The sequence below is a fragment of the Lissotriton vulgaris genome, chromosome 8 (genome assembly GCF_964263255.1).
Source record: "Lissotriton vulgaris chromosome 8, aLisVul1.2, whole genome shotgun sequence".
Classification (NCBI taxonomy): domain Eukaryota; kingdom Metazoa; phylum Chordata; class Amphibia; order Caudata; family Salamandridae; genus Lissotriton; species Lissotriton vulgaris.
In genome coordinates, this window is record NC_141696.1 from 692,429,809 (window position 1) to 692,501,897 (window position 72,089).

Here is a 72,089-nt window from a genome sequence, read left to right on the forward strand (position 1 = left end):
AACTGGTCAATCAAAGGTTTCTATGGGAGTTTCAGTTCGAATATGAGCTATGCCCTAAGCAAACTTGTGATGACGCAGTGCCACCATCATTAATATGCTCTCAATGTGGCATGCACAGGTATTATTTATATATGTGCATACATTATTTACACTTAGATTTAGTCAAACAGTCGATTTATATGTTTTGATTAACTTTAGTTAGAATATGTACATCTTACCTTTGACATGAATGAGCCTAGATGACCCACTCTATATATTAATCGACATAGCATTTCTGCTTGCTGTGCATAACTCTCTTTTCCATTTCAGGCACCAGAGTCACTGCAGTCTCATTTGACATTGTTTTCTGTTAGCTTACAGTGTGAAGGTCAAATGCGTTACAATTAATTTGTTGGACAGTGATTCTCAGAACCTGCACAAGATTGGAGGCAGAAGAGGTTAATACTCCTTTGTGAGATATTGTGAAGGTCGCAATGATGAAAGAAGCTGGTGTTGCATTACTTGTGAGAAGAAGGCAGTTGTGCCGTGGGACTGCGTTCTCTGCAATGTTGAACCTGCGGGGGTTCAATGATCGGGGTAACAGGAAAAGTGTTGTGGGAGGTGCTGGGTGTTGGCAGTCGTTGCTGCTTAAAGGAATAAAGGAACTTACCTTCAGCGGCTTCTACATCTTAATTTCAGAGGCCTTTACCAGGTAGAGAGAACACTGGTTTTGATTGGTTCTTACTCTGTGGGAACCTGTAGAATGTATCACCAGAATGGAGTTTATGTCTTTTACCTGTGTGAAGCTTAGCTAGCTTAGTTAATTAGAAAATTTACCCCATCCACCTTTGCAGTCGGACATCCTTTTCCTTCTCTTGAGACCCATTGCTATATTTGCTGACACTTGCTGCCTCTGAAATTTCAACTCACTCATAACCTTGGCTTAGCATTAGGGAGTCTCCCTTTATAGGCAATCAATGTTATCTTACTTTGTAAATGCTGTATTTAATAATGTGTACTTGCATTTGCTGAATCGAATTTCCTGGACCAAATTTATATATGCTGTATTCAGTTGATTACTGATTTATGCTTAATTAATTTGATTTAAGATTGTAACTTTAATAATTTGTCAATAAACCTTTATGGTCATCAAAATTACTCCTCTCTTTTGTTACTGTATGGCAAAATCTGCTTCACTGTGAATGTACGTCATGACAACGTGGGCTTTTACACCGCGCTGCCATTACGACGCATCCATTACAACGCAAGTCGTTACAACGACTTGAGCTGTAGGCGCTGGATTTCGGAATAGTATGATTTACTATTCCAAATCCAGCCTACACACCAGTAGGGAAGGTGTTGGAATAGTAAATCTACTATTCCTTAGTATCTAGCGCCATCCAGCGCAAGTATTTGTAACAACTTGCGTTATGATGGCAGCGTCGTAATGGCAGCGCGGTGTAAAGCCCGCGTTGTCATGGCTGTCTCCCTTCACTGTCATTGATATTTTGCAGAATATATGATTTTTGCCTCAGTTCGACATTAAGGGTCCTTATAAACAGACATAGCGGAGATCCAAGTTTGCACCACATTTGTGTGGCGCCAACATCATCCTTATTTTTAAATGCCATCACTTATTTTGAACTTTAGTGGTATCCCAGACAAAACCTTTGCGAACCAGCTTTGGTCTGTGATCTTAACATATAATTAGGACAAAACATTTGCTGGGAAGAGAAAACACAGTATTTGGCACCATATGGTGTGTTGTTGTGTTACTGCCGTTGAAAAACCACAGACAATATAAACAATGGTTCTGTTGGGCAAACGATTTCTTCAAGTTTTCATGTATTATTTCATAAGTTTCTCAAACTACAGTATCAATTTGCCTTCAATTTACCAAACAAAAAAATGCAAATCCAAAACAACCAATAGGGAATAAGTAGATTATTTTATGAATTCAATGTCATTAATAGTTACCCTGCATTCAATATATACATTTATAAATTTTACAAAAGCGGCGCATCAGGATAAAGTGATAGTGATATAGTAGTGCAGTGATTTATCATGCAGTGAAGAAAATAGAAACAATGAATTATGTACAAGTGAAGGGACAATTGGGGGTTTTAAAAGAAGTTGGCCAAAACGGTATTTGATTGGAAATATTCCCTTGTGCCACTACAGTTGGCAATTGCTATGGAATATTCTGTGTTGGTCCTCTTTGTCTGTCGACGTTTCGACCCTAATGACACCTGATTCATGGGTCAGAGCGGGTCTTCATCAGGACTGGGGGGATGGTGGTTGAAGGGGGCTGATGTCGCCTCTGGGGTGCCCGTGTGTGGGCACACACCCAAATTCCTCCGGTTCAAAAGGCAGAGTACTCTTGTTCCGTTGGGGATCCTAGTTCGTATTCAATTCAATTTTATTAAATATGATTTTGGAACTCCGTGGAGATCCACATATTATACAATAACAGACAAAATATAATAAAATGAGACCATGTATAAACAACTCATGCAGGCAGGAGATATACAAGAATAACATACCTTTCAGTTAATATAGATCTAAGAAACATTTTAAAAAATTTAAAAATTTGTTACAAAAAATTCCATTTGGGGGACTAAAGATAGCATCCAACAGGGATTTTGCGGATGAAATACCAAACTGGACGCATACCGGTTTTACCCAGAGGCGGCGGTAAGTCAATAGTGCTGGACATACTAGCAAGACATGTGTAGAATCTTGAACCGAAAGATTACAGTAATTACACACATTGGATATGCCGTGCCATTTGGCCAACAACTTATTCAGGGGGAGTAGATCCTGCCTGAGAAGTAGCCAAAAGCGGCGTAAACCGTGAGGTATGTTCCATGACAGGTAGGGTTGTATTTGTCTGATTAAACAAGTATCGACAGCTTGGATGACCCCCTTCTTTTGTATAAACAAGTTTCGATCCCTTTCGTAACTTAGCTTCCATGTAGCTTGTTTTAGTTGTAGTTTTAATTGGTTCATGGAGAGGTCTAAAAGAGATGCTTCATCCAAGTCCAAGAGAGTTATGGCCTTCCTATAATTCTTTATAAGAATCGAATATTCTTTTAGTGGGCCCATCAACTCTTTTGTAATAAGGGATCTGAGAGTAGCTGGCTTTCCTTTAATTAAGCAGGTAACCCAACGGATAACTCCTGCTAAGCCTTGTGCCCAGCTACTTCTTAGACCAAGTTCTAATCGCAGGGTTGCTGCACTACAACTATTGTTAACAGAAGTCAAGTTTCTCAAGAGGATGCCCTCGACGGTGTCCAAAAAACCCCATTCCACTAAGTCGATTAGTTCTACGCCGTAAAGCAGAGTCGGGGGGACTTTTGCCCGAAAAGCCTCCAGCAGGTGAGCAAAATGTCTCTTACCTGTTGATTTATACAATGCTTTTAGGCCGTTTCCCTGGGACTTTGCCTTACGGGAGCTATTTTCTATATGGGATTTGTTACTCAAGCTGCTGTTGACAACCATACCCAGGAAAACATATGTCTTTACTCTTTCTAATTTTTGGCCTCCCAGCTCCCAGCTTACGTGCTCCAACTTCAATTTGTTTCGTCCCTCCATACACATTATCTTGCTTTTAGAGATGTTTATTTTCAGGAAATGCTTTTCAGAAAAGCTGTGTAGTGCATGCAGACGGTTGTTTAGACCCTTAGGAGTAAGATCTAAAATTAAAATGTTGTCTGCATACATTAAACAAGAAATGTGTCTATCTCCTAAGCGTGGTGCAATTCCTTCACATGTAGATATAGTGGGGGGAAGGTCGCTAACATAAAGGGAGAATAAGAGGGGAGCTAATAGGCAGCCCTGTTTAAGGCCGTTCGCCGATGGAATGAGCCGGGAAAGACCCCTTTCTCCCCCCAACAGCACTTTGCACCACGTATTGTCGTGTAGATCCTGAATCAAACATAAGAGTCTAAGTGGCATTCCCAAGGCATGTAGCTTTCTCCACAGTACCTGGCGATCGACCTTATCAAATGCCGTGGAGAAATCTATGAATGCCGCATAGACTCTCCCCTTTCTTGCTCTAATGTATTTGTCAATTACTACCTGGAGGGCGGTTAAATTATCTAAGGTCCCATGGTTTTTTCTAAAGCCTGTCTGCTCTAGTGGAAGAATATTTGAGGACTCCACCCAAGCATTTATTCGTTTGAGCAGGCATCTTGTGAAAACTTTGCCGATTGCGTCCAACAATGCAATCTGGCGGTAGTTCTGGGGGAGTAAACGATCGCCCTTTTTAAACAATGGGACCAGGATACTTCCCTTCAGGAAGGAAGGACTTTGCCGCTAAATAGGCAGATATTAAAAATTGGGCAAAGGAGCATACTCCATTTAATCCTATTCTGCTTTAATACATTAATGGGCACTTCGTCTGGGCCCATTGCCCCTGAACGTCTCATTTCCCCGATAGCTAAATCTATATCCTTTTCTGAAAAGGGCTCTAAAGGCGGACTCGTTTCAGTTGGCCATACTTGGGGAGTTGCTGTATAATTACTAGCATAAAGGTTTGAGACAAAATCCCTCCATATTTGTTCCTCGATAGGGATAGGTAGGGGGTTAATTCTCATTCCACACCCCTCACCTATAAGGGACCAAAATTGTCTCATTTCCCCATTAGTTACAGCCTCCCTTATTTTTACCCAGATCGCATCCTCTTTTTCTTTGCGAAGTGAGACTAGGAGCCTTCTCCTTTTCCTTCTTAATGTTGTTATTTGCTGTGTTATGGCATTTGTTCTATTTAGATATTGGCCCTTATTAATTTATTCAGTTCTATGTTAAGCAGTTTCAGAGGGCAGGGGATTATATCAATGGACTTTTTCTTATTCTGTTTTTGTGCCCCTGTTATTACCGACTTCAAAAACAGGGAGAAAAGTTCGATTTCGCAGCCATACCAGGAAGGGAGCTCTGATAATGCAACATCGAGCATAACTTCCAGATATCGATGTGCCCTTGCATTCCAATAGCATCTTCCTGATCTGTTACCGAAGTTTATTTGGTCACTGTTCAAAGACTATTGGTCACATTTAGGAGGGTTTACATTCATCGAGATAAAAAGGATTCTGTGATCACTTAATGGAGTATCGATTACAGCGATGTCCTTTAATAACTCAAATGATTGGGTCCCTAGTATTACATAGTCGAGGATTGATTCCCCTTGATAGGATTTGTGGGTGAATTTTGCTGGGGAATCCGAAGGGAGTCTCCCATTTGCAATTATCCCATCTGTTTCTGCCAACTCATTTAATAATAGTTTGCCCCGTTTGTTTGTTAATATATTTTCGGGGAAAATTGCTCGGGGAATATGAAGTATTTCTTCTCTCGTTTTATCACTGAATAAATTTAAACTAAAGTTGGAGATCTTACAATTCAAGTCCCCCACTAGGACGATAACCGTTCTTGGATCTTTCTCCTTAATACTCTGTATATGGAGGAAGATCTTTTTTAAGATTACATTAAAACCTGCTTCAGGAGGTATATAGGCATTTATCAGGGCTAGGCGAGTACCGGCTATGGAATTGCCTGACCCAAAAAGAGTTATTACCTGAAACAGGTTACTCGGGTCCATAAAATGCTCGTAGTCCCAGTTTATGCGATTGGTTAGGAGGCAGGCTATACCCCCACTGGCATGGCCTTTTGTATTTGCAATGGCGCTACCTTCTAGTACATAGTAATCTTTCCCTATTTGAATATTACCACTGCACCATGTCTCCTGGAGGCATATTATGTTTGCCTCTAACGACAAAAGGAATGCTGCTTTCTCCGGATTGTTTTTTAATCCTGCTGCATTCCACGATATTATGGATAGGTCTTTGCTAAAGGTACGGGTTGGATACTTGATTTCTTGGAGATTTTTCAGCTAGTACTCTGGGGAGCCAGTTCCATTGATCGTTTTCCTCTCCGATAGAAGTTTGATAAGGTAACGGAGTAGGTTTAACGTAGGATACTACTCGAGAGTCATTAGACTTACTTATTTTTAATTCTTTGATTTCCCCTACTTTATTTATATTACCTGATGCAGCTTGCAGCAGAGAAAAGGGGGGTTTCCGTTGATTTAGGGATTTGCGAGGCATTATTTTGTTTAATGTGTGTTAGCACGGGAATTACATCTATTCCTCTACTCTGTAGATCTTCTGTCCGTTGTAAAATAAGATTAGCTACTAATTTAGAGTGAAATTTCACCCTCGTTATTGTCCCCACTTCAGATTTTAGTTGTTGAACTATGTCTAGATCGGCTGATTGAATAAGTTTCAGGTTGGCCGATTCTTGAAAGTATTTCAGCAGGAGAGATCTATTCAAGATGCAATAAGCATCAAAGAGGAGAGAGAATTCTACCCAAACAGTATCTATATTCTCCTCTTTAGATTCTTTTGGAGAGGTACCTCTTACAGGAGCTCCCAGAGGGGCAGTTATAAAGGGATTAAGTGATGAAGTTATTTGGGCAGGGGGATTTTGTTCATACCCTAAAGAAGAAGATTTACCTCCCTCTATGGAGCCTTTTAGAGGGGCATCTATTGTGGTTACTCCCCGGAAAGCAGATGCAAAGGGATTGAGTGACAGGGCAACTTGGGCAGGGGGTTTTTGCTCTTGGCCTGGAGAAGTTGGTTTATGTGCCACTATTGTATCCCTATTATTGTTACCTTGCTGACCAAAGGTGTATATGCCAGCTGTTCCCAATGAAGGGGATCTATGGATAGATAAAGGATCTGGCGTGGCCTTAGGCAGGGGGACGGTGTTTTCTTTGGCAGACATATTTTCCAGGTTTATGTCTTTTCCTGCTACCGCCTGCACTTGGTGTGTCTCTTTCTGTAAGGGAGAGATTAGGTGTTTTCTAAAGAGGATTTTCCTCCGCCTATTTTTTTCTATCCGTCTCAACAATTTCCTCTTATTCTTTCCGTTCTTTTTTATTGTCTCAGTTTTCCCTTTATTACTGTTTTCTTTCGGGATAGCTTCCTCCTCTATATCCCCATCTCCCTTTTGCTTCTTAAAGATTGGGAACAACTCGTTCTCAGTTTTTAGTGGTAGTTCCCCATAAGCTTTTATTTCAGAATCGTTGACAGACAAACCATTTAAGAAGGGGGGAGGTTGGGATACACCTATTTTTTCATCCTCGTGTGCTCTTTGTATAGTAGTTTTAACTGCTGAAGATTGATCTATTATACCTATCTTATCTGGGGCCAAAAAAGGAGAAATGGGCACCTTCCCGTCCACATCCTTCTCCCTTTGGGTCCTCAGCAGGACTTTTAGGATTTGAGTCACTGTATCAAGCACGCAGTCTGATCCCCCCACAAATTTTTCCAATAGTTGTAAAATGGATGACAGTAAGTGTTCAAGTATGTGGAGGGAGTCAGAAAACGGTTTATCGATTCCCTTACCTTGAAATGTATTTATCCCGGTCAAGTTTAAGTTTGGACTCGTGGAGAAGTTTAAATGTGAGGACTTAGATGGGGTACTGCTGTAGAGATGTAAGCCAGCATGGTTCGACATTACCGGGGTGTTCTGGGGTATCTCGACTTTTGTCGGGTCAGACTCTAGATACCGTTGGCATAGGTCTTCATCTAGAATCATTGGGGACAACCCATTATGGAATGACATTTTAGTAGGGGAATTATTAGCTGTCTGAGTAATATCAGCATGAGGTTTTGTCCCAATATGTAGATTGTCTTGCTCTATGTCTTTTTTTGTTTTTATGACTACCTCTGGTACCAGGTCAATGTTATTTTTCAGGGTGGAGAATAGGGGGGAGGAGAAATCACACTTGGGGGACAATAGTGCCACTCTTGTTGCCCCTAGACTCTTGTCCACAATTACCTTATTGATTTCAGGGATCTCTAGCGAGTTGTTGGGGGCAGAATCTAAATGAATGGCTTCGGAGTCCTTAATATCCTCCGCTTTATTGTCTACCCCTGTAGCTTTATTCTTTCCCCTTTCCCAAAAATTGAAGAGCTGACAAGTGCTTTTCATATTGGAGGCTTGACTATGTTTATTTCGGAGGGGATTCGATCTTGTTTTTATACCTGATCTTCCTACTAATATTTTCCCAGACCTTAGTTTCTTTGTCATCATCACAGGCAAGAGGTATTACAATTAAACAGAGAAATGATATAGGCAAGAGTGTTATAAGAACTCCAAGGCTAAACTATCTGGAAAAATTTCTAAGATCTAATAATCAAATGCAGAGCCTACAACAAGACGACTATAAACAGTGGGGGCAATGCAATCCTACACTAACTTCTCACAAGACGGGTATGACTGTTATATTAATCTTACCAGATGAAAGAGGACTGGCCTAGCCTAGCCTTCTCGTGCCTCTGAGGGCCTCAGAGGGCCCGCCCTTGTCCCGGGCTTCTCCCGGGCGCTACCCGCGCGCTCCCGCGCAGCGGTGTGCTTATACTCTATTTATACGTTACAGGGTAATAAGGGCGTGGCCTACAGGGAGAGCGTCACCGGGTGGGTTTGGTGAAAGGAACTGCTGGGACTCTTGGGAGATTGAGTCCAGCAGTGTACTCGCTCGCAGCCCTGTTAGCCTGCAGCCCTGAATCTGTGACAGCAATGAGCAGGACCGTGAAGCGGGACCCGCGGAGCGGGTCCGGCGAAAGGTAGCGCCTTGCAGAGCGCTTCAGATGAGTCTTGATGCGCTTCCTCTGTCCACCAGCGCTTTCCTCAGTCTCAAAATCAGCAGGTCAGGTTAGGAGTGGTATCCGCAGTTGGAACAAATCCGGTGCCTTTTCAACAAATATCAGGGGGCGTGGCCTACAGGGAGAGCGTCACCGGGTGGGTTTGGTGAAAGGAACTGCTGGGACTCTTGGTAGATTGAGTCCAGCAGTGTACTCGCTCGCAGCCCTGTTAGCCTGCAGCCCTGAATCTGTGACAGCAATGAGCAGGACCGTGAAGCGGGACCCGCGGAGCGGGTCCGGCTAAAGGTAGCGCCTTGCAGAGCGCTTCAGGTGAGTCTTGATGCGCTTCCTCTGTCCACCAGCGCTTTCCTCAGTCTCAAAATCAGCAGGTCAGGTTAGGAGTGGTATCCGCAGTTGGAACAAATCCGGTGCCTTTTCAACAAATATCAGGGGGCGTGGCCTACAGGGAGAGCGTCACCGGGTGGGTTTGGTGAAAGGAACTGCTGGGACTCTTGGGAGATTGAGTCCAGCAGTGTACTCGCTCGCAGCCCTGTTAGCCTGCAGCCCTGAATCTGTGACAGCAATGAGCAGGACCGTGAAGCGGGACCCGCGGAGCGGGTCCGGCGAAAGGTAGCGCCTTGCAGAGCGCTTCAGGTGAGTCTTGATGCGCTTCCTCTGTCCACCAGCGCTTTCCTCAGTCTCAAAATCAGCAGGTCAGGTTAGGAGTGGTATCCTAGTTCGTAATTATGTGACGCAGACTCCTCATGCCTGTGTCTTCTGTACCTTTCGCGTTTGTCAGAATAGCGTTGCAGCGACCCGTTTCCTAATATATGAAAACTTGAAGAAATTTTTTGCCCAACAGAACCATTGTTTATATTGTATATACTGCCCAGGTTCTGAGGGATACTGGGTTACCCCATAGTAACCTACTACGTTGAAAAACTACAGGTCAGGCTTGCTCATGCATTATTTTAATACATTTACGCATGAAAGAGCGAGAATACTTTACATGAAAGGGACAAAAACAGGAACATAACATTTTCTGCAGCATCCAGCACAGTCTAACTCGATTTACACTGCGTATGCAGACGCATATAATGATACAAAATCTCGGTCTTACTTCAGATAGTAGTAATGTTCCCCAATGCAGGCTAAGATTCTGTATACTAAAATGAAGGAATGGATATCAGAAAAATATGTCCCATGGCAAACAATATGAATCAGAAAGGTACTTTTCTGTGAATTTCAATCATCAGCATATTCTGTAACATGTAAAAACATAACTCGGAGGGAACAAAATCAAAATGACAGTAATGAGAGGCGATCCCCGCGCCTAGGGGAGGGGCGCCCTTAGTAGCGCCACAGGGCTGAGACTCCTCCGAGGGCCCGGATATGGATGGGCTGGCTGGGTTGATGACATCAGGAGGTGGCGCAGAGAAACGAAACTTAGAAGATATTTAAGGCTGTGGCCGGGGAGTTTCGTTCTCTTTGTCCCCTCGGACCACAGCAGGGCTACTGGAGCATCGTCGACCACCCACCCACCCGGCAGAAGAGCAAGGCTTCGCAGAGGCGGAGCGCTGACAGTTAACAACAAAGTGGCATGCACAATAAGGGAGGTGCAGCCATTCGATGGACCCCAGGAAGGGGTAGATTCAACGTGTGCACTGGGTAGGCGGGGAGGAGGGACTGACCTGCCGGTAGTCCTGGTCTCCACTGCCCTAACCCACAATGTAGGGACTGAGTAGAATCTTGGGGAGGTTACCTGTGTTCAGGGACCCCGGTGGCAACTGTTGGCTGTAGTGCATTGAGGCCTGCCGGCACGCAACGTGCACAGCAGAGTGAAATTTGGTGGGCCGAGACGGCCAAGTTCAGAGGTACGGCCAAGTTCTAGTGTACGGCCGAGTTACAAGTATAAAAGATATAAAGTTGAAATGTAATGTTGTATCTAATTTTCTTGCTGCCATTGACATGTTGATGAAGAATAAAAAATGATGCTGTGAATAATTGTTATATATCCAAGAAAGTTACTTTTCTCTGGTAATGGTCGGTGCCGAAATTACTTGGATTGATGTGAATAAAAGGCTACGCCGTGACAACATACCCTGATTCTGAGAGTTCTTGGGCGAAGTGGGGATGCAAGGTGATGGTAGCTGGGGAGGAGGGAATGTCCTGTTGTGCGCTTACTATGTTCAAGCATCGGCAAGCGGTTCTGAAGGGTGCAGTGAACTAAACTTCAGATTGGTTTTTTTCTTAACACACAAGGCAGGGTTTCAACAGTTGTGGTAGGCACGACACCCACAGTAGGTGTGTGTTTTGTATATCTTAAGTCGTCGTGATTGATTGACCAACGATCATAGAAAATAGCAACAATCCTGTGCACAGGTATACAGTATCAACACAATTTTGCATACATCAAGCGAAACTTTAGACGAAGAGTCTTGAGGGGATTTTTCTTTCTTTCTTTTTTATTCCCGAATTGTTGCCAAGCCAACACGTGTTTCATCTGGGGTAGTACCCACAACTTCTTCCTGGCCTCTGGCAGGCGAATATGGCTTTTAATCTCTCTGCCGGTTGTACTTCCCTCCCGATTGGCGTAGTTTAAGTAGTAAGTCAAAGAACCACAAAGTCCGCGGTGGGGGACTTTGAGAGGCGCCGGATGTGGAAGCTTCACTCTAGGCCGGTTGTAATTCAGTCCGGGCCAGTGCAGGGAAGAGATTCTTCATTGCTATCTAGAATTCTCGGATTGCTTTGGTCCGCGGTTCGGGACAGTAGGGTGGAGCCGGGTGTGGAGGCATCACTGCTGCAGCGAGTATGCTGTGCGTGCCAATGTCCGGGGAGTTAGGAAAACTGCATTTTTTTTCGTCCTCAGGCAGTAATGTGAATATCAATATATAAGGTGCCTCACACGTAAAGCCAGATCTGATTGTGATGGATGTACAGTCTTTGACTGTACCCTTTGAATTGGGGATTTAGCACTATTGCAAGCTATTACATCCATGCTGTAGTGTGCTAACATTATCATTGGTATAGGTAGAACGTCGGAATATGACTACTTTATGGACTGTTTTCTGCCTGTGAACATACTGGTGTAAGAAACAGCTCAACTTCTTCTAGGGGCTCTCTCTCTTTGGCTAGCCCTCCCCTTAGACTGCAGAAATAACAAGCCACCTGTATATGATATATTGATGAAGGGCTTTTTTGTAATTGTCTAGAATGGCTGGGAATGCAAGGAAATGCAGTCTGAACCATTTCCTCCAATGCCTTTCAAGGAGAGTCAACTAAAACCAGTTTACTCTTCTTGTTGGGTGGTCATCAGGAGCTTGAAAACAGATGTTCATCTGGTTAGAGATGCCCCCTCTCCAGCTACTCTGAAATTAAATAAATACTGCTCCTCTTGGCCTAGTTTTTGAAGTCTACTTGACCAACGGTGTGCATGAGGGGATGTAAACAGTAATGAATGGAGGAGTCTGCAAGTAACAATGACGAGGAAGTAACTACGGAGTAACCAGTGTCATATTTCATGACAGAGTACAGGCCGGGTGGCTAAATTACTTTCAAAGCACCAAACAAAGCAAAATTCCACAGGCGGCCAGGTTCGAGTCTCTGCATCGGCATACCATACCATGGTTCTGAGCAAATCACCTAATCGCCCTGTGTTTAAACAAAACATTGAAAAATGAATGTAAATTTGTTTAATGTTTCTCCTTTCTTAATTCTTTTTTTCTTCAAAAAACATGGATGTAACATAACTGGAACTCATGTTAAATGCTCCTATACCTTCAGGTCGAGTTCGCCGTAGAGATTGTATATAAAATAACATAAAAGTACACATAAAAATACGCTAAGACAGTACTACATAAAAACACAATCAAAATGACAGCACCTAAAAATTGCTGTACATCACACATAAGCAGTTAATGCGAATTACAGATAATATGCAGATCCAGTTTGTAGTGATCTTAAAATATCCGAGCAAGGTTGAACATAATTATACAATCAAAAACAATATGTACAAACCAACCCAACTACTGCCCTTGATAAAGAAATCTGAAAGAGCTTTCTTCAGCAGTAGCAGTTATTAAGTGGAAATCATACAAATATCTATCAAGAAAAAAGAGACATCCCTTAGTCAGTCAGTCAAGTCAACAAGCTTTATTTGAATTAAGTAAAAAATTCATAAAAGCATACAAGATAAAAACACATTAAAAGGAAACAGCGAATTATGTTCATTAGGTGATCACTATTTGTACAAGGTTAACAACAATTCATTATACTAATAAAATCGTTTTTACAATTCATCATAAACAAACCCTATCAGCTATGGTACAAGGCGTGATCATATCAATTTCAATTAAACCAGTCGCTTTAGAAATAGTGTTGTTTGAATTTTATGGTGACACATTTAAAATAAGACAGATAAGCTTCAGAGAATATAAAAGAGCAAAATACATAAGTAGTTACTTTGATAAAGACCATCCCCAGACTTAGTGTGAGTCGTTATCAATTTCAATTATTTGCGAAAACCCTTCTGAAATCGGATTTAACAAGTCAGTGCACCAGGACTATACCTTAGAATAAAGCAAATCGATTATGGGTGGGTATTATGTGCTTACTAGATCCAGGGCCTCTGCTACCCATGCCGAAGTTATTTTGTACATCTGATCTTGCAGGGGGCAGATATGTAGTTCTGGGGTAAAAGTCACACAGCTCCCATGTTCCGATTGGGCCATCGCTTATTTGTGGCTGCCAACTTCGGAGATATTTGATAACTCGGGAGTCCCTAAAATTGACCAAAACCAGGTCTCCCGGTATGTCCTTGGGGATAGATCCCAACCACCCTACCCTTCTGACATTTAAAATCGTTCCATCTATATTGGGTGGTAGGGGTCTATTCTTGGTCAGCCAGAAAGATACCTTATTTGCCAGATCCGCTGGTCTTTCAGTTTTGCTGTTAGTGAGCTCAGGCACGCCCGAGAGGATGCACACAAAAGGAGCCGCCTCTGGTGGTAGATCTATATGTTTAACCTTTCTTTGCATGTTGCCATAGTTGTGGGACTTCCCCTCTGTCGGCGTGAGTGGTTTGATCGGCCCTTCTCTAATGGCAGGACTCTGGGCTATTGGGGGGTTTGATATGACTAATGTTTTAGATGTTTTGGGGGCAAGTGCGTAAATTTGTGTGGTATTACTTTGTACAGAGGTGATGGGGATGTCAGTAGTAACTAGGGTCTCAACTTGCTTATTTCCTTCCATTCTTTTTGTGAGTGTTAGGTTTGCCCTGATGGTTTCCTCTATGGTGCTGAGCTTTTCCCCTATTACCTCAATTCTTTTTTCCAATGGGGATATTAAAGTCCTGACCAGGAGTTCAATCTGGGCCAGTAAGTCAGATGGTGTAATGGATGCAGGTGAATCCACAATTGAAAGTACCTCAGATGTTTTTAGGGTATTACTAGTGGCCGAAAGGGGTCTTAGGTGCAATCTATGTTTTTTAGCTAATCTTCCCCTCTGTTTAGGACCTTTGCGCTTTCTGTTAAGATAGGGTGCCTGAACCTTTGCTGACAGTTGGATAGTGTCTGTAGGTGTCAATAGAGGGGGTGTACCAAGATGGCTTGCATTTAGTTGGGATGTAGTGCTAGGCTGGGGACTAGTGTTTCTCATTGCACATGCAGGAGCATTTGTTTGCTCATTCCCATTTTCAACGTTGGTATACACAGTTTTACAAAGCAAGTTTAATTCCTCCAGTAAAGAAACATTTTGGGTTTGGTCTGGTAGCACCATAGAAGAATGGATGCTGGGTGTGGGTTCTACGGGGAGACTTTTTTCTACTCTCTCTATTACGGACTCGATTGCCGATGTGGTCCTAATTAGATAGTTGTCCAATGTCCCCTTCTGTTGCCCCCGAAGGATGTTATTTATGTGAAGCCCTTTGTCAGTCATGATATAAATAGCTTTCTGAATATATATATGATATGACAATAACAGGTGCCTATGCAGGTAGTGCACGTACTTTAATAGCCAAACCACGGAGAGGTCAAAAGGTAGCCCAGCAGGGGATACCGAAGAGTATATAATGTCAGTCACTTTATGGGTTAGTTCATATTACCTCCCTTTTCCAGTGAGCATGAGGCGAGGATCAAATGGGGTGGCCCGTCCCGTCCTCCTCAGCCCTCTGAGGGCCACAGAGGGCCCGCCCTTTGCCCGGGCTACGCCCTGTGCACGATCCACGCGTGTCCTTTAGAAGCGCCTCCTGGCGCCTGAATTCCGTGTGGCGGCGTGTTCCGCCGGTAGGGCGTCTGGGTACTGTAGTGCCCGGGACGATTACGCCCCCCTCGCACTGCGGCCTCTGGTCTGGGCTTGCGGCGGCGGAGGGGAGCGCTGGGGCATTGGGGCTGTGCTGGTCTGATCACCGAGGTATGCCCCCCAAAGGTTTTCGATCCCAGGCAGAGGTGGAATACTCGCAGAACCAAGGACATCACCGTTAATGTTTTAACGAGTCTCAGCGACTCCTCCCCAGGAGAGTATTCAGAATCAGTTCGCCTAAGTTAGTCCAAATATAAAAAAAGAATGTAAGTCCCTTTTTTCCCCCACTATGTTTTACAGCGTTTTATCCATAGAGAATCTAATGAGACTGAAGCGAGGTTCTCCAGAACTGCCAATGGTCCCATCCGTCAAACACAGGTGAGCACAGAGCTCAGAGACTCCTCCCAGAGCCCCGTAGCCGAGCACAGAGGTCAGAACCCCCGAGAGGCTGAAAAATTGGACCCTTTTTACTGCATCAATCCGTTTTATCCATAAGGAAATCTACTAGAGCAGAGCGTAGTTCAACGGAACGACCAGAGAACTCCACAGGTGAGCGCCGGACAGCACAGAGTCAGAGGCTCCTCCCAAAACACCGGAGCCGGGTTCAGAGCGAAACATCCCTTAGTCAAGTCTAGGCAGCACGTGGTTACCTTGGCTTACTAGGGCATTAGATGAACAAGTGCTCCGATAGAACAATAATATAACTTGACAACCCACACAATGTCGCATTACCAGAATCTATGACTCGAAATACACATTTAGACGGCTTTCAAGGAAATCCTTGTGTTCATATTAGCTCTAGGGGATGACCTAGGCCAAAAACATATTTCTAGCGATCTAATGCAGGAAATTGAATAAATATACTCCAAAGGGTAGCTCCTGTATAATGGAACCCTACGGTAGAGTGTGGTGTACTTCCACACAAAAAATGCAATTCATTAAGGAGTATAAAAGTAAAGGGGAAAAAAGACTTTAAGAAAACCCCTAGCAGCCAAGGTGTTAAGATGGGCTGGGAGATCAACCCGCAAATATGCAGGTAATGCAACGGCAGGTACTTCTGAGCCTATTGCATTGTCATCTCATAGCTTACCCACTAAGGAGACATTTTGTTAAAGATGGGTTGTCAGTTTGAGGCCTCTGGTTCTTAGAGACAATGCCCAATTTGAAAATATCAAGGTAGCACAGAGTATTGGTTAATGTATTTAATGACTAAGAATGTGCAGTGTTTCTGGGCAAGGGGCTACACCTAAGTATCAGTAGATTGGAATAATCCACTTGTGGAGCAGGTGCAATATACTTCGGACAGAAGAACATGAAGTGAATCGCAGTTTCCTGAATCGCTGGACAGAAAGGGCATTTCCCTGCCACATCATCTTTCTTTGTCCATTTTGTAGTCAACTTATTTAAGGGAAGCAAACCAATCATCAAATGAAAATGCAGCGTTTTGTCTGTGTAAGGAGTGATTCTGTCCATGAAGGTTTCATATAGGGGTAGACACTTGAATGTAAAAAATGTGCCAAACATACCCTCAGGCTGGGAGTCATGCCAGACTTCCGCCAGACTATGCTCCCGATAGAGAGACTACATTTCTAGGAAGATTGTCTGGATTTCCCCATACCTCTGGGAGAAGTAAGGCAAGGCAGACTTTCTTAACAGCCTTATGCCGAGGCGTAGACCAGTTCTTTTTGAGCGCAATAAGCTCCTTCATGACCATTCTGTAGAAAATCAATTCAGGGGTTGTCCATAATCTAATGCAAACATTTACAATTCTGAGTTGGACAATATGGTCTACCCTCTATATATTCAAGTCCCATCTTAATGGGAGCATAGAAGTACCACAAGGGAAGTTTAAGAGTGATCTTAAAAACCTACTTTTTGCTGTTAGTAGAGGGATGGTGTCACTATAGCCCCATAGTTCTACACCGTATAAGGCCCCACCCAGTGCAACTGCTCTATACACCTCTAAAACTGAGGACAATGCCCTACTTGATGTTGCTCTGTATTTCGTCAGAGTGACAGAAGATCTGCAAAGCAGCAGGGATTTACTTTTCTCTAGCTGCGGCTTCCAAGATAGTTTGTACGAAAGTCTGACACATAGGTTGTTAAAACACCTGACTCGTTCAATCAGTCTCCCACCAATCTCCATTTTGTTTTTAAAAGTACAGTGGGGAATCATAGTCATGAACTTGGTCTTGCTAGCATTTATTTCAAGATTTCTGTTAGCACAGAACTTTTGCAATTCATCCAAAAGACCTGAAGGCCCACAGGAGTGCAGGACAGCAGTAGCGCATTGTCCGCTAACATCAACATTGTTGTGCTGGGGTTTGCTAGTTTAAGGGCATTGTGCTAGCAGTCACTCAACCATCCCACCAGTCCATTCACAAATAGACAAAACAGAGTGGTTGCAAAGACGCAGCCATGGCTGACCCGCGTTGGATATAAATATTCTCGGTAAGGCCTTCATAGCTGTTCCATCCAACCTGGGCGTAAGTGACAGTATAATAATTTACTAATATATTCAGAAGGTCTTCGGTGATGCCATAGTGTATGAGGACTTCCCACAGACATTTTCTTCGGACTAGGTCAAAAACAGCCTTCAAATCTATGAAGGCCATGTAAAGGTGGTCTTTCCAAAGTACAATATATTTCCAACATATAATTGAAAACTGATACACCTGGGCCGGCGTACTTGTTTATTTATGAACACCTGCCTGCAGATCAGACAGAATCAGCTGATCTTTCATCCACTCCTGGAGACGAGGAAGAACATGTCTAGTGAAGACCTTTTGTGATGTATCTATTAGGCTGTTGGACCTATAGTTGTCTGGGTTATTTCTCTCTCCTTTTTTTATGTACTGGAACAATAATTGCTCTTTTCCACAATTCTGGGGTCGTTTTCCATTCAGCTACAGAATTGACAAGAGCATTTTGGTATGGTATCTATATTACTGTCTTAGAGAGAAAGAGGTAGCCAGGTATACTTTCATGGCCAGGAGCTTTTACCAGCTTCATTGAGTTTAGTGCAGCCTCAGTTTCTTTAATTGAAAAAGAGCACACAGAAGATTGATAATTAGGTGTAGACACTCCCAGAGGACTGTTTCATTGCTCGTGTTTGTCAAGGAGTGGTTTGTTACTGATTTCCCAGTCATTATAAAGAGTGATAAAGTGGGCGTCCCACTGATCAGCAGGGACATGATAATCGGGCAGAATGGTATTTGTGTGGCTACTAAATGTCATGATAATCCAAAAGGCTTGAGTCTCCTTTGTGGCCAGGACTTCGGTCAGTTCAAGCCACTAGGCCTCCCCAGTCAACCTTTAAGGTTGTCTTATATGTCTTCCTGGCAATAATGAATTCCAGCTTATCGCCCTTTCTGGTAGAGGCCAACAACGCCTTCTGGGTCACTATACAGGCCTTTGAAATCCAGACACAAGATATGTTTGGACTGGTTTTCCATTTAGAACCAGTGATAAATAAAGATCTTAGAGTGGAGAAAAAGTCAGAATGGTCCTCAGAAAAATGTGACCAATTGAAATCATTGGTGCCATAGTCCTAGAAAGAATAAGCCAAAGCTTGATAAATGTTATTCAGTAAGTAGTCATTATTGATTATACCTCCCCATTTTACATTTTTTAGGTTATTGGTTGGCACTAAGGGTGCTATGTAAAGTTCAGAATTACAGTTCTGGGAGGCAGGCAATAAGTCAGCAAGGAAGTTAGCAGCTAAAGCATTATGGTCATTGTCATTGCGGAAGTTAACCTTCATGTTCTTTAAAAAAGGCCACTGTCAAAGATCCACTAGAATATAGTCTATGTGTCTAAAATAACTACCCCTCTTGAAGGTGGGAATTGCAGGGTAGTCGAAGGTTGAGAGTCCATTACATGCTCTTAGCCCATATTCTACGATCAAATGAAACAGCAGTTTTGCGCCCTTTGGAAACTTTTTGATTGGTTTCACTAGCACTCCTGGAAATCTCCACTTATCATCGTCAGGAAACAACAGAGAGGAGAACTGGTTCAAAGGGTTGAAAATGGGTGTTAAAGTCTCCAGCTATAAACAAAGGCCAATCCTGATTTAGGGAGACCAGCAGAGAAACAAAGAGAATGGAGTATTTGTGATTCCACAGTATCTGGGATGGAACGAACATAGATATTAATCATCACAAATGGTTTGAAGTTTGATCTGATGATATTCCTAAAAGACAGCTTTACAGCTAAAATGTCCTTAGAGTCAGTATCCAATGTTTCTGAGTTACAAAGGATTGTGGACTTAATCCAAGGTAATAATCCGCCTGAGGCTTGGCCACAACTGGCAGGTATAGCATTAATGTAAAATGTTAGATAACTATGTCTATACCCAGGATGGGTAGCCCATGATTCTTGCAATACAATTAAGTGATGTTTATCAATGAATTTCCCACATTCTGAATTAAAAGTTTCAATGGATACCAGCCACATTCCAAGACATAAAGTACACCACACCAGCCAACTCATTCACAGGAGTATCCAATGGCTGTAGACAGGGTACAGGAGCTGAGGAACCACTCTCCTCTGTATCCCCCCTAGCTAGTAGCTGGGAGTGTTGTAGTCAGTCGATATCGGGAGCGCCAAGAAGACAGGATCTTTGTGAATGCTGTCAGGGGGCAAGGTCAGTGGCAGGGCGGGGGTACTCTTATTAGCAGATTAAAAAAATTGTTGGGTAGAGTTAATTTTAAGCGAATTTATCTGGTTATAGTACCTATATCGTCTGTGATGACGGATCTGCAATCACGCACATGCCTGAACCAGTGTATTACTTTATTGGTCCGGGATTCTGTTAGTTGTATTAGGGACATGGTTAATAGAACGCTTGGTTGTACTGATTCTGTTTTCTAATCGAGGTGCAGGATGCCTGGTGTGTGGAGTATACTGATAAGAATTTCGTCTGAGGCCACCACCAAAGGTGAGGTTTATATTTTGGGCCAATCAGAGGTGAAATACTCTTCTGCAAGGTGCCCCTCCCGGCCGGGATGGCGTCCCAGAGGCTAGTTAGCGCCTACGGGCTGTTATTGGAGGGCATTGGAGCTTCTGGTGGAGAGCAGCCCAGATTACTATCTGACCTTCCCTACACCAGAGACTCCAAGAGAAACCCCAGCTTCTCCTTCTTCTCAGTGTCAAGATGTGTAAGTGAGGTTATGGCAGACTTCAATCCTAAGATTTCTGTTTTCAGTGATTTGAGTTGGGTGCCAACCATCACCTTTATATGTTGGTTTGAATATTTTTGCAAATTAATGTTGGAAAATCATCTTTGGCTGCATGAGAAGCTGAAGCTTGGAGCCCATCATCCTCCAGGTCCCCCAATATGTCAAATCAATTTGAGCCCTCTACCAACACAGTAGCAGGGTAGTTTCCTGGCGGGCCACAAAAACACCACCTGAAACTGCTGGAGCTACTGCCTCAGTGCTAAGGACTTGTGGGCGTGCTTGATGGACAATAGCATCCGTAGTATATTAACCCCTGTCTCACTCCCCCCTGGCTTGACCAGGTAAGCTTTGATGTCAAGTCCTTCTCTGGCACACATTTTTCCATGCAAATAAATGTTTTTAAAAATTAGAATTTGCACAGGGGATTCCATTCCCAGGGGCCGAGTTCTCTGCGATGGTAAATTCTATATATAGGGAACGTTATCCCGACTGGAAGATACATGACTCTACAAGGAGATTCCAATTGAATTCTGTTGAACAGAAGGAGTAAAACTTCTCGCGAATGTAGATTTGTGTCCAAGTGTTGATTTACTGCTTTCTTTGGCAATAAGCCCATGAGTGTAAAACCATACGGTTTTTGGGAGGCCAGCACATAAGGTTGAAGGGTTTGACAGAGTCGGGTGGATGTGCGGATTGTATCCGAAAGTAAGACAAGTATCCTGCACCACTTGTAGAAAGCTACCATCAGAGATAAAAGTGAAATAAATAGGTCATTTAGCTCTTTTATAAGTTCCAAATAAACATGTGTAGCTCTGATTTTTGCAGAGCACTGGCCAGACTTATAATAAATCATTTGCTCAGAATGAGTCACAGAAGAGGCCTAGTATTTTATTTTGTTAGATCGCATTCCTTCTGCCATACGTGATTAAGTTAGCTCCTGCACTGCATCTTTCCCTGTTCATCATTAATTCATTTTGGTCTTGATATCATTGTGTGTTAGTGGTACAAATAACTGTCCCAGACATTGACTTTTCAATGGAAATGGAATGACAAAATCTCATTGCAGTATCAGCTTCTGAGACTACAAGGATGCAGAGATAATGGAGCATGTACTACCCGCATTAACTGCACTCATGGGGCTGAATAGCTTTTATCCTGGGCCAGCATCGCTTTCTTTCTTTAGTGACCACCACAAAGACTGCAGATGTGAGAAATTACATTTCAGTCCACGTCCATCATAATTTCAAGTCTGATGTAATTTCCAGTAATAGCACATGCTCAAGATGGCACAGATAATGGAACGCGTGACCAGAGGGAAACTGGGACCTAATTTAGATTTGGTTTGGAGCAAATCAGGTGCATATTTACAAAAGACCTTGTGGTGGCGATAGGGGCTTTGCCTTATTTACAAGGCAGCGTTAAGCCACTTTATGTGGCTTAACGCTGACTTGTAAATAAGGCACCCTTTCACGCTACACTTAGCGTGAAAGGGGAGGGCAATGGGTGTTGCTGTGGGCGTTACACCACAACACTCATTGATTTTGACGCTGCCTCCTATTTACAGGAGCAGCGTAAATAGAACCCTGTCTTACCCTGGCGCAGGTGCGGTACGGAAATGCCTATCGGGAGAGGGCATCATAGACCCATATCTAATATGATAAGGCATTGCTGAGCTCTTCCCTAAGCAGTGGCATACAAAGATGCTGCCTAGTGCCACACAGACATTTTTGCAGAATAATGCAAAGCTTTGTGTGGGGTTTCTTGCATAGGTTTTGTACTGGAAGAATATCCTTTCAGTACAACATGATATGCTTTTACTACCTTTTAAACTTTTCACATATTGTATGTGTGCTGTACATTGCAGCGCACATATAAGGTAAGAAAAGCTAGGAGAAATAAAACATTTCTCCTACTCTTCACCTGCCTTAAGGAGGTGTTGCCCAAACTACCATTTTTTAAAAGTAGGGGCTTTGCATCAACAAATATGGGTGGTAGCATGTGATCACCCATGTGCCAACTATGGGATGCACCCTTTTTAAAATTTCAGTACATTTTATTGATATTTTTATACAGGAAAAAAAGAACAGCGGAAAAGTGAAAAATAAAGTGGTGACATTGTGGGTTACATGGAGCGGTACATGTCTACATAAATGTGACCCTTCACGCAAAGTAACTCAAACTAGCACATAGCACTATTTGTGTTCCTTTAAGTGCTACTTTCCAGCACATTTTTTTAAATTGAAAAGTAGATAATTTATCAAGACTTTGCACCAGTTTGCATCATTTTGCACCAGTGTTAATTTTTTAATACATCAGCTCCCAATGGGGCAAAATATGCAAGTACAATAGACGCTACGTGTTAACCATTCTGAAAACAAACCTCTTAAGAACGTTTGTTTTCAGAATGGCCATCCCCCTCCATCTTAGTTTGCGATTAGCCACTCAGATACCACTCAGCGAATTCTATTGGTTAAAGTACCTACCTTTAAACTTACTGATGAAAGTCCTATCTTCATCACTTAACCAGGAAATGTTAAAATGCATGCACGCTCATCTCTGTGCTTTAAAGCATAAGCAGAAACATCCCTACGGTGTTTTGCATATACTGTTCCAAAATATTTAATCCCACCAATCTCGATCACGTCCTGGTTTTTGTGATGCAGGGTTCCACACTATGCACAGTACCTCCTGGGACTTTCTATATTTCAGGTAAGTGAGCTATATCCCCAAAACTTTACACTAGTGCAAAATATGATGAAGACTCGTTTTCACCGTGCTAGGAAGGATGAAGGTATACTAATAATTGTATATGGATTATTGCAAAGGTCCTACAGTGCACTTGCCAGATAGACACGAATTCTTTGAATTATCATTGTCTCATTATTTCAATATGACAACCAGATCTCAATAATGACTCTAAGGTATGAGATCAGCTTAATAATTCAGTATGGTTTAAAAAATAACATGTGCAATGCCCAAGACGTTTAACCCCTTCGCTGCTGGCCCGTTTCCGCCGCTGTGCGGTAAACAAAAGAACAGGGGCGGGCCATGACGAACCCCAGCCGTCATCAGCACACGAGCACCGTAGTGCATGACGGCTGGGGTTCGTCATCAGCATACAAGGGGTTAAAAACAAAAAAGTAAAAAGGCGTTATCTAATTACCCACAAAATCTGGAAAAAAATACAACTAAAGAAAAATAGTGAAAAGAACTAATTAATTAGCTACCATGTTAGTCATTAAAGCTAACTGCCAATGTGAATTCTATTGAGATTGATTTCATTTATTCAATGATTCTCACCAGACCTCTTGGCTACAGAGATTGATATTTTGACTACAGGCTACCCGATGAACAAGGGGAGACCTGACTGACCCCCCTGGTGTGACAGATATACAGAAAGTCTTGGCAAAGGTAGTAATTATCACTAGAATCCACCGAAACGCGTCAACCCAATTCCTGGTATAATTCAAGACTCCGACATTGATGTTGACGCACAGATTCTGTAGTAGCAAAACATTGGTGGAAATATAATGGAGTCCGAATGTACAACCTATATTTAACAATTTTCATGTTTTACCTTTTCTGTCTTTAGTCTCAATTGTGCAGGCCATAATTGATTGTTTTCGTTGTGTTTCATGTATTTTAGATTAGGGCATTAGATTAGTTAGCCCTACATTATTGTTTTTATTTCATTGTATACATAATAAATGAATTCTTAACTTTTAATCTTTGGTGTATATTATGATTGTACTGCTTGTATTTTGAGGTATGCTTATGTAAACTGTATTCAATTTGTCTAAAGGGAATTTCTGTAATTTTTGGCATGACAAAAATCAAACAACTAGTGAGTGCCGTCAGTCAGATATGGCTTGGGGTTTTTTCATGAACCAATTTTAACTTGGTACTTGGACGTCTACGTGAACTTGAACCCTATTAAGTGCCATCACTCTCCAGGCTCAACCTGATGAAGGCCTCATGAAGTTGAATATACTTATCTTAAGGTCATAATGAACAAGAACGAAAAACCGATAAATACTCCAGTTTGGGAACCTATGTCTCAGCAGCCAAATTTAAGCACAAGGCCGACAGATGCAATGGAAGGTTTTTCAGATGCAGAACTTGAGCTGAAGACTCACCAGGGGGTGAAGAAGGCAGATGATGTAGGCTGAGATTGAATCCATGGCCCTAGATGGTGCTGGCAAAGGCTTTTGTGGAGTTGATATTACTTCAAGCTTCACAAGCGATGAACCATGTCTTATGAATAAGTTGGTCTGAAGCTCTGCCAGTGTAATATGAATCACGTACATTTGAAAGATGAAAAAAGATAGTTTGGCTAATTGAATTACACAATAATACACGAGGAGCCCCTCATTTTGGCAGTCTGGAAGCTGCCCTCGTTATGGTCAGGCATTGTCACGTGGCCCATAAGGACATTGTCGTTTTTCGCTAATTTAGCATGAACACGTTGCAGCTTGCCTGCTGCTTTTGCGCACGTTACTACACATCTTTATTTTTTTGCAATTTTTCAATGACTACTTTCTCATGAGAATGCATCGCTGTGTTCACACTTTGCACGTTCCTGGGATTTTGACTGAACATTATGTGCAAGGTCTAACAACAATGCCCCTTGTTATTTTGTTCTAGCCCGTCTTTAGCCCTTAGAAGAAACATAGCGATGCAGCTGTTGTTAGGACAATGCACTTTGGTTTTTAGTGGGGTACACAAATTAGGTGAGACTTACTTGGAGAGGGACCTTTTCAGGGAGAAAAGCATCTGTGATGTAGATATACCATCTATGGACTAAGGTATGGGGTCTGCTGACAAAGCCTAGAGATCTTCTAATATATAATAATACTGCTTCTGAGTAAGGGGAGGGAGGATAGGCTCCACTGTCTTTTTATGATGACACCTCCCATCATGATTTATGGACTAACTGCTAGGCTGACTATATTTGTACTATGCATTTTCCGACTTGTTGTGGCACGTATACTGCATGCTAGGGCATGTTAGTTCGTTCAAAAGCTTTATTCGATTATTTAAAAAACAATCATAAAAGCACACAATATTATTTACAAATACATCCATAAGCTCTGATACAGTTATCGCTAAATGGGACAAGTTAAAAAGCAGACACAGTGCAAATCCATATGTCAGAGGAACAACAAAATTAATTAAAAGACCATGCTTTTCCTGACAGCTATTGATTTCAAAATGTATGTTGCTGTGAAAGAACAGATATCTGGTTCATCTAAGGAAAAGAGCAACCTCATGGCTGATTTTACCGTTGTTACTGCCTTTTTTTTAAAGAAGGGTTTTAGATAGACGATGCGAAAGTGCAGATAAAAATCACAAATAAATAGAAAGTGGACAAAACTCTGTTTCGTAACCCCATCACAGGGACATGGTATAGAAGGGTAGTTTTTTAATAAGAGGAAACGTCTCCAAGTGATGTACGATTCCAAGTCTTAATCTAGTAAGAACAAACCGATGGGATGGTCTGGTGACTACCTTTAAATAATTCTGAATGCCAATAGTAACCGTATTAGAGTAATAATACTGAGGGATTGTTAACAACATATTGGCATCTCTACGTGCTTGGGCCTTCTTCCTCAAGTAAATAGACTTAAGCTCTTTCTTCGGGATATCAGATAGGCTGTCGGGATCAGCCAGAATATTTATAGTAAGTAGATCCCTGACAGTTGACACAACGTAGTTGATCCATGGAATCGATAATCTATTATCTAAGCGAAGGCAGTCACTGGCGGTGAGAGTGGGTGGTGGCAGCTCCCATGCTGACCCGCTTTTCTTGACAGATTCTCTAGCATTATTTTAACAATTATTTCAATACTGTGCCCATTGGATTGTGTATTTGCACCTATCTGCATATTTTAGAAGCGCCGCTCGCGTGTGTTCATTTCTCTTGGCGGCGATATTTTAAATCGAAAATTGGACTTGTGGGGGTGTTTCGTCCTACCTGGCAATTCCTGTGAGGCGAGGTGAGCCTTCCCTGCCCCGGTCCCCCGCGGCTGTTGTGCCGTTTGTGTGGAGGGCGGGCGGCCATCTTGGTAGTAGTCCTCTCCCCGGCTGAACCTGTGGCAGCGGTCTAGCTGGGGGAGGGACGGGCTCCTATAAGATCAGCCGACAGCATAGCTCTTTGCGGTGAGAGTGGGTGGTGGCAGCTCCCATGCTGACCCGCTTTTCTTGACAGATGCTCTAGCATTATTTTAACAAATATTTCAATACTGTGCCCATTGGATTGTGTATTTGCACCTATCTGCATATTTTAGAAGCGCCGCTCGCGTGTTCATTTCTCTTGGCGGCGATATTTTAAATTGAAAATTGGACTTGTGGGGGTGTTTCGTCCTACCTGGCAATTCCTGTGAGGCGAGGTGAGCCTTCCCTGCCCCGGTCCACCGCGCCTGTTGTGCCGTTTGTGTGGAGGGCGGGCGGCCATCTTGGTAGTAGTCCTCTCCCCTGCTGAACCTGTGGCAGCGGTCTAGCTGGGGGAGGGACGGGCTCCTATAAGAACAACATGCCCTTCTTGACGCGCAGCGGTCACGCGTGGCGGGCGCGTCTTAGGCGCGCCGAAGGTAAGCCAAAGGTCAGCCCGTCTGCGCCCGTCCGCGCCTCGGCCGTGGCGGCCGCAGGACGGGCTGACCCCCGGCCGCCATCCATTCCGGCTATGGCTGTTTCCTATACTCGGGAACAGCTATGCTCTCTGCGCTCCCATGGCTGCCCGGTTGCTGGTGGGGGATATGGTAATGCTATTATGTTTGCCCCTTGCCAGCTCTGCGGTTTTAGTTGTGTCAAAACTCTGCCTGATCAATCTCCGCCTGCTAGAGATGTCGACTTAGTCTCAGCAGCTTTGGTTAATGCTCGTTCATTGAGCAAACACGCTGAGGATGTATTCGAGCTTCTCGATGACGGCTCTCTCGACATCCTGTTTGTGACCGAAACCTGGCTTAACAACGCCTGTGCTCCGGATGTCGAGTTGGCAGTCCCCCGGGGGTATAAAATACACAGGAGAGATAGACCTCTCGGAAGAGGGGGGGGTCTGGCAGTCATTTTAAAGGATTCTTGGACCCTTCAGGTGGAGCCCTTCGAGGAGTTGGGAGTTGGGGAAGTAATGAACTTTTCCCTGGTCCTCTCACCTCATTTCACCTTGGGGGGCTCGTTAATCTATAGGCCCCCAGGACATGCAGGAACATTCCTGGCAGCTCTGCTCGAGACTATGGTTCCTCGAGCTTTGAGATTCCCCCATTTCATATTGCTTGGCGATTTTAACATCCACGCTGAGGTGGCGGCTCTCCCTGAATGCAAAGCTCTGTATGATTTCCTGGATCTTGCTCATCTCTCCCAGTGGGTTTCTCTTCCTTCACACTCAGGGGGGCACACTTTGGATGTTATTTGTTCCAACTTTCCCCTCCAAGTGAAAGCCCCTCAAGCTCTGACGTGGTCGGACCATCAGCTGATCAGATTTGCGTGGTCAGCCCCGAAAACTTCCACTGGGGGGGGGGCTAAAACTATCTGTGCCAAGAAAATTAACATACAGACTTTGGGCACCACCCTGTCCGAGGGCAGGCCCGTGTTAGGCTCTGATCTGGCTGAAGCGGTGCGGAACTTCAGAGTGTGGGTGGAAGCGGGGGTGACTGCGTCATCTAAAAGGGGAAGTAACGGTAGAACTAGATCCTCCCCTTCTAAGCCTTGGTTCTCCCCTGAATTACGCATTCACAAGCTGGCCTGTAAAAAGCTGGAACGGGCTTGGCGTCACTCGTATTGCCCCTTAGCTAAGGCGGCTTTACGGAGGGAGCAGAGAGTCTACTATGCCAGCATTAAAACAGCTAAGGGAGAATATTTTACTAGCCGGATTGACAAAGCTAACAACAGCAGTCGCGAGATTTTTGCGATTGTTAACAGTTTCCTTTCTCCCTGTGCTGAGCAAAGGGCGGTTCCAGCTTCTGCTGTATGGTGTGAGAGCTTGTCCGAGTTTTTTGAGCAAAAAATAGCGGCCATTCAGGCGAGTTTTAGCTCTAGCCACCTTCCGGATGACTCTTTCCATCTTGCCCCTCCCTCTGAGGGTTCATCTCCCCGGATAGTGGAGCTCACGCCTCCCACTGCTACCGACACACTAGCTGTGATTAAATCCTTGAAATCTGGATCTCCTTCTGACCCGTGTCCAGCGCGAGTGCTGGCAGGGGTCGCGGATGTGGTGGTGCAGGAAGTGACGCAGATTGTTAGCCTTTCATTTAAAACAGCCACAGTTCCTGCTGAATGGAAACAAGCCAAGCTTCTCCCCCTGCTGAAAAAGGCTGGAGCAGACCCTGAAGTGCTGGCCAATTATCGCCCAATTTCTCTGCTTCCGGCTATGGCAAAAATAGGGGAAAAACTGGCTTTCCGGCAGCTTAATGAGTTTGTGGAATCATCTGGGGCTCTCCATTCTGCTCAATCTGGTTTCCGTGCTGCGCACAGCACGGAATCTGCTCTGGTGGAGATCTCGGAGGCAGTTAGGGAGTGTCTGGACGGTGGCGGCAGAGCAGCTCTAATTTTATTGGACCTCTCTGCCGCGTTCGACACGGTGCCTCACCAACGCCTCCTCACTAGGCTTGCGGATATTGGGGTTGCCGGGCTCGCTTTGGACTGGCTGCGTTCCTTTCTCTCGTCTAGATCACAACAGGTTTGGCTCCCTCCTTTTTCATCTTCGGCTAAGCCCCTCATGACGGGGGTCCCGCAGGGCTCCACCTTGAGCCCTCTTCTTTTTAATGTATATCTGACCGCCCTGATTGAGCTTGCCGAACATTTGGGGGCCAAAATCATCGCATATGCTGATGATACACAGCTGTTGTTCACCTGGCCTAGGGATGTCTTAGACACCCAGCGTATTCAGTTCTGTTTATCCGCAGTTTTCAAATGGTTAGCCTCAGCGCAATTGAAGTGCAACGAGGATAAGACGGAAATACTGCTCTACGGTCAATTCCCCCCTAATTTTAGAGAAGCACTTTGGCCGGCCGGTTTTCCGATGCCTAGTTCAGTCAATGTCCTCGCCAAGAATCTAGGGGTCTGGTTCGGGGAAGACCTCCGGTTTGAGGGGCACATTAAGAAGCTGGCTGGGGGCTGTTTCGGGACCCTTAAGGCATTACGGAAGTTTTTTCCCTATTTGCCTGCCTCAGCTAGAGAGTCAGTGGCTAGAGCCCTAATTCTTTCGCGACTTGATTATGCCAATGGCCTGCTGAGTGGATCCCCGGCTTATATGGTGAGACGTCTCCAGGTGATCCAAAATGCAACCGTCAGACTGCTGGGTAATATCCCCAGTCGGGTCAGCGCTAGAAACCACCTGCAGAGCCTGCACTGGTTGCCAGTCTCTCAGAGAATTACTTTTAAAATCTTGACCCTGGCCCACAAAGCCATTTATGGACAAGGCCCCGCCTACCTGATGAAACGATTCAGGCGCTACTCTCCTAAGCGATCATTGCGCTCTGCCGCCCAACATCTGCTTCAGGTCCCGCGCTTCCGGCTTTCTCGGCTGGGAGGGCAATCAGTGGCGGTGAAGTCCGCTTTGGCTTGGAATGAGCTCCCTTTATCCCTGCGAGCTACGGTGAATTTTATCTCTTTTAAAAAAGGGTTGAAAATCCATCTGTTTCGACTAGCCTTTTAGCTTTTGTTTTTGTAGGATAGGCTGCTTGTTCTTATTCTGTTTTTTCTTTTCGCGCCAGGATACTCCGGCAGTAATGGAGCGCGCTATAAAACAGCATAATAATAATAATAATAATAATAATAATAATAATGTTTCTAGTAAAACTGGTTTCTTCCTTTCGCCATATTGCTCAATGGTCTTAAACTAATTAGATCTGACAAATATTCTAACCCTACTTCCTGGTGCGATATCTCAGTGGAAGCTGACTTGGGTAGACATAACAGTTTTTTTATGAAGCAGTTTTCTTCAACTTGCAAAGCCTCATGACAACTATACCCCCAGACACCAGATCCGTAAAGTGCCATTGAGACACATCTATATCGGTATATTTGCAACATATCATATATACGGCGATCCTCTAACTTAGTCGCAAATTTAAAAACTCCATAGGCACTTTTAGACATCTTGGCTTTAACATTGGTTATTTCCTGTGACCACATGCCATTACTACTAAATGTTATACCTAAGTAGCATAATTTTTTTACAATTCCTATTTATTGACCCTCAATATAAAAGGACCTCAACTTCCTCGTATTGTTCCCGCATGACATAATAAAAGTTTTGGTATTATTAATCTTTAACTTTCTTCCTTTAATAAATCCCGCAAACTTGTCCATTAATCTCTGCAGGCCGCACGGGGTTCTCGATAAAAGTACAGAGTCATCGGCGTAAAGCAGAACAGGAGTAGCCTGACCATCTACTTGAGGGGTGTCAGAGTTAACAAGCTTAAGCTATGCGTCGACTGCATTAATAAAAAGAGAAAAAAGAAGGGGCGCAAGGACACAGCCTTGTCTTATGCCTAAATTAACTCTAATACTATCAGTGCATTCTCCACCTTGGCCATACCTTATGCGGGTAGATCATTTGGAATATAGTCTCGGCAGGAAATAAATAATCCCAGTAGGGGCACCTTGTTCTAATAGGGTTGACCATAACAAGGCATGGTCGACTAAATCAAACGCGCTGCTTAGGTCTGCAAAGCAGAGATAAAGCGAGCCCTGCTTAACGTGTGTATACTATATCTAGGTTTATGCATTGTTCAGTGGTTCCTAGACCCTTTTGGAACCCAAATTGAGAGCGAGCAAGTATTCCGCTATCCTCAGCCCATTCCTCTAACCTGGCCAGCAACACCCGGCTCATTGTCTTGAGGGATAAATCTGAAAGGGAAATAGGTCGGTAATTTTTTGCATCAGACCTATTTCCCTTTTTATATATTGGAATAATTACAGATTCCCCCCATGTATGCGGGGTGCTTTCCATAACTGCCACATTAAAAACTTTGGTCAAGACTGGGCCCCACAATATCCTATCTGCCTTATACAGATCGATTGGCACCCCATCAGGACCGGGGGCCTTCCCTCCCTTACTACACCTGATCGCTTGTTCTACCTCCAATACTGTAATATCTAAGGGGATAGCTGACCATGACTCACCGTCCCCGGGGGATGAATCAACCACTCCCTCCGGGTCAAAAAAACTCTTAAAATGTGAGACCCAGCATTCCTCACTAACTTGGGCGGTAAGGACAGGGGTGTCATCACTCTTGAGGAAAGGGCAATTGACTGTATCCCCAAAAAGTTTGCTATTTGATCATTCTACGGCTCTAGTCAGATTATCCCATGCTTCCTCCTGTAATTCACGCTTCCTTCGCTTCAGCTGCTCTTTATAAGTAACCCTGAGACTTACAATAATCGGCCTATCCCTGGGCCTACTGGATAAAGCCTTCTTTAGCTTCTGCAAGGACTCCGTACAAGCGGAATCAAACCATCGTATGATTGGTTTCCTATTACTAGGCTTAGTGGTAGTCAGGATGTTATCAATTAAAATGTTAATCCTATTAAAATTAGATAAAATGCCTAGGGGGTCTGTATTACCATCCAAATAATCATACAAATCGGGCAGACAAGCCGCCATGATTTTGACCAAGAGTTTTTCTGAATTGTCTCCTCTTCATTTTATCCTGAGGCCATTTGGTCTACAGGGGACAATTTCATTAACAAAAGTTTTAGCTACCGTAACTTATTACCCCAGATGAATAATATTAACGTGATACAACTGTAGTCGCTGATCGCAAGATCCAGTACGACCGGAATATCACAATATATACTAATATCATCTGAAATCCACAAATGGTCGATAATGGTGGCCAAGTTCCTCCCGGTAAAGGTTAGGATGGTGTTTCCCTCCCTGTCTTTGGCAGGCTGTAATACAGTTAAATCGTACTTTGCCAAGACGGAATTCAGTGATTCTCCGTAGGTACTATGAATAAAGTGAATACAACCCTCCCCTCTATCATCATTGACCCCACATACCTTGGTTAATGATAAGGGACACTTTGGAATATTGAAGTCTCCGCCCCAAATAAATGAGAAGTAAACACAATTATCCTGGCCGATCTTGTCAAGGGCCTTCTCTAATTCATTTACTACAGATGAACGCGAAGACTCAAACAAGTTGTTATAATGGTTAATCAACAAGACATTACGACCATTCTTATGGCGAAGCCATATCACTTGAGAGTGACAACCAAACTTTTCATGTATAATAACTTGCACTGGGAAGTTAACAGAGAGTAAAATAAGGAGACCACCCTTGGCTCTACCCATAGTCGAACCCTGTGCTGGTAGGTTAAAAAAAAAAATCCCTCATAATTAATATCTTCCACACACCAAGTCTCTTGAAGGCATAATATATCATATTTGTTAACAAAGTCACTCCATCCCAGGGAGTCCAGTTTGCTATTCCAGCTGACGATGTTCCAACTAACTAGGTTGTACCATCTACAGCAGGTTTCTATTCCGAGTTCGGGGGCTTCCTCAACTATCCTTGTTGTAACATCAGCCGGCCTTATTTGTACAGTATTAGAGGTTAACCTCCCACTTTCTACTATAGTAGGATTACATCCACAATATGTCCCACCCTGGTCCACATTACCTTGCAACCCCATAACTTTATTACCCACGGGGCCACAATCCATTGAGATGAACTGCTCTCGATTTAACAACTCTGAGGGTTCTGAAGGTAAACCTATAGCCTCTTCCTGGTCCAAGTGATTCCCTAACGCCTGAATTGGATAGGACAGTCAATCTACTGCCTCTAGGCAGTTAAAATGATTATAACTATGAAATGTCTCAGGCGGGTACATAGGGTCTAACCTACCCCAGGCCCCCCTATTTCTTCCCCTCCCTTCTACACTGATCCATTCATCAGACCTCCCCTTAGGTCCCCCCTCACAATGTGGTGGATAAAAGAAGGTTAATGTTAGTGTCTTAATGGTGGCATCTGTCGCATGGTTTATCCATGCACATATATGAGCAACAGCTCTAGGGTCTCTAAAAGTCACCACTACACAGTCACCTTTTATCGCTTTCTTCCGTTCTACCTAGCCATGGAATCCTCCTTACCATAATACTCTCACTCGAGATTAGAGGGGGCAATGGTCTATTTAGGTTGAGCCAACTAACCACCTTGTTTTTAAGTGAGGCAAAGGGTTCCTTGACCTGTTATCTTAAGGCCGGAACACTGGCTAAAACTACTACAAGGGGGTGAGCTTTGGGGGGCAGATCCGGTAATAATACTTTCCCCTCCATATTACTAGCTACTTGTGCCTTTTCTGTAGGCAGGGTGTCTGGCTTCTTTAAGACGACCTGGGCTATTACTGGAGCCCCAGTAGTTAGACTATGACAGTGCTGGGAAAAGACATTAGAAATAACTGGAGCTTTGCTCACAGACTTTGTGGTGGTAACAGGTAAGGCAGCCCGTGTTCCTCTGACAGGACCTTGAATCTGGCTAGCAGTCACTGAAGGCTTGGTGTTCTCCCTTACTGTAGCTAGCTTAACCAGTGTGCTAGTATTGGCTATTACTATCTTTTCTAGCTGGTCTAGTTTGTTATTAATCATTCGTGTTCGCTCTAATAGGGGCAACATCAGAGATTTCAAAAGTATTTCTATTTTCCCCAACAGCTCAATATTAGCACTATGGTCAGAGGCTAGGTTGATAGGGGCAGAAAGCCCCGTGGGAGAACTAAGTGGTTGAAGGCTAGGTATTTGACAATTTATTTTCAGAATTTTGGCAGAGCTCCCCTTCTGAGAACCACCCCCTCTTTTCCTTTTGTTGTTTTTGTTTGTTACAATAGGCTTATTGTTATTTGTTAGTACCAGGCTTGGAGTTTTTGTGGGAGTTGTAAGTCGTGAGAGAGACTTTGGAGATCCGCTAAAAGCTGTACTGGTAATACTATAATTTAAAGTAACTTCTACAATATCCAACTCTCCCAACATAGAGTTGGATGTAGAGCATTGGGCAGCAGTTAGATCTGGCGATCCAGGTTCAGGGGAAGCAATTGCCCCAATGGCGTCCAAGGATGAGTGCTTTTCAGCCACCAACTCTAAGGACAATCGTTTTTCTGTCAGGGCTATTTCTTTCCCCAGGATTACCGTAGCCCGTTTAAGGAATTGTTCCATAGTCCCAGTAACTACCCCTCCGATAGTCGAGAGGGTTACTTTTCTCCCCTTCCCTGAGCGAAGAACCATATTACTAAATACAAAAATGAGATAAACTAATATCTAAAATCTAGAAGACACAGTTCTTACCAAACAAACTTAAAGGGAGTGCGCCCAGCCCGGCCTCGATCGTCCTCGGACGGCCTCAGATGGCCCGCCCTTTGCCCGGGCTTAGCCCGGCTGGTCCCGCGCGTGTCCCGCTAGCGCGGAAATGACAATAGGTTACATACAGGAAGGAGGTGGGCGGGAAGAGGTCCCAGCTGCAGCGGTGATGGGAGCGCTGTGCAGGCTGGTCCTCGGAGTCCCACTCGCGGTGTTCTTCTTCTTTAAATCGCCCAAATCGGCACAAGTTCTCCAAGTCCAGGCAAGTCCACGAAGTCAGGAGTCAATTAAAACAGGGAAAGCACAGGGATAAAAAGCGGCAGAATTTCCACGCAAGGACGACTGCGAGCGGCTCCCGCGAAGCGGGGGCCGCGAGCCGTTATGAGGCTACTGGGAGGAGGTGGGCGGGAAGAGGTCCCAGCTGCAGCGGTGATGGGAGCACTATGCAGGCTGGTCCTCGCAGTCCCACCCGCGGTGTTCTTCTTCTTTGAATCGCCCAAATCAGCACAAGTTCTCCAAGTACAGGCAAATCCACGAAGTCAGGTGTCAATTAAAACAGGGCAAGCACAGGGATAAAAAGTGGCAGAATATCCACGGAAGGACGACTGCGAGCGGCTCCCGCGAAGCGGGGGCCGCGAGCCGTTATGAGGCTACTGTGAGGAGGTGGGTGGGAAGAGGTCCCAGCTGCAGTGGTAATGGGAGCGCTGTGCAGGCTGGTCCTCGCAGTACCGCCCACGGTGTTCTTCTTCTTTGCATCGCCCAAATCGGCACAAGTTCTCCAAGTCCAGGCAAATCCACAAAGTCAGGAGTCAATTAAAACAGGGCAAGCACAGGGATAAAAAGCGGCAGAATATCCACGCAAGGACGGCTGCGAGCGGCTCCCGCGAAGCGGGGGCCGGGAGCCGTTATGAGGCTACTGGGAGGAGGTGGGCGGGAAGAGGTCCCAGCTGCAGCGGTGATGGGAGCGCTGTGCAGGCTGGTCCTCGCAGTCCCACCCGCGGTGTTCTTCTTCTTTAAATCGCCCAAATTGGCACAAGTTCTCCAAGTCCAGGCAAATCCACGAAGTCAGGAGTCAATTAAAACATGGCAAGCACAGGGATAAAAAGCGGCAGAATATCCACGCAAGGACGGCTGCGAGCGGCATGTTAGTTAAAATAAATATTTTAAAGTATTTCATGACTCCGTCAGATCTTGTTGTGGATGAGTACAAGAGTGCGAGCTAAAGGGTGTGTCTTGTTACCGCGATCCCTGAGAGATCTGGGAGTGTTGTGTTCTGGGTTGTCTAATAATTTACTTCTCTGTGAGTAAGTAGGAGAGTAAGTGAGACATTATAGCTAGTCAGTCGTAGGAGCATGAGTACTAAGGTGATAGGATGACCCAATCCCTATACACCAAGGTCCTATAATCCTGCGCATAGTTTTGTGTTTGTGCAGAATCCCTGCAACATGGCCCCCCCAATGTTTGGTCTGGTTCTTATTCATGAGACTCCTGCTAGTCCACAATACCCTCTCACCGTTTCCAGAGACGTCCGTGGTGACGGGGCTTAGCCTTCTATATTTGTATGTTTATAGGTTTTTCAAGTTTGAATTTTAAAAGGTTTTTGTTTCTATGTTAGACCCACTTTTGCGCTGCCATTCTCTTTGTTTGATTGTTCCATTTCTAATATGGCACAAGCAGTTGCTATTGCTATACATAATCATACTGCGGTTACTGCTCATTTGACGTAAGGAGGAGTCCTTGTTGAGGGGGCTGATTTAATTTTTGTTGACGAAGCGGACACAACTTACCATTTCAATGTTTTTTACTCTTGGGTTACATTTCCCGCAGTGGACAGGAATGATAATTTCGTTCTTGAATATACACCAGCCCCGGTTCCGCAAAACTATTGCCCTTATCAATTACTTGAAAATCCGTTGACATCCTGGGAGCATACCATATGGTTTTATGGCACCCTTACTCACCCTGTTTCTGTGGTCCGTTTAGGACCGTTACCGGTCAATGGGGCCACGTGACACGTTTTGGCTAGTTTCACACTTCATTTAAATTATCTTGGTGTTACACTCGCAGAGCTACGTCAATTACATACCTCTTTGATTCATATACAGAGAAGTGTCATACAATTTATGTCACGCAATATTCAAGTGGCTCTGGCTAGATCTGCTCCTCAGCCACCTGGACATGGTAGTGGTCTCGTTATAAGTCCCATCATGATTAATTCAGTGATGGACAAAGAACAGAGATGATTTGCCTTATTGGCTGGCTGAAAATTTGAGAAACTCGATGCTGCTTTCCCACATACTACTCCTGTAGAAAAACACAGGATCCTCACAATGAGTTTACCTAGTGGTATTGTTCCTGCTTTAGCTGATTGCACCACCTGGGGGACTGTGTTTGTTGTAGTGTATACACTGTGATTTAGCACCACCTCGATAACCATTCTACCAAGCGTTCTCAAGAAGGTTCAAGATGAACATGGAGCCGGTCTAGCCCTGGAGTTTGGGATGAGATTAGAGTTCCCTATTGTCTATGACATGATTCTGGCCAATGTCAAAGATGAGGCAACTATTTTGCAAGTGCTTCAAAGCCTATTATTACTGCGGATGTATACACATTGTTAAGATGCAATAGTTTGGGAGTAAGACCTTTTACTCAGGTACAAAATAAGCCTCCTTCTGAAAAGGAGAGTCATCCGGTCTTTCCTAAGAAAGCTTGGAATAAAAATCAGTAGCAGCAACAACAGAAGCCTGCTTCATGTGCTGGTTCGCCACCACCAGACGCTTCTGAACGTAGATATGATTTTTGTCACCTCTCTAAAATTAAAACACCAAAGAAGTTCCAGGTTCCTGATCCTCATGCTCTTTGTTCCTTTCAGGAATCATCGGACCAGCAGTTCGGGGGGGGATGACTTCAGGATCGCAGAGAAGGGAAAACTGCGCAAGCAAGACAAGACCCACAGTGCCAGTTTGACGTAAAAGCCAAGCCGGAAGGAACTCCTCAATTTCGTGCCCCATTTCTGAAGAAAAAGGTTGCCGCTTTGAAAGCAAAGTATGCTTTAGATGGTGAGAACTCAGTTCCTCGATTGGAGATAGGCAGTGACACTCCTCGACAGCGTGGCAGTGGTCACCAAAGTGCAGGAGGCACTCCACCAATGTCTGGAGGCAAAAGCAACTGACACGTTCATTACAGTGGAAACAGCTGACACACGAGTTTCACCCCCTGATAGACTTTATGAGATAGGCCTCCAAATCGAAGGTGATATTAAACACACACTTAAGGCGGTCTTTTGGGACAACCTTACTTCTTCTTATGATATTTTGTTAGTGGAGGTTGGCTGGCCTCCCCCATTTTTTCTAGCTTCTTCTAAAGGGGAAGATGTTATTTTCCTGAGTTTTTCCCGTTATGTCTCGGAGGAGGCTTAACGAGAATACGTGACAGAGTGGGCATTAGACTTTGCTCTGGCTGTTTATAATAATCAGGAGGGTTGGGATAAAGAATTGCCGATACATGAAATAACTTTGCATTCTACACCACATCCCCGACCACAATACTCGATTAAGCATGAGGTGAAACCATCCGTTAGTGAGATTCTTGCCCAGTTGAAATATCAGGGTATCATTGAACCCTTTGTTTCGTTCATGAATAATCCCCTTTTCTGATATTCAAAACCAACAGGCCATATCGTATGGTTTTGGATTACCGTCATTTAAACAGTTATGTTCATATCTTTGCTGTACAGAACACCCACAACTCTGCATTGAATGATAACCTTGTTCGAAAAAAATATAAAATGACTCTTGATATATCTAATAGTTTTTACAGTTACAATTTGGCTCCTGGGAGACGTGACTTGACAGCATTCAGCGCCCTCGGCAATCACAAAAGGTATACACGCTTGCCTATGGGAAATAAGAATAGTACCAGCGCTTTTGCAGCACACGTAGTGTCGGCTTTACATGAAATCAACCCTGATGCCTTCTCAAGGGGATTTCTGGCGCATATGGACATTTAACCTTGGCCCTCCGCAGACTTCTAATCCAGCATTTACGCGCTGGACTGAGGTCCATGGGGAAGTGCTTTTCCTGGCAAGGAAGTCTCAAAATTATTCGGGACAGGAGCAGCAAGTCTGGAGCATCACCCCTCTTTTCCACTGGTCCCCTAAGTTTATCCGCCACCCATTTCGTGAGCCATTGTAATTGTGCAGCTATGTAGTAGTGTTCAAAGTTTGGTACTGCTAACCCTCCTTCTATTCTAGGCCTCATAAATATGTTAAGGTCTATCTGCCGCCTGCCAGGTCCATATATGAACACCGTTACCATTGATTTCAGTTGGGAGAACATTCGGGTCGGGATCCAAACTAGGAGAACTACATAATAATAGAGCAGCTGTGGAGCGTCACCATTTTTAGGATGGCCACTCTACCAGGACTGACAAGGGCAGAGTACCCCAGAAATCAAAGTTGCTTTTAACTTCCTGTAAAGCCCGTCCTACATTCCCTTCCAATAGATCTTCAGGAGAGTGATAAATCTGGGTGCCCAGGTAGGCCAAGCAGTGGGATTGCCATTGTACTCCTTCCGTCGCTAAGGGTACAGCTAAATCTGCCCTGACCGGGAACAGGGATGATTTTGCCCAATTCACTTTTAGGTCCTGCTACTTGCCCCAAACCATGCAGGAGGTCCTTCGCTCCTCTAAGTGCGTCACGATCAGCCACCAGAAACAGTAGCAGATCATCCACATAGAGCGTGATGTGGTGAATCTGACCGACCACCTCCATTCACGGGAAATATTGTCCTGTGCGAGCTCTAGCCACCAATGGACCATGTCGCCATGTCGAAGGCAAACAGCAGAGGCGGCAAACAGCACCCCTGCCACATGCCCCGTTGTAATCTACAACGTTCAGAAATCAGTCTGCCCGTCTTGACCAGGGCCGTAGATTCTGCATATAGCAGGGCAGTCCACTTAATAAATGCTGGGCCTAACCCAAACTTCCTAATCACCTTGAAGAGGTGTGCCCATTCAAGGCTATCAAAGGCCTTTTCAATATCCACTGCAAAGAAGGTCTCACCATTCTCAGAGTCAGATCTCGCCTCTAGGATCAAAAGGAGTTGCCTAATATTTAATGCAGTGTTTCTGGTGGGAATAAAGCCACTCCACTAACTTAGGAGAAAGTAGTTCAATATAGGTAAAGTAGAACTCCACCGGGAGACCATCTCTACCTGGTGTTTTATTTTTGGCCATGGTTTTTTATAGCCCCTCACACCTCACTTAACCCAATGTCGGCTCCCAGTTCTTCTGATATTTCTTCTGACACCTCCAATAAGTCCACTGCATCAACAAAAAAAGCCAAGTGGGCAATTGTTTCCTCTTATAAAACATCTCATAAAATTCGAAGAATCTATTATTGATGTCCTGCTGGTGATATAGAGGTTCCTCCCCTTGTCCCCTCATTTCTAGTATCACTGATCCCCGTCAAGCCAGGTTGGCCAGGAAGGCCAACCGGGCTCCAGATTTATCTCGTTCAGCATGGGCTCTGGCAAAATCATCTTTATATTTGAAGCAGCAAAGTCGCTCCACTTGGGAAGGCAACTCTTCCCTAGCGGCTAGAAGTTCCTTCTTCTTGGCTCTCTGTTCTGGCCGTTCCCTCTCCAATTCCTGAAGCCTGTTTTCCACTGACAATGTGTCCTGTAGTAAAATCTTACGCACTCTCACACATTCAGAGATACACCACCTACTGATAACTGTCTCAAAGGCATTCTACTCTATTGATTTATAGGTTTCTGTGTTGGCATTCTCTTCAAAATACTGCTCAATAGCAGTAACCACTGCTGTTTTGTAAACCTGATCTTCCAATGCCTCTGGTTTCAAGCACCAGGTCGAAATTCTAGGGTGCTCAAGAGACCATGTTAAGCCTAGTAGTAACGGGTTATGATCTGAGGTTGTTCTAGTGAGGTACTCGGTAGTCTGTATATTTTCATGAATGTCTGGGGAGCATAGATAGAGTCCAGTCTAACATGGAGTTCATGCAGGGGAGAGAAAAAGAAATAGTCCCTGTCAGCTGGATGTTGTGCTCTCCAGGAATCTATCAAACCCCACTGCAATTGCCAGGTAAGTCGTGCTGCTGCTATTTTATATGTAGGTGTGTCTGGGAGTGGAGGATGTGACCAGTTCAGGCCAACATCAGTAACACAATTAAAATCCCCTCCTAGGATTACTAGGTCCGTCAGCACAGTCACCAAATTAAAGAGAGTGACTCCTTATAAACCCAAAGGGAATAGAGCTCAAAGTACTGCAAGTAAACAACAAAAGTTCCCTTGGGGTGCACTTACTGTTCAAAAACTCAAATACTCGACACTTTCCTCATAGCCATACTTTCTCTGAAGTGCGAGAGTGCATTATTCCAGAACCCGAGCCCGCAAACTGAATACAAAGTTCAGCAGCTTAATCCAGCAGTTTTGAATCATTGAAGCGAGCGCTGTACAAGCATTAAGATTTTCTTCATCCATATGCTGAAGCATAGGTGATGCTGTTTTTAATTGCAAGGAGAAATTCATTTGTTTATGTCCTGAAGAAGGCGGTTGTTAATCGAATCATACTGACGAAACGCGTCGACGCTCTTTTCGCTTAGTCAAATTCTGATTGGTCAACCTTTCTGGAGAAATAGGACACTCTAACTCCCAGTTGATCCAAATGTTTATGAATTGACTATCCAAAAGACATAGGGGGTTGTCTTTCTTTATGTATTTCTCCTGTATCTATGTTTACAAATTTTATGCATCTGAGTTTTTATTAACTGTTCTTTTATATATATATATATGTGATGTACATCATGCACTAAATTAGTGTGATTTTATTGTTTTTATTAATAAAACAGTCGTGTTTTTTTAAATAATTCTATGTTTTTGAGCTTATATGTCTACTTTTGCAAAAGTTTCATTATAGTTGTTACCACTAGTGCTATGCGTGGTATGTATGAGGAAAGTGTCGAGTATTTGAGTTTTTGAATAGTAAGTGCACCCCAAGGGAACGTTTGTTGTTTACCGTCAGCACAGAGGCCAGTGTCCCAGATAGCTGGCCAAGAACGCCGGCTGTTCTGTATTTTGGTTCATAGAGTCTGCCTAGGGCTAATCTCTACCATCTAATTTACCCGTGACTACAATGTATCTGCCCTCTGGGTCAATCAGTTGGTTCAGACATTAGAAGGGCACCCCTGTTCTTACCCAAATAAGGACCCCCAAGCAAAAGCTGAATAGTTAGTATAAAACATCTGACCTCTCCATCTACAATGGAGTGTGGCCTGCTCTTTGGCCATAACATGAGTTTCTTGGAGCAATGCAATCTGTACTCTCCTCCTTATTAGAAAAGCATGTATACTATGGCATTGTGACAGTGTGTGCATCCTCTGTATATTCCAACAGATACATTTAGGGTCTATGGTGGGTACCATTGAAGTAGGAAAGACTTCTGTTATACGACTACACTGAGTATGACACGCCTGGCCTCAACAATTCCCCAACCCCTAAAAAGTGCAATAACCAAACCCCAACCCCCCTGTTACATTCCATCTTCCTTTCCCTTTACCTTTCCCCTTTAAGTGCATGCGACTGATTATGTTTCATAATGTATTCTATGTTCTGAACAGAGCTTTCTTCATGTAACATTCTGCTCTGACTTGTCAGTTGTATCCTGATGCTGTTGTGCTTGGACTCTATGCTCTGCTGAGAAATAAACCTCTTTGGATTATACATTTTACTGGAATTATTACAATTTTTGGCGACGAGACTCTTTCACTCCTGCCATTACCAGCAGAGGAGCGGAGTTTGAACCCATTTTTATTCATTTTATTCATTTTGGATACTGTCTGGATCTGCTTACTACAACTACTTGGATACGCATTGCTCATCACTTTCCCGAGTTTGGAACTACAACATTGCCACTTTTACTGGAGGTAAAACTTGGTTCTGCTTCATTTACCTCAATTTTATCGCTATTTGCTGCTTTGCATCTTTCGAAATCCTAGTTGTCTTCACTAAGCCGCGCTTCTTCGAACGTTCGTCCACGGAGTTGCCCTTCAAAGCTCTACACACGTCACAACTCTCTCGACGTGTTTACTGACGGAGCTCTTCCTCAACAAAAGACTACGCATGCGCGTAAGTATTCAAGTCACGCATGCGCGCGTCTTCCTTAACAACGGAGATCGCGTTCCATGTAAGCGCGTCTGTTGTTACTTCGTTTCCTTAACAACGGAAGTTGCGCTACGCTCCTCGTAAGCGCGTCTTCTGTTCCCTGGCAACCCTAACCACTGGCTCCTTAGCAACGCTCACGGAAACGAAAAGAAGCGGTCATATTTCCTTTTAAGCGGCATTAAATCTCAAAAACGACAATTTACAATAAAGCAGCCATATCCTTCACTATTACAAAGAGAAACACAGCGATCTTACAGCAGTCTTCCAGATTCAGTTGCAAGTATTTATTTACATTGGAATATTTATTACTTATTTGTTAAAATTTTATCTACATCTACAAAACTAATTCTCAGTAAGTGTTTACATATTTTCTTTATTTTCATTACTAAGTTTATTTATTTCACAATGCAATTTGATCCTCCATCTAAATTCCTACAAACCAAAGGTGATCCACCCATACCTTGGTCTAGATGGAAGGAAGAGTTCTTTAATTACATGCGTGCCATTGATGGAGAACGCATGGGTTCTGAAAGAAAAAAAAGTATTCTTTTACATTGCATTGGGTCTGAAGGACAAGAAATTTTCAGAAATTTACCACAAATAACTGTTCCCACTGGAAGTGGAGATACTGTAAATGTCTATGTTGAGGCTTTAAATAGACTAGAGAAAAGATTCAAACCGACTGCTAATATTGCCCTAAATCGTTTCAAATTCTATACCAGGGCACAAAAACAGGATGAATCTTTTGATGACTTTTTGACTGCATTAAGAGCATTGTCCATACATTGTAATTTTGGAGCAATGACTGATGAAATGATTCGAGACCAAATTATTGTACATGTCAAGAACAAAAAGACTCAAGACAAACTATGGTGTTTGGGTGATCCCAATTTAGAGGAAACTATTGCCATTGCTAAATCCACGGAGTTATCTGAGAAATGGATGGATATTGTGGTTAAACAAACTTCCTCATCCAATAAAGCTGCGACAGAAGAAGAAGTTTGCATTGTCAAACCAAAAGGAGACTACAAAAATTTTTCCTCTTCCCAGAAATCGAATAAAAGCTCCTACATGGGAAGCAATAGGAAAACAGAGTTTAATAATAATTTGGTTTGTTACAGATGTGGGAGCAAATCCCATATTGCTTCATTTCAAGGCTGCCCTGCTTTGAATAAGGAATGTAATGTTTGTGGTAAGATTGGACATTTTGGTACTGTTTGCAGGGAAAAACGTTTTAACAATCAATCTCGGATGTTACAATCACGTCCTTCTACTAGTAACTTTACCCCTGCAAAAGTCTCTTCTATCACAAATACTGAGGAAGATATACAAGTTTTAGATAAAGGTTATGTTGTTTCTATTGTACACTCAGCTCGTGTACTGTTTACTTGTAGAAAATCACCCAAATGCAAATTTAATATTTTTACAGTTCAAGTAGAACTCATGGTGGATTCAGGTTCGCCCTGGACCATTATTACCATGGAATATTTTAAAGAAAAATTACTGAGTGTGTGTGATATTGCTAATATAGAAGTACCTGATATTCTTGCTGATGATTTTAATGGTGCTAAAATTGATGTGGAAGGTTATTTCAAAGTACCCTTAACTTTCAGAGGTAGGATGGCTCATATCAAATTGTATATTGCTGCAAAAGGTGTAAATGTTCTTGGATGGCATGATCAGTGGGAGCTTGGGATTACATTAAATCCACGTGCCAGAGATCCTGTGTCATTATGCAGTGACCAAGATATGTTAAATAGTGAACAAGAGATGATTAATTTCATTTCTCCTTGTTTAGAAGAGAAGAAAAATATGTCCTTTTGGAGCAAAAAATTCAACAAGGTGTTCTGTGATCAGTTAGGTAAATTGAAGAATTTTACACATAGAATTGTACTTAAGGATGGAGCGCTTCCAGTCAAACAGAAATTAAGAGGTGTTCCCCTTAATGTTAGGGATGAATTGAAAGAAATGTTGAATGAGTTGTTGAGTGAGAACATCATTGAAGCTATTGAATCTTCAGAATGGGTTTCCCCCATTGTTCTTGTGCGCAAACCGGATCAAAAATTGAGGGTATGCATTGATTTGAGAGCTTTAAATGCCAATATCATTATTGACTGCCACCCTTTACCCAACATTAATGAACTTGTCTCTCTCTTTGATGGTGCGCAGATTTTTTCTACTTTAGACCTTAGGTCTGCGTACCATCAAATTGAACTTGCAGAAGAATCCAAAAAGTATACAGCGTTCATCACTCCTATGGGTTTATTTCAGTGCAGAAGGATGCCTTTTGGATTAGCTTCTGCTGCTTCGGTATTCCAACGAGTAATGTTCCAAATGTTCAGAGATCTTGATTCGTTCGTCAAATGTTTCCAAGACGACATTTTGATTTTTTCCAAAAATGACAATGATCATTTTGCACATTTAGATGCAGTTTTTAAAAGACTTGAACAATATGGTCTTACACTTAAGGGGCATAAGTGCAAATTATTTCAGAAATCTGTAGAATATTTAGGCCATACATTGTCTGGTGAGGGCCTTATTCCAAAAAAATCCAATGTTGAGGCCATCCTTAATGCCCCATCTCCAATTAATAAAGACCAACTCCTTTCCTTTTCAGGAATGTGCGAGTATTACAGCAAATTTGTTGTAAATTTTGCCACCAAAATGGAACCATTGAGGAGATTACTGAGGCAAAGTAATGTATTTAAATGGGAAGATGAACAGGAAAAGGCTTTCATGGCTATTAAAAAAGACATTGTAAATTCCCCAACGTTAAAGCCTTTTAGAATGGGTAGGACATGCATTATCACCACGGATGCAAGCTTATATGGTCTGGGTTGTGTGTTGTCACAAACAGATGGTAGATTGGAATGGAACGTTGCGTTTTCCTCTAGAACACTCAATGAGACTGAGCGCAGATATGCAGTCATTGAGCGTGAATTGCTTTCATGTGTTTGGGCGATTGAGCACTACAGGATTTACATTTGGGGCAGTAAATTTATTCTTCGTACAGATCACAAACCCCTTTTGAGCATTCTTTCTGCGGGAGGTGGTTGGAACTCCACAGCAAGAATTGCACGTCTTGCATCTAGGCTACAGGAATACAATTTCACAGTGGAATACATTCCTGGAAAAAAAAATGTCACTGCAGATTGCCTTTCACGTCTCCCTTGTGTAGATAGCCAGAAAAGTGTAAATGGTCTTGTTGAGGCTGATTGTGTGTTAAGTCTTTCTGATGTTGTTTCTCCTCATTATCAGGATATTTCGGAAGAGTTTTAGTTGAAGTGTCAGGTTGAGGATGAAAAATTTGTTTTACTGAAAAAATGCATTCTTGAAGGTTGGCCTGATAAACACTGCGTCAAGGATGAGTTACTTCCTTTTTATAAAGTTATGGATGAGTTAGGTTGTGAAGGGGATTTGATTTTCAAAGCAGGTAAGTGTGTTCCACCTAGTGGGGTACAAGAATTGATTTTGAAATTGGCACACAAAACCCATCCAGGTATATCAGCTATGAAGCGTTTAATTAGACTATACTTTTGGTGGCCAGGCATGGACAGATATGTGGATCGCACTGTCAGGGAGTGTTCTGAATGCTGTTCCAATGATAAAATGCTTAGAGTACATGTTCCTCCTCTTAGAGCTGTGAAATGGCCTGAATGGCCTTGGAATAAAATTGCATTCGACATTTCAGGTCCATTCCACATTCTTCCAGAATCTTCACGTTTCGCTTTGGTCATCATAGACTATCACTCTAAGTGGCCAGAAGTTAAGTTTGTGGCAAAAGCTACTTCTGAGGCTGTCATTACATTTTTCAAGGAAGTTTTTTCAAGAGAAGGGTGCCCCTCTGTCTTGGTTTCCGATAATGGTGTACAGTTAGTTTCATCAGACATGAAGTCTTTTTTGAAGAATTGTAACATCAGGCACATCCAAACCTCTCTCTATGAGCCACATGAGAATGGCCAAGTAGAAAGGTTCAATAGGGTTCTCAAAAGTTTTGTTACTGATTCTATAAAGGAAAAAGGCAATTGGTTGAATTTTCTCAGGGAAAAGCTCTGGTGCTATCGTATTACACCTCACACCACTACTGAGGTTAGCCCTTTTAGATTGCTCAAAGGTAGAGATCCTGCTTCCTCGATTTGTCCTTGGTGGTTTAAGGAGAAGTGTGGTGATTTGTCTGATACTAGAATTGACATTCAGAGTGTTGCCAATAAGATTTCTGACAAGCAAAATAAATCTGCTGCGTGGTACAATAACAAATGGAAAACAAGGGTGCATGAATTTGAGATTGGTGATTGGGTCAGGATTATGAAACCGGCTATTGTAAGCAAGGGTATGAGTAAGTATGGAAGGCCCATTAAAATTGTTAAAGTCTTTAACAATACCGTTGTCACCCAAGATGGCAAAACCTGGAATGTGAGCAAGGTAGCTAAATGTCCTTCTTTTCAAGATGCTCAATTAAGAAATGATCAATGTCTAAGTGACTACGCTGATGTTAATGTTTGTCCTGAACAAGTTTCTGACACTGTAGCATCAAGGGTTAAAGATGATGTACGTATCAGAAGGAAACCAACTTCTTTGCAAGACTATGTTTAATTTTCCCTGTTACCTTTTCCTTTTCTTACAGGAGGGAGATGTGTTACATTCCATCTTCCTTTCCCTTTACCTTTCCCCTTTAAGTGCATGCGACTGATTATGTTTCATAATGTATTCTATGTTCTGAACAGAGCTTTCTTCATGTAACATTCTGCTCTGACTTGTCAGTTGTATCCTGATGCTGTTGTGCTTGGACTCTATGCTCTGCTGAGAAATAAACCTCTTTGGATTATACATTTTACTGGAATTATTACACCCCCCCCCCGGGACAGGTGTAAACAAATGATTTCCCATCCAAACTCAGAGTAATCTCCAAAACAGTGTTCTATCTAGTGATGGGGCTGTGAAGCGCGAGCAACAGATCCAAGAGCTCCACCAAAATCTGCCTCCAGCAATGTTCCAAAACATTATCTTCTCCGGTATCCAAGAGGATTTCAAGAACTTTGCGTTGGGAGGTCTACACTATTCCCTCCACCCAAGTAACTGTAGGCATAGTGGTAGCCCTGCTAAATAGCCACATCAACCTCCCAAATTGTTCAGGTCAGGCAATGTCGTCCTCTGTTTGAGGAGCAACCTGTGGCAATTCTTCATCTGAGTTTTAGTTACAGCTAGCGCCACCGATCCAGCTGAATTATCTGCGTCCTGACCAGTCAGTCAAAATACGCTTTATTCGATTTTCAGGAAAATCATAAAAGGCAATACATAAAACACAGATGTAAAATGCAATTGCAATTGAATACAAAGATCAGTTCATTGTCATCTTAAAAATCAGTACAATTAAAACCATTTAATGTAAAAATATAAAATCAGTTAAGATACACAACAAAGTTTTAAAATAGAAAATTCCCTGGGGCTTGTTTTTCCCTTATTCTAAATGCTGCTGTTAGGTATGATGCAACGCGGAAAGTAATATGAGTGTTGCTCAACATTTGAAGAAAAACTAATGCTGGCTTGACCTGAAGAAAACCTGCTTCCTTCAGGACAGGTATTAGGTACTTCTCCCTTGCTGCTGTAAAAATCCCACAGAAGAACATAAAATGTAAAGTGTCTTGCGTGGAGAAGTTATCGCATTGGCAGGGTGTTGCATCCTCAGGTTTAGACCATGTAATAAAACGGCCTAGCGTGTAATGGATCAAATTCAACCTAAACTTTGTGAGCAGAACCCTGTGGAGGGGGTTAGTGACAATTTTTAGATAGGGTTCCAGAGAGACAGTTGTTCTTAACACCAAATATGATCTTACTGATGGTTTCATTATTTCTCTCTGCTCCCTGTCCAACCGTGCCCTTTCAAGAAAATGGTGCTTGATCCACCCCACGTCTTTTTTGCCAATGGATGATGGTGCAGAATAGAGCTCTGGTCTCCCCAATGCAGTAAAAGAGGTTTTAAGATAGCTCAGCCACGGTATTCTTAGAGAGCGTTCCCTTGCAACCACATCTAATAGAATGCCATGGTTCAGCGTCAGCTCTGGGTTTAGCCATGTTTTAATCCAGAACAGTAGGGGTGCCAACTTCAATCTGTCTGTAATGTAAGGTAGACCAAGTTCCTCATGGATGGAGAATGTGGGGGTGGAACTTGGGACAGATAGGAGTTTACGGATGAGCCCATTTTCGACCCTCTGAATTGAGTCCTGGTTTGCGTACCCCCACAAGGCAGACCCGTACATTGCAATGGAGATGCACTTGCTATCATAGACTTTTACCAAGGCCTCCATTGGTTTGGCTCCCAACCTCTTTGAGAAACTCATTAGGGCGGCTGTTGATCGCACCAGGGAAGCCTTTTTTGCTTTAATCTGGGGGACCCATGAAACTCTCTCATCAAACAGGACCGCCAGATAAGGGAAAACAGGGACCCTTGAGACCACGTCTCCCCCACAGGTAAAGGTTGGTTGGCGGGTCTTGTTTCTCTGGGGTCCCACGATCATGGTGTGAGATTTTGTGGCGTTTACTTTCAGATCTAAACTCCCCATGAAGGAACCAAAGGGGTCCAAAAGGACCTGTAAACTGTTACCAATTCTTGCGATTAGAACTGCGTCGTCCGCGTATAGGAGGGCCGGTACCTGGGCTCCTCCTACACGCGGTACATCAGTTGCCCCGAGCTCAAGATACTTCCCTAGGCCATTAATATAGATGGTAAAGAGTGGGGGGGCCAGGATACACCCCTGGCGCACCCCTTTCTCGGACCTAAAGCTGTCGGTGCACCTCCCCTCATTGGACACCCTTACTTTAGTGTTTATGTTCTGGTGTAAGCTGGACATAAAACCTACCAAAGGTGCCTCTATCCCAATTTCTTCTAGCAGGGACCACAATTTAGACCTGTTATCCAGGTCGAAGGCCGAGGAGAGGTCCATGAAGGCCAAATAAATTGACCCCTCCCCGACCACCGTGTATTTAGAGACGAGGAGATGTAGGTTTGAAAATTGGTCCAATGTCCCTCGCTTCTCTCGGAACCCATACTGGATGTTTGCTAAGCCCCCACCCACCTCCAGGTTTGCCCTTAATTTGTCAAGTAGGACTCTACCCAAGACTTTAATGGTAGAGTCCAGTAGGGAGATGGGTCGGTAACACCCTGGATCCTCCCGGTTGCCCTTCTTAAAGATAGGGACTATAATTCCTGTCGCCCAGGTGTTCGGGAAAGTGTTGTTTTTTGCAGCCCTAAATACTCTGGTTAAGACTTGTGCCCACAGTTCTGGGTAATATCTAAAAAAGTCTACTGGGACTCCGTCCGGCCCTGGTGCCTTATCTTTGGAGGAATCCATAATAGCCTTAAGTACCTCCTCTGCTTCAAACTCTATTTCATAGGGTTCCTGTTCTGTAGCTAAACCGCCCTCAGAGGTGCTACAATTATCACCATACACATTATTGAAATGTTCAATCCATTTCTCATCTGGGATGACACAGTCAAGGACATTATTTTCCGAGCCAGAGAAAAACGGGTTGTTTATGGTCTTCCAGAACTTTTTATTGTCACGGAGGACATCTATAGAGGGGAGTTTGTTCCAGGCCTCATTCTTTATGTCGTTTCTCCTTTTCCTGAGGGTTAGTTTGTATTCCCGCCTCAGGCTTGTAATAAGGGCCTTATCTCTCGGGTAGACTTGTCCAGTCTTATTCGAGCCAGGGCTGGAGTCCCCCCTGTTGAGTTCCGCCCGCCACTTGTACTGACTTACGCTGTTCGTTCCTGGATTTTCTAGATGATGGAGCGCGCGCTGCGAGCACGTTCATTTCTGCTTACTGTTGTGATCTTTCCGGTGACACAGCTCCTTTAGTCTGGCTCCGCCGACTGTCCAGCCAGTCACACATGTCTTGCGGGGTGGTGAAAAATTGCACCCCTGCTTGGTCTGACACTCTCAGCTGCACCAAAAATAACATGGCATTAGGTATCTGAAGATGTCTTAGTTTTTTTTTTCACTGCTAAAAATAAATCCCTCTGACGTGGTACCTCGTTCGTAAAATCTGGGAAGATCATTATTTTACTGTTGGTAACCTGCAGCTCTAGTTTTGGACGGGCCTTAAGGAGCACATGATTGCAATCCTGAAAATGAAGCAGTGCTCCCAGATAGGGCGCCTGGCCGGGAGCCTCTGGCTTCTTCTAGCGCATACCAGGAGGAGAGTCCCTCTGGTGCAACTTCCGTTTTAATCCAGTCTTCAAAGAAGCCCACCATCACTGTACCCTCCGATATTTCCGGCATTCCAATAATTCTTATATTGTTCCTGCACAATCGTCCTTCACTCTCCTTTGCTCCCACCTCCAGCACCTCACGACCGTGGTGAGTTTTCTCCGGTATATCCGTGAGCTCCTTTTCAGAGGCTAGCCCCCGTTCTTTGAGATTAATGTGGTCATCTTTTAGTAAACTAACATCTGTCTCAATCGAATTGATTTTCGCCTCTAGGGCCTCCCTGGAGGCTGTGATAGCCTGCATGATGTCTGATAGGGTAGGGGTTGCATTGCCTGTCTCCTTCCCCGACCCTACACATTCCTCATCCTCGTCGGTTTGGGGTCCTGGACCCCCGGTGCTGAAAACGCTATAGCCCTTTCATTTTCATGGCTACCTCATCGCTCCAGGTAGGCTTCCACTTAAACGCTCCTGTGAAGTCCTCTACATGCAGATCTTCCAGTGCAGGCTGGGCACACAGCGCTCTCATTTGGGGGCCCCCTCCCAACACACTCCTTTTTTATGGCTGTGGTTGCCTGCACAGTGGTCCTGTGGTATGGTCAGGCTTTGGCCTCTTCAGTGGCCCAGTATCCCCAGCCTATTAGGCCAGCCAGGAATTAGCGGAATTCCACACTTTGTGCAGTGTGTCTGGGGAGCCTAATGGTAGGCCGGTTTCTGAATCATGTCTCCCCCAACACTAAATAATGTGCTGACGGAGATGTCCGGGTCAGTCTCACCATCTGCAAGAAAACGGCTTCTCAAAGTTGCTCCATACCCCGTAATAAACTGTCCGGGACTCCCCTGTGGTCCTCTACTAACGAATCTGGTGTATATGCCCACATAAGCCCAGAGCTCTTACCCCGGATTCCCGCTGGTGGACACGGTTCAGTTTGGGCGCTCATGCAGCAATCCAGGCACCCTGCGCGCACTCTTCACTTCTGCCACTTTCCTCTTTAATATGGTGATGTCAGGGCGGGAGCAGCCCAGCTCACCTTCCCTCGATTTTGCCCCTGTTCTTCTTTGGAGTCTTTTCAGGGCAGACCGAGGCTAGTCTCTTCTCTGGTCGCGAACGCCGTCACCCTCCACTCACGGGCCTCGCTTAGACAACTGCCTTGGCGAGAGGCAGTTCCACAAGTCCGCAGCACTCATCCAAGGCCCTCCTACCATGGCTCTGCATCAAAGTGATCGTCAGTGCACACAGGACTCCCACCACCACCTCGCAGAGCTCTCTGCATCCACTTGCAGCAACTTTGGCGCAGAGCTCTGCTAGGCTTTCTCTGCGCCCAGCCGCTCACACCCTTCTCAGTCCGTTGTGTGTTAGGTTCACTGCCCTTCCCCGGCCACCATATTGCTTCTCGCCGGAATGTTTGCCACCAGCTTGAGTCTCGGCAATCCCTCCATGGATCCGGATCTTTAAACCACAGCGTTGGGATCAGCACACTCTCAGGCCACTTTCCCGACCAGGTGCTCCAGAATAGATGTGCCCGGGGCTCAGGATCAGTGTTTGCCAGGGGAATGTCGGCAGAAGCTCCGCAGCCCACGTCCGCTCACATCGGATGCTGGCCACTCCCCCTTCAATTACATTTATTTGATGGATGATGAATTGATATCACATCTTGTACGGATGGACCGCATCATAATGTCTTTTGCTGACTTGGGTTAGAAATGTAATTTTGCTAAGTCACACATTGCCTTTTTGGCAGTCCTTTTTCTAGGAACTTTACAATAAAGGTCGGGGCGTAGCCCCCCACTTTCTGGAGGAATGTGCTCATTTGCAACCACCTTCTACACTGAAAAAAATTACAATTAAGTTTTTTTTAAACTTCAGGAGGACATGCATTCTTGATTATGCCCAGCGTATCAAACGTCTATACTCTTTGATACAACCTACTTACTCTGCTTCCTGTTGGCTTCCGGAACACACCACGATTCTTTGGGCTCTGCAGTCTGATTTGCTTGCAACCAACTTCCTGTTCACATGCAGCAATTCTACAAATTTGGTGATAAGGATTGTCCCCGGCGTGTTGGGATTTACCTACTTGACATTCAATGAAGGGGACACGATCCCCATTGCTTACAAATCGCATTTGTACCCTTCGGCTGAAATGTGTTTCTATTCAACAGAAATTTATTTACGGCTGTCCAGATGCGATTTTGAAAGAACACGCTTTGGCTCAGGTTAAATGCATTTTTATGGTCTGCACATGCCGGAGTGACTGCGAGTGTCTCTTTTACAGCCACCTTTTCTGTTGGCATGGTTTATATCAGCAGACGTGTAAATATGTTCTTTCGTGTGACATTTGTCAACAGATTAAGTCTTCTACTGTTGCCTGTTCACAGCATACACAACTTTACATTTCAAATCAACTGATTGGTTGTATCTATCCTAATCACTGCGGTCCTTTGACTTCTGACACTGCTTTCAAACATATCTTGGTTGTAGTGCATTCATGCACTAGGTTCCATTTGGTTTGGACATAATATAGCATTGATGCACAAACTCTCATTAAAGATTTGTGTGTCTTTGTTTGGACGTTTGCCTGTAGCACCTCTAAGGCTTACCGGGATGCGAAGTAGTCACTGGGGGTGCAGGTGCAATATTCGTCTACATACCGGACTAGGGGAATTCAGTTGTGGAGAAATAAACTGTGACTTAAAGCAATCTTTTACAGCTAGAGTCTTAGGGACTGGCAGGGCGTGGCTGGCTCAACTCTATGGAGTGCAACGTGCACTAAATAATCTCCCAAGAATTTCTCTGGGAGGGCGGACCCCATACGAAATGCTCTTTGGCATTAACATTTTTGTACCAGACCTGGATGATCTAGATGTTGTGGCGGCTGCCAGAACCTTTGACATACATAACCATTGTGCTGTGTTACAGGATCTACAAAAAGCTCATGATTCACAGGCAAAAGCACATTTGCCCTCCTCCACAGATCCAGCGGTGTTGATTCCTGTTTCTGGCTGACCTCTTAAAGTCAAACATCTAGTCAGAGAGAAAGTGTAGAACAAAAAAGAATGTGGTCTATTTTACTGTGCACCAGTCAGAGTCCTTGGCTTAAATGGCACTCGTACTGTAATCCTGCCTCCTTTACCTGGTCATAAAGAGAGTCATTACATTTCTATCGAACATGTCAAGCTACACCATATGGCCATTACTGAATAGTATTCCTCCAAGTATTCCATGACAAGATCTTTCCCTGAATCCGATGGCTTCAGCTTCTTCGACTACTCCCCGTGATATGGAAGGGGAGATGGAAACCTTGATTGATTTTTTACCTATTTTACCTTCTACTTCCACCAATGCAGACATCGAGTAAGCTTCTCCATCAGTTAAAGTCATACTTGACATTCCTGAGAGTACCGTACATGAGCCATCTGATGCTGCACAACCCCTGTTGTTTCAGCTGTGGGTGAGTCGTTATTATATGGACCGTAACTGCTTTCTTCCAATACACCTTCTTCATACTCCTCTGTGGCAACTCCCCCTAGATGTACACGCATTTTCATCTCCTGGTTCAAAATGACTTACGTAGTCCCACAATGGAAATACGTCTATATAGTACTTACGCTGATATTCCTCTTCATGTGGATTGGGTTTGTGACTGTGTTTTTTCTGCACATCAATGGTTATTATTTGCCTGAACGCTCTGCTGTGAACTTGGTTGACAGAGTTCTAGCCCCCCCACACATTATAACATATAATGAAAAGAGATCAAGCCCTTGTGAATATTTGGCATTCCCTGTCGCTGATAGCATTGTTTGGGATAAAGTACCATATGATATCCATGGCCCAACCAAACTTTTAAACATTGCAAACGTACTCCGTGTTTCATTAGGAGATGTGGTTTCCCCAACATACACTCTGACGAATGGGTTGTTAAGGCCGTTTATTCATTGTAATCTGATTTAAAATATTATGCAGCTTTTGACACTGAGGATTTGTATTTGAATTCAGCAAATTATGCCAACATATTCTGCTATTAGCATTATGCTATCAATTTGTACACAAAACCAACACTCTGAGACCTTTTTTTTATTTTACACAGTGGGAACATTGTCCAACACCTTTATAGGGGAGTTCAAAGACTCAACAAAGTACATTTATATATTTCTCCAGTTACAATCTTTAAGACCCACAAGCCTACTTTTATAAACTGAAAATGCCACCACAGGCTAAATTTATGTTGACACACAGTAAATTGATTTATTCCAAGTCCTTCAGGAATGATTTATCCGGAAAAGGTTATAAACATTGGAAGGACAATAATGATTTGAAATCTATTTGGGGTACTAAATATTGGCAGGTGCAGGGCATTGACGCTTTGCATTGTGCATGTCTGATACTGACTCAAATTTTATTTTTAGATTGCACGGTACAACAGACTTCTTGTTATAGTTTGGCAGTAGCCAAAAATATAAATATTCCCTCCATTCCCTTATTGTCTCAGTATGATATATGGCAATCACACACCAACTACACAATTGAAGACTTAGTTTCCTTGTTCCAAAATGCAACCATTAACTCTTCTAACATTGACCCCTTGGAATAGTTATTGTGGCCAACGAGTTCCAATGCATGTCAACTACTTTTTCTGAATAACTCAAAAGGGTTTATTCAAAGTAGACCTGATCCAAATGTCCCACATTCCCTTACAGTCACCACATATTCAGTGGGTAAATTGTGTCAACAATGGTTGGAACACTCCACACTGCCGTCTGTGAAACAACACCTTTTCCTTTTATCAGGTGACATCAATTTTGCTGATTTTATTTTGGCTTCAAAATCTCCTAGAACAAAACGGTTCATTTATGAAGCATACAATGAATTTTGGAAACTGTTGCAGATGGAAGCTGTGGTGCGTCTCCGCCAAATTGACCAGGCTAATTTATAAAAAGTCCTTACAGTAGTAGATAATAGCATTAATACACTGTCTTCCGGTATATATACTTTGGATAACATTGTGTCATCTATTATTGATATTGTTCATCATGAAGTGTCCGTTTTGTAACATGGTCAAAATCAGTTACGTTCAGTAATGCAGTTTGCCTGGATGTTGCAAACACTCAAAAATTGAAACGTGCCATGGGATTATTTGAATGCTTATGCACTGTTTTTGCTGTTTAATTTGACTGATAAACAGAAATGAATGTGAATGAAAGACGCAACATACACTTTGTTGCACATTGAATGATTTGAACAGTTACCGTTTTCAGTAGCAGAGACTGATTCAGCTTTGTGGCTAATACATCAGGTTATTTCTAGCTCCGGGGGAGCTGGCGAAGTGCAACTACATGGAGGTCCAAGGAGTTGGGGGAAAACTCTGAGGAACTCCGCTCGCCACCTGCCTCCACCCCCTAATAAAATAATACAACCTAATATAAAAGAAATAAAGTCACTTACCTGTATTGCACCATCCCTGGAGTGCCCTCCTTCTCCTCACTGTACAGCTTGCACGAACTGCACATGCATGCTCATTTCTCACAAGTCGTCTTGAGAGATAAGAGCATGCATGCGCAGTTCGTGCAAGATGTACAACCAAAAGGAGGAGGGCAGCCCGGGGAGGCTGCAATACAGGTAAGTGACTTTATTTTTTTTTAATTAGATTTTAAGTATTATTTTATTAGGGGGGTGGAGGCAGGGAGCCAATTTAGCAGGGGGTGAGGGGGGGGGCGGCTAATTCCGCTCTGCTGCAAAGTTGGAGTTTTGCCCTACTCCGCGTTCACAGCGGAGTAGGAAAATCTCCGCACACTCCACTGGCGGAGCTGAGTTCTCCGTCTGCCCTTAGTCATTTCACTGCCCATCTCACTTTTTCAGTTCACTGCCTAAATGAAACACTATCCAGTAGGGAGGTTTGAGACCCTCAGAAGTACATTTATTCATTAATTGTTGTTGTTACCTTTCACCTATAGATGTCAATGTGCGGATAAGGACGTTTTCCTTCTAGGGGAGGATTGCGATTTCACAGTGGGACATTCCCTATTGTGTAAACAAGTTAAATTGCACGGTGCCTGTAATGTTTCAGCCCCAAATGGTCTTGCTTTTTAAAAGGTACACCAGTCCTAGCTATTATTTCCACACTAACTTTGCTGTTTAATGGCAGTTATCTTATTTTAAATAACCACGATTGCTGAGGCTTATGAGCCGGCATCCTTCCTATATATAGTAACGGTTTTGCAACAGGTTACATACTTCAGCAATATCCTGATTCCACCCCTGCAGGGTTTGTAGATAATCCACTTTGGCCTTTCATTCCAACTTTGAAAACAGATTTCACAAACTAAGCAGACTTAAAGCGTTATTGTTTCAACAAGAAGTGGCTCTCACATCAGCGCGAGAGACCTTCAAATTGCAGGTGGCGAGAACCGCAAGTGAGATGCACTCGCTGCTAAACACGATACTCCTACTTCATTTTGGAGAATTACTACAACAAATATTTAATGCGTCTGATACAGAGGGACTTGCCCACTTTTTTAAACTTGTGGGATCAGGCCTTGTTGCTTCCTTTCAGACTATTTTTTGAGTAATACCAGCCTTTATCCATTTTATTTTTTTGAGTGCCGTCGGAGGGTTTTCCTTGGCATTCCTGTTGATTTGCGGCATGCTTGTTCTCCTGTTATTGCTTCACAATGGATGCTCGATTTGTGGATCTGCCAAATCCGGTCAAGTTGCTGCTGTGCCGTGATCAAATGTGGCAGCTCTTTGGGCCTATGCCAGTGACGTCCTTTGCCATCGACGTCTCGCTGACCTTCCGTTATGCCTAATTCACCAGCGTGAAACTTGTGTTCCACTGACTCCGGTGCCCTTTTCAATGGGCCCTCAGACGCCTCTCCAATACCACACACACTGCCCTGGATTATAATCTGCTATTCGGTCCATTGAAGGCCCATGATCAGGCAGGTGCCATGGGTAGGCGCCTGTTGTGCGATTCTCTACTTGGACCAACAGCAGATTTGGGTACCTGTACGCAGTGCCTCATTGCTTGGAGTTTCATCGAAGTTAACGCAGGTTGCCATGGTATGCTCCTAAAAGCCGCTGGATATGAGGAGCATTTGTGCTCGTTCAATTTACTAAACTGGATGGCATCCCTTTTTAATATGGAATGAAAAGACAAAATTCTGGATTTCATGGCTTTCCGCTTTTCCTGCCTCATTTTAGTCTCTGATCACTACCTATGAATGAATGGGTTTTTGAGTGCCCAATTAGCAAAATTTTTGATTCTTGGACTACACAAATTTTTTATTTGCCTTCATGACTATCCTAATTGGCATACCACTTAGACGCTTTACTTCTGCTTATTTTCCATTTTTGTCCTAGCGTAGAGCTAAAGACGTGGTGAAGGGCAGGGTGTCACATGGCCCATAAGGAAATTGTTGTTTTTCACTAACTTATCATGAGCACGTTGCTGCTTGCCTGACTGAACATTATGTGCAAGGTCGAACAACAATGCCCTTTGTTATTTTGTTCTGGCCACTCCTTAGCCCCAAGAACAAAAAATACCAATGCAGCTGTTGTTTGGACAACGTATTTTGGTTTTTAGTGGGGTACACAAATTAGTTACAACTCACCTGGAGAGGGACCTTCCCACGGAGAAGAGCGAGACAGCACCTGTGATGTAGATCCACCATCTTTAGGCTAAGGTATGGGGTCTGCTGACAACCCCCAGAGATCTTCTAATATATAATAATACTGCTTCCTAACAAGGGGAGGGAGATTAGGCTCCACCATGTTTTCATGATGACATCTCCCTTCATGATTTATGGACTAACTGCTATGCTGACTATATTTGTACTATGCATTTCCTGCTTGTTGTGGCATGTATTGAAATAAATGAGAGAGACCCCTTTCAACAACCAGGGGATTAGGGTACTTGTAACTAGTAAATAAGAGAGAAATCCTTTGGAAGACCAAAGACCTTATACTGCTCACAACATATATAGCCCATGTATTAAAACAACCATCTAATGTTAACACCATCATTTTAAAATAGTTCATTAAAATTATATTTTTATTTTTTGATAGTTAAAACCACATTGTCAATGTTACACCATTCAATTTAAAAGATACATTTAAAAAAACATTTGTTACTGTTTCATATTTGTATACACTTCAATAGCATGTATCTAACAAACTATACTACCAGGACAGATTTTAATAAAACAAATAGATAAATCGCCCCAAATCACAATTTCATAAACCTGAAAAAAACATAAAAAGGAGAGACAAAAAGACAGACACTAGTTTTTGTCATTAAATCCACACATTAGGGATTCACTTAATCCTTGGCCTTTCCTAGGTATGTTTAAACTTTCATAACTACAGGATCGGCTGCATTCCTTCATTGTGTGCAATAGAACGTCAACGTGTTTCGATGGATTTACAATCAATAGACCATCTTCATCAAGACTTTAGTTAATGTCTCTCTTGTGATGGGCACTGGTTAGTTGCCACTTTCATATGTTACCTTATTTCAGATTTCTGGCTATTTCCATCATTGGCCGCAAATCCACTTGATTCTGAGACATATGTATCTCCTTATTTTTAAAACCCGATATCTCTTATATTGTGGGGGAATGATATTTGTTCATTTGGAGTGGTCCGGTCAAATCAATTAAAATTCGGCTTAAACTTGCATGTTTTCTGTCGTCTTAGTGTTGTATCACTTGCATTTCAGGATGGAAAATTCCTTATTGGTACTGATCTCGCTCCCAGATAGGGGTTCCACTCTACTCCTCTTGAGTGTTATCTCAAACATAGGTGCCGATGAGGAGTTTTGGCGTGAGGGGTGTTTGTTATTTTGTTGGCACAAAACAGCTCCTTAGCAATATTGTTAGTCCTTTTTCGTAAAACTCGTCGTTCTTTCCAAAAACTCCGCTAGTTTTAAAGACTAGTTTGGAAAGGCTGATGTGGTGCCAATTTGAAGAACGGCGAGTTTTACGAAAAAGGACTAACAATATCGTTAAGGAGCTGTTTTGTGCCAACAAAATAACGAACACCCCTAACAAGCCCACTCTTGATCCCATATTGGAACTTGGAGAGAACCCCTTCGACTTTGGCCCAAGATTGCAATTTTGTAAGTAAAACTCTCCCAGCTACTTTCATCAAGGAGTCGAGCAAGGAAATTGGCCTATAGCATTTAGGGTCCTGCCTGTCTCCTTTTTTGAAGATAGGAATTACAATGGCTTCCTGCCTTGTGGGGGGAAAACCAGTTTGGCTATAGGCATTTAAAACGTTTGTGAGAAGCGGGGCCCAGAGTTCCATATTTTCTTTAAATAAATCAATAGGAATTCCATCTGGCCCTGGGGCTTTAGAATTGGTGCTTTCTCGAATTGCTTGTTCGACCTCTAAGGGGGAAAAACTATATTCAATGGGAAGGTATCTGAGATGTGTGATGCTTCAGACTGGGGTACAGTGTCGGTATGTGGTAATGTCACACAAGAATGTATTTCTGGTAAGTCGTCATTTTGATACAATGCTGTAAAGTAACTGACCCACACGTCTTCAGCTATGGCTACCTCCAATGAGTCAGTCTTTCTCTCTACAAAAAACGGGGCATTAACTTCTCTCCAAAATGCAATATTGTCCCAGAGGGCACTGGCCTTGATTAATGCCTCCCAGGCAAGATTTTTAAGTTCAGTCTTCCTTTTTTGTGATCTAACCTAGCAGCTCTGATTAACTAAATGTCTTTCGGGAGGGTTTTTATAGCCTGTAAAAGAGCTTTGTGGGCTCTAGTACAGGCAGAGTTAAACCAACCGTTCGATCTAGTCATCTGTCCATCTTTTCGTTTCCTAATCAGTTTGTCATTTATTGTGGCAACTATCTTATCATATGCCGCTCTGATCATATGGGGATTGGGGTATTGTTCCAAGCACGTCATAAAGTGCTCATGTTCTTTCATAATTACCTCCTTTAAGAAGTTTTTAGGGTCAACCTTGGCCCACTTAATGGCATACCCGTTTCTTCTGGACAGGGAAATTGAATGGCGATATAGTTTTTCAGATAGGCTTGTTGCATGGCTATCATGGTTGCCTTCATCAAGGCTAATGCTAATTGGAAAATGATCGCTCATTGCTATATCTTCTGTTTTAAAACCCTGTTCAGAGCCCTATTTATTGTTCGACATCAACATGAAGTCTATCATGGTACCTGAACCTCGACCATGGAAAGTTGGTTGAAAATCAGCCAGGGGCTCGCAGAGTTCGTTTACGTATCCTAAGTCCCAGTCATGCATTAACTGATTTAGCATGTTGCCAAAAGTGGTATGTTCAAAGTGCGTACTCGGTTCCCTTTTTAAGTTTGTTATGCCACAAATGTCGGAGCCGCTATGAAAGCATAGATGACAATTAAAGACTCCCACTATGAGAATGCAATCAGCCTCTCCCATTCCTCTCTTTAGAATATAGGTTATAACGTCTAGTAGTGCTTTGGGTTCATCTTTCAAGGTGTTATTATATAGATGAATCAGAAGAAGACTCAACCCTTTCTCTTTAACGGAAAAACCCTGTGCGGATTTACACTCCTTATTATTGATCCCCTCGTTTTCAAATCTCATTACAGTTAAATTTGCCAGGTTAGAAATGTACGTGCATAGGCCTCCAGATCCCCTGCCTCGATTACCCTGTGTGGACGGGGTAAAGAGGGTATTAAATCCCTTTATGTGGGACTCCTCCTGGTCCCAGCACTCCTGGAGACATATGATGTCAAATTTATCAGCAAAGGATAAGAATGTTTGGTCCTTCGATTTCTTGGAGAGACCCGCTATATTCCATGATGTTAGAGACACGCTGGCTCTCCTCTCTGATTGTAATAGATCTTTTTTCAGTGGATGTGGGCTCGTATTAATAACTATACTGTGCCCTATCGTTTTTAAGGTACCTATATTAGTTTCATGTTGGGGGGAATGTATCATAATCCTTGTTGACGTCTATGACGTCAGGTCTCTCTGGGGTGGTGTCCGTAGCAAGTGTGTATGAAGGGGACTGTGCCAAAGTTGTTGGTGCCCAAAAAAGGGCAGAATTAATGCTTAGCGGGATTTGGCTGGTATAACAGGGGGAGTGTTTTTTATTACACGGGTTGGGTGCACTGCCTGAGGTAGGAGAGGCGGATAAGGTACTATGCTCCTGTTTGACTCCTATTAAATGCCCTGGTGGTCAATCGACCATATCTAGACAGTCATATCTGTTTCTTGTTGGAATGCCCCTCCAACCTTCCAGATTAAACTGTTCTCTTCTGGGAAAACAAGACTGTGGTTCCCAATCTCTGGTCCTATTCCTATTCCTATTCCATTGACCTACTTGATTCCAGGACCAATCCGGACCCTCCTCCCAGCTTGGAGGATCTCCATAGTCAAAAATATTCGATGGTGGGTAAAAAAAGGAGAGACGATAGGCATCAATCCCCCCCTTTTTTTCCAGGGCCGGCCAAGAGCAAATGTAGTCAACCGTGGAGGGATCCTCACAGTTGACTATAACACAATCACCTTGTATGCTTTTTCTTGATTCACCAATCCAAGATACTCTTCGTACCGAAGAGATTCTACTGGAATTTCGTGATTGGAGAGGTCTATTTATACTCAGCCACTGCAGCAGCTTATTTCGAAGGGACCAGGAAGGTTCGTCTGTGTTTTCCGACAGCTCTGGGACCCCAGTAAGAATGACAGTAAATGGGGACGCCTCAGGTGGGAGATGAATCGGACGCCTAAACCTAATTCCCTTCTTTCCATCACCCAAGGGCTGCGACGCTGGCCCTTTAGGAGTTATGAGTGATGTAGCTTTCGGCTTAGCTGACTTGATTGGACCTTTTGACGGGCCCGGGGTGGCCTGAGAAGTATCTTGAGTTATATTAGATGTGGCCTTCCCAACTCCTAATGTGTTCTGAGTGGTGTCTTGTATACTTTTCAGCTCAGGTTGCGCATTAGCGACTTTGGAGAGTTGTATGGGTTTTGGACACGGGACAGTTTGGTGTGATTGGACTGGTGTGTTAACAACTTTAAGTTTCCCGCCCCCTGCATTTGATGGGCCTAATGTTTTCTGGATGAAAGGTGGCGTATTCAGCTTCGCTAATTGTTTTTCGATGGTTATTAGGCTTCGTTCTACTGGGTGCAAGTGACGTTTAAGAAGCTCCCCCATACTTTTTAATAAATGATTGTTGGATGCACATGTATTGCATGTGTTACACGTACCCCCCACCGCCCCCATGCTGTTTAGGTTCTCGGGCACTTCTGACATATTGATCAAAGGGATGTTACTAACATTTTGTGAACTCTGGATGGGCTGATTTGAATCTAGTGTAAGGATATTAAGGGGAGATACAGGTTTATTTGTTTTAGGGTTGGTCTTTTTTTCCTCACCCTTTTTGCTATGGCACCCCCCCTCCTCCCTTTAGCCTTTTTTCCAGGATATCGACAAGAGTTTGGCATTGGTGTAAATCAGGTGTTTTTTCTAAATCGTCAGTTGAGTGCAAGTCAAGAGATAGCTGAGTAGCAGAGAGATCCACTGTGCTGGGAACAGTGTGGATCTCAGCTATAATTCCAGGTGGCTGTAGCAGGGGGGTGATCGTCCCTGGCTGAATTGGAGTTTGGGCAGAAGCGAAAAGTCCCATAGAGGACCTTCTAGCTATTGCCAGTTCTTGGGATACCCTGCGCTCCAGCATGATTATGCTCTGGTCTATCGCCTTGTTTGTCCTGGTAATAAAGAGATCTATTGGGCCTGTTATCTGTACAGCATTCAACGCCGTTTTGCTTCTGGTCCCTCTAGTCATGGCTAAACACGGTGGTGATTAAGAGGGATATGCAGTTATTAAATTGTGCAATGACACTTAATAATCAGGGAATCAAAGAACAAATGACGCGGCCCAGTCCAGTTTTACCCGGTCTTAAACGGGCTTAAACGGGCCCGCCCTTGGCCCGGGCTTCGCCCGGCGTCCCGGTCCTGTCCCGCGAGACGGGTCTGATGCCGTTTTAAAGCGCCGCCTGGTGCTCCCAGGTGACACGGATCACCGCAAGGGCTTCTGGGGGATGTAGTTCGCCCCTCGCCGGTCTCCTCTCGGCGGCCCCGCTCTAGCTGGATACAGAGCAGCCGGGCAGCGGGAGACAGGCGGGCGGGTCCGTGGCGGCAGTCAGGGGCCCGCAGAAGACTCGTGGGCAAAGCAGAGCAACAGCAACAAGGGCAGCAAAAGTTCCCCCACTCGATGGGGCTGATGCCATTTTAAACCGCCGCCAGGCGCTCCCAGGTGACACGGATCACCGCAAAGGCTTCTGGGGGATGTAGTTCGCCCCTCGCTGGTCTCCTCTCGGCGGCCCCGCTCTAGCTGGATACAGAGCAGCCGGGCAGCGGGAGACAGGCAGGCGGGTCCGTGGCAGCAGTCAGGGGTCCGCAGAAGACTCGTGGACAAAGCAGAGCAACAGCAACAAGGGCAACAAAAGTTCCCCCACTCGATGGGGCTGATGCCGTTTTAAAGCGCCGCCTGGCGCTCCCAGGTGACACGGATCACCGCAAGGGCTTCTGGGGGATGTAGTTCGCCCCTCGCCGGTCTCCTCTCGGCGGCCCCGCTCTAGCTGGATACAGAGCAGCCGGGCAGCGGGAGACAGGCGGGCGGGTCTGTGGCAGCAGTCAGGGGTCCGCCGAAGACTCGTGGGCAAAGCAGAGCAACAGCAACAAGGGCAGCAAAAGTTCCCCCACTCGATGGGGCTGATGCCGTTTTAAAGCGCCGCCTGGCGCTCCCAGGTGACACGGATCACCGCAAGGGCTTCTGGGGGATGTAGTTCGCCCCTCGCCGTTCTCCTCTCGGTGGCCCCACTCTAGCTGGATACAGAGCAGCCGGGCAGCGGGAAACAGGCGGGCGGGTCCGTGGCAGCAGTCAGGTGTCCGCAGAAGACTCGTGGGCAAAGCAGAGCAACAGCAACAAGGGCAGCAAAAGTTCCTAGAACACTGAATATAAGGCTGTTAAGCATGATGTACAAATGTCATTCTATCTTCATCCTTGGGGCAACAGGGCTGTCTGCATATTTATAACAATTATAATCAGCTTATACATCACAAGGATGCGTTTTTATTATAATTAAAGATGTATTTCTGAGGGCTAGCAGAGGAGATACTTCATCTGATGTTGAAGGACACCTGCATTCGGTGGCTGCGCCAAGCAGCTGCCTACCATCTCCCTGAGGGGTGTCCAGCTCGTGACCAAAACAGGATTATATATTCTTTCCTGCCAGGTAATGGGGTTTGGTCATCACATGGGGGGATTTCTTGGCTACACACCTACATACACTCTAGAAGCATATAGAGTAGGGATTGCGTAGGAGGAGTACATTGAATTATTACCTTGTTTTCTCTGCCAGCATACCTACACTGTTCTAGCACCATGGTGGAAGTATATATACTATTCACTCTTTTGGTGCTTGTAATCACTTTTATTTGATTCAGTGTACTGATTATCGCAGCACATGTATTCAATGCAAGAATAACGTTAGTTCATTGTGTGTTGTCTGTATACTTCTCTGAGAACAAGAGAGCATGAGTGACTGAGCGAAAGGTTTTTAGACCTGTTACCATGATCCCTAATTGGTCAGGGTTGTCTTGGTCAGTGGTTGCCAGAAACCTTATGCCACCTTTTTAGGGTAGGGGGCTTAAGGTGGCACTGTGAGCTAGCTGGTCTCTAGGACAATACATATTGTGGGGTGCATGAAATCAGTCTAGTTTATATTATTTACAAAAGCCCAGATCCTATGGATTAGTGGGGATTACACAGCATGGCACTCCCAACCTCCAAACCGGAGATGGTCATGGTGATAGGGAAATCGCCCTCAGCTGAGTAGGTAGACCCTATGTATTGGCTGTAGGTTGTTCACGCTTGAAGGATATACTTCCAAGAAATTGTGTTACCCTATCTCCATAATTTACTAATTTACTTTTTCTTCAAAACATTTTAAAACAATGTATGAGAATGAAGAAGAAGGAGCATTAAATACAGCAGAGAACTGCAGACATGTGGTTACTCTAAAGTTAAAAAATGTTGGTCTCCTGGCTATGGGTGGAGACGTTACCTTCGTGGTTGAGGCACACAAAGCATTTTAGACAGAGGTATTCTATTCCTGGGGTTAGTTCCCGGGTGCAAATGCTCAAACACAGTTATTTACATTGAAGATGATACACCAGACAAATTCACCTCATATGGAGACATAGAGATTCCTCTATTTTACCACAAACATATTAATTTGTTTAAATGCACCCTCCCACATACAACAGAAAGTGTGAGACTCGGTCCACTCAGTATAAAGGGAGCAACATGGCTGGTCTCAGCTGCATACACACCACAACCAGACACTGCTACTTTAAATGCAGTAGAAATGCATACACTATACGGAGATTTTATAAAAATATACAGAAATCTCACACAGTTCATAGGGCGAACACTCACCCCGCACGGACTGCTCAAGTTGCACAACCACAATTGTCTACTATGGGTATCAGCCCACAAACAACAAACGCTGTTATGGGAAAGATTCCCACCAGTTGGGAGCAAATTACAGTTTGGATAGCACAATAAACAAGCCAGCTTGAAGCAGTTTTTCCCCATATGGGACCACTAGAAAAACAAATAAGTTGACTATTTGCTTGTCAATGGCAATAGCTCCTCCACTAGGAGACTGTGCCACTTGGGGTATAGTCTTTGTTGCTGTTTACACCAGAACACATGGTGCCCCTTCTCTGGCTGTTTTACTAGATGTATTGAAGCAGCTACAGAAGGAGTATGGGGCAGCAGCTGCCCTAGACTTAGGGATGAAACTGAAGGACAATTTTGCAGCAGTGTCTGTTATTATGTCAAGTAACATACCAGGGGAGGCAGCTGCATTGACTATACGCCAATGCCTGAGGGATCTCACTCCTGCACATCAGAAGTAGGAATTACATAAGATTATCAAAGAAACCATCCTACCTTAGGTAAAGATCATTTGGGAGCCAGACCTGGAAAACCACAACTTAATAGAAATTCTGAAAAAGATAACTCTAAGCAAGCACCTGATTCTTTGATGAAGAAGAAGTGGGATAATAAACAGAAGATAAAGACAAGAAAAGATCACGGGTTAAGTCTCCTCAACAGGAAGTCACTGAAAAAAGACGTAATCCCATAAACTGATAACATTAGGAAGCCTGACAGGTATCAGGATACTAATACATGTTCCTCTTGTTTCCTTTCAGGAGTCATCCGATACATGGTCAGGGAGAGGTGGACAATCAGAGCGCAGATAGGAAGAGCACATGAAGCCGAAGATGAAAAAACTAAGAATAATAAACCTCAATTAAAAAAGAAAAAGGTTTCCAGAATTAAAATCAGGCATGTCCAGAATACTAAAGACTCTGCTTCTGAACAGGGAATGGGCAGTGACGATGCTGGACAGCGCAGCAGAAGTCACAATAGCTTGCGGGAACCTGATGGATTATCTGGCGGCAGTAGCGTTGAGTGAGCATATCACTGTGGGTACACCAGATACCAGGGTAAGTGTTTTCCATCGTTTATATGAAAAGACACTGCATTTGGAGGGGCACATACCCAGAAATATCAAGAGTCTCTTTTGGGAAAACTTGACGTATAGTTACAATATTCTTTTAGCTGAAAAAGAATTGCCACCTGAGTTTGTAATGGTAATTCGTAATTCTTTTTTATTATGCATGAGCAGAGGTAGTCCCAATCTATAAAAAGCTATCCCCCCTGCTCCCGTCCAACTATCGACCTATCAGTCTGATAGATATTTCCCAAAAACTTTTTGGCAGACTGATCTTAAATCGTTTGCAAGCGTGGATCCAAGAAATGGATATCCTGTCCCCATACCAGGCAGGATTCCGGGAGGGTGTATCCACCACAGACCAAATATTTAGGTTACAACTGCTCTATTGGAGAACGGCGATAATCGAAGGCGGTAGTCTCTATACCATCTTTGTAGACCTACGTGCCGCCTTTGATTTGGTGCCTAGAGCCAGGCTGTGGAATGTCATGAAAGAACTCAATGTCCCTGCCGATATCCTGGCAATCCTGATAAGACTCCATACTAATAATTATGCCCGCGTTAGGTGTGGCAAAGGTGGAAAACTATCTGAGCGGTTCCCCGTTCGCAGAGGTGTAAGACAGGGCTGCGTACTTGCACCCACCCTGTTTTGCATCTTCGTGAACGGGGTAATTGCCCACCTTAACAGGATTGCCAACTCGGACGCCCCCAAGTTGACTGGCAACAGGGTGCCTGCAATTATGTTTGCAGACGACACCCTGTTGCTGTCTAAATCCCTCATGGGGATTCAGCGCATTCTGGACGGCTTCCTTAACTTCTGCTCCGACCGGGGACTGGAAGTTAATCCTCAAAAAACAAAATTCATGATTTTAAATCCCAACTCCCGAAATAGAACCCCTCCCAAGCTAGGCATGGTTCAATTAGAATGGGTGCATAATATCGAATACCTGGGGATCACTATAAACGAACACTTAACTTGGTCGACCCACCAGGCCAAAGTGACCATCAAACTGGCACAGTTGGCGGGTGGCACTCTGCGTCTGGCAAACAAATCTAGCTATCGACCACTCACCCCAGTTATTCACATATACAAAACACAAGCTAGGGCAGGGGTCACTTACGGGGGAGAGTTGTGGGGATACACCCAGTACCCCAAGTTACAGACCACGGAGAACAAGTTTTTGAGACAGGTAGCTGCCCTCCCCCAGAGCACCCCATTACTACCACTCAGGTTGGATTTGGGAATCAGACCCATTACAGAGGAGCTAGGACTAAAACCCCTAAAATTCTGGAGGCGTTTGTGGTCTAGCCCAGATCTTGCAAGTTATAGAGAAGAACTACAAGAATTCCTGGAACTACGAAGCACAAAGAGGATTCCTTGGTTGACTTACGTCAAGGGAAGGTGCGAGGAAATGGGATTCCCGGAACTATGGACAGATCCTCTTAATTCCTGCACCAAGATCCCAAAAAAGGCACTCGCAAATACCTACTACGCCATGATGCTCACCAGAGCCTCTAATGACACTCGTGAGGGGTCTCTGACAAATTTATTCTTGAATATAAAAGACACCTATTCCCTTGAAAAAACTCTAGATGAGATTTCCCCTGCATTAACCAGGAAATTGTTTTTACAATGGCGTTATGGATGCCTTCCCCTAGCTTCGTTTACAGCATCTTGGTCAGCCTGCTCCACTACATCAATTTGCCCAATGTGTGCACACCCGAAGGAGGACGACATGCATGCGGTCCTTTTCTGCAAGGGCTACGAGCGGAGCAGGAAATATTGGCTTGTTCCGATGCTCAGGAACTTGGGTTTTAGATCTCACCAAGCCGCTTATAGAGTCCTAAAATCTGATCTCTCCCCCCTATCGTTTTTGCACTGTCAAAATTTTTAACTTCACTGGGGTTCACCCGTAGCCGAATGATGAAAAGTCTGGTATAAATGGACAAGACCAGTGGCTTTCCACAAATGTCTTATTTACATTTAAACTACTTCTTATAAATTTGGATCACACTTTGTTTAATAAGTTTTTAAATGTATGTATTGTTCTGCATCTTTTATGATCTGTGATCGAAATAAAGATTAATGAAATGAAATGATAACATTAGGAAGCCTGACAGGTATCAGGATACTAATACATGTTCCTCTTGTTTCCTTTCAGGAGTCATCCGATACATGGTCAGGGAGAGGTGGACAATCAGAGCGCAGATAGGAAGAGCACATGAAGCCGAAGATGAAAAAACTAAGAATAATAAACCTCAATTAAAAAAGAAAAAGGTTTCCAGAATTAAAATCAGGCATGTCCAGAATACTAAAGACTCTGCTTCTGAACAGGGAATGGGCAGTGACGATGCTGGACAGCGCAGCAGAAGTCACAATAGCTTGCGGGAACCTGATGGATTATCTGGCGGCAGTAGCGTTGAGTGAGCATATCACTGTGCGTACACCAGATACCAGGGTAAGTGTTTTCCATCGTTTATATGAAAAGACACTGCATTTGGAGGGGCACATACCCAGAAATATCAAGAGTCTCTTTTGGGAAAACTTGACGTATGGTTACAATATTCTTTTAGCTGAAAAAGAATTGCCACCTGAGTTTGTAATGGCAATTCGTAATTCTTTTTTATTATGCATGACTAATTAAAACCTTTGCTTACATTAAACATATAAAATAAAGGTTCCTTATTCATAATACAATAAGTAAAACAATATTAAAAAGTCTGCATTGGTACTGTGAACAATGCAGTGTTAAAATCTTCATAAAAGTGTGCACTCTTGATTATTAAATTCTTCCAAATTCTAGCATGCTTGAGTAGCAAAGAGTTCGGGTGCTGGTAAATTGTCAAGTTAGCCTGTCGACATATCTTTGTAACCTCCACTGCTGGGTTCTGTACCCGATGGAGTGATTTGAAGTGCCTGGACAGTGATATGGGGCACTTTTTAAGCTTAGTGGGTCAAACAACGAACAATGGCCAGTTTTAAAGTGCATGTGTAGCCATAAAATGCTCTTAAAGGTTACCCAAGACCAGTTTCAGGAGATACCCAGTTCCACTGTATTGGATTAACTTGTGACCAAGGACAGAGGATTTTTGTGTCTCTTTGCAACTGTTGCAAAGAATTGTGTGAGCTGGTAGTTTAGTTGCACTACAGCTAGATTGAAGCACAGCATTACTGCCTGCCTGCAGGTCCTGAAGCCGTGCTGCTTAAATATTGCTTTTAATAAAGTGCACCTTATGTCCCTTAGAATATGGCAAGTGCAAACAACGTGGATAAGATCTTCAGTGCCGTGTCCGCACAGGCGCGGAGCTGCTCGCCTCCTCTCTTTTCCCATGGAAGTAAAAAAGGGGAGATCGGAATGACACCTAAACGAAGCTTTAGAAATGTCTCCTTGGTTGCAGTTTTTATTCCCATTTTAAAGTAGGGTTGGGGTTTGAGGGCTCCATAGTTATTGAGCACTAACCAGCCATTTGCTCGCTTAGCGAGAGTTTCTTTATCCTCTAAGACAGATATCAGTCGAGTTGCCTCTGTCACTATTTTTTTAAATGAGAGCTGATAGATTGAGTGTTGCCATCCCTCAGTTAGTCCATGAAGATCAAAAAGGTTTTATAAAGGGCATATATTTGAAAGAGCTAACTTTCTCACTTGTTGGTACCATAGATATGGCTTCGGCTCATGATCTTCCCTTGACGGTTATCGCGTTAGATGCTGCCAAGGCGTTTGATCGTGTGAATTGGGCTTACTTACATGACTTAGTAAAACATCTTAATTTAGGTCAGAATTTTAGTAAATCCCTTGCAGCTATATACCAGTCCCCTACGTCTAGAGTGTTAGTTAACGGGTTACTTACTCAATCAGTGCCAATTATGCGTGGGACCAGACAAGGGTGTCCCCTTTCACCACTTTTATTTGATTTATACATCGAACCCCTAGCTTGTAAGATAAGATCTGTAGAGAATATTGTCCCTTTTGAATTTGAAGGTTGGTCCAAAAAGATCGGGCTATACGCTGATGATATTATTATCTACACCTCTAATTTACATCGGTCAATAGAATGTCTTCTAGAATTGACCAAGGAGTTCGGGCTGTTTCAGGCTATGCTATACATAAGGATAAAACAGAAGTTATGGTCTGGAACATAAATTCTGAGGGAATTGTCTGCAAGAGTGAGATGAGATATCTTGGGGTTAGGATAACTCAGGATATTCAGGATCTCACTAAAGTTAATTTTCTCAAGCTAAAAAAGGAGATAAGTGCTAGTCTGCGAGGTTGGGCACATCTACCACTTTCTTTGTCTGGCCAGATGAACTTGGTGAAAATGATGATCTTGACAAAGTTTACATTTTTGTTTGAAACAGTTCCTTTGATATTCAAGAAAGAGTAGTTTGTAAGTTTACAGAGTGAGATTAGTTCCTTCATATGGGCATCAAAAGGGCCGTGTCTGTCTTGGAAGACGCTTAGGAGAAGACTTGTTAAAGGAGGCTTCGCGGTCCCGGACTTCCAACTTTATTCATGGGCCTTCTTGTTGAAAAACTGTAGAATGCTGTTGGATACCCCCACAAACTCCGTGATTGGGAAAATGTTTTGTACAATACTCAGAAAGAAAAACTTTAATGAGCATGGTTTTTTATATAAGTTTGCTGATCCGAAATTCTTTAAAAAGGTTAGGTTAAAGGTTTTAAGAGACTTAGCAGAGACATGGTTTAAAATCAGTAGGGCATTAAAAATCCCATACTGTAGTCACAGGGCTCTGATTTTCGATGTGCCAGG